Raw genomic sequence first — 72089 nt, 5'->3', positions numbered from 1 at the left:
AAGTATGTATAGTTTTTTTAATGATGCTTTATTGAGTTTCATTTTTATACTTGTAATTTTTTTGCGTAGCTGCTACATGTTTTTATGTAATATAATTTCATTATGGAAAAAAAAAAGTTTTTCAGTTTTACATAAGTTTTTTTTTATGTACATATATATTTTATATATCCAAGTCAATAGAAATAATTTAGCTAAAATCTACAATAAAAGGATATCGTTAATAAAAATTGATAATTTCAATGAAAATTATAAATAGATTTACAATTTTGTTTTATATTCATAGTTTTGTCATATAGTTTTTAGTTATATTGGAATGAAGTAACTTTATTAAATTTCAACATAAAAATTAATTGTAGTTAAAAAATACACATAACAGGATACCCTTATTTTTACCCTTATTTTTAAATTTTTCATTGGTTTACTTGAAAATAAAATCTTAAACAAAGAGAAACAAGTTTTTTTTTAAATATCATATCGATCTTATTGTCCAAACGTTTTATATGGTATAAAATAAAATAGATGTTCAGCGTTAAAAATTTTTTTGCATCGAAGTCAAAAACGTGAAAAACTCATGATTTGTTAAGTTTTCTTACTCTAATACGATAATAACCTATACTCAAATTTTATGTGTGTCCTAGTGTTTCTATGGTACTCTTTTGCACTCTTCTGCACACGATTTAAGGGGTAAAATCCACACTAAAGCATTAAAGTTGTAAAGTTTAAAAAAAAGCATACAAAAAGTTAGGAAGATTTATCATAAAATACAGCACCCCGTTGGATGGTAACACCGTAACTAAGGAAAAAAGAAATAATAGCTCTCTCTCCCAAACAAAAATTGCATCAGAATAATATCTTAAGCTGATTTTTTCTATACATTGCATGGTAACTAAGGAAAAAAGAAAAAATAGCTCTCTCTACCTGGTAAAGATTGCATTAGAATGACATCTTGAGCTGATTTTTTCTATAATTATATTAGAAAGATAAATCTATGCAATAAGCATTTTTTTCTTTTTACTTAAATATATTATATATTTTTTTAAACGTTACAGTCTCCCAAAATACAAAACATAAATCAATTCCTTTGTTTCTTCATGATATCTTTCTTTATGATATCTTTCTTCATGATATCTTTCTTTTTATACTTTGCATACTAACTTTTTTCCGTTTTAAGTAATTGCGACTAAAAATGGTATACTGTCTTGGTATCTTCAAAAAAAAAAAAGACTAAGAATATTAGACTTAACCCTATATTACTGTCTACAATTACATTAAGAGTCTCTGTTTGTTTTCACTTTGGCAGATATGCATTCTACCAAGTTGATTTACAATGAGGTACTCTAAATGTTTTTTAAGATAAAAGGGCTTGAAACATGCCTTTAGAGGTAGTAGAAAGAGTTGCTAGGTAAAAATAGCACCTATATAATCAACCTATATATTTACAAAAAATGATGACTGCTAAATTCACCATTTAATTTTTTAATAGTTTAATTTTTAAATTAGCCGGAATAAAAAATTTATAAAAATTTTCTAATTTTGAGAAGTTTTTCCCCTGAAAGTCGAATTTACCTAAGTTCATAAAGATTTTTGGATTTTTTTACCGCCACCATTCTTTCATGTTTCAACAAAACATGAAGGGTAGGGAGGTCACGTCAAGGCCAGGGAGCCAATCGTCCCCTTGATTTTTTTTTTTTTTTTGTATATCTATACTTAGCAAAAGAAGTAAGTTTAGGTGGCTCAATCCCATTTTTACTAAATACTTAAAAAAATGGTCTCCAGACAAGGTTTACTTTGATATTCAAATAAAAATGTATTATGGTTTATGGGCTTGCTTGCCCACAAATCATAAAAGCTAAAAATCACATCCTTATTAGATGGCTGAAATGTTATCTCTATCTAGATGTTATCTCTGTTATCTCTATTTTCAAAATTTCTAGAGAGCGATCTAACTCGTCTAACTACCATCCCTAATCTTCTTACTATCATAAGAAAAGTTTTTGAGCTTTTAATTTACAAACACTAAATCCTTCATCTTGAATCTAATAATATTTTAATCATCAATATGGATTTCGATCTTCTCGTTCTAGTGCTGATTTGTTAACGGTAGTAACCTATAGGTTTTATTGTGCATTAGATAGATGTGTAGAGGTTAAGGCTATTGCTATAGACATTTTTAAAGCCTTTGATAAAGGTAATAAAATAAAAATTATACAAAATAAACTAAAGATATAATAAGAAAGTAAATTATTTTTACAATTACAAAAATAGTTTGCAATAACTATATTGCAATTTTAGGTATTTAAAGAAATAAATACAAACATATGCAAAAAGGTTTAATAATTAATACATTTATATTAAGACACGTTTATCATTAATAACTACGAAAAATGATAAGTAAAATTAATTTGAATAAACTAACAAAAATGTTTTGGAATTATTATTCCGCAAAATTAAAAATACGTCTTCTCCGTAAGCTCTTTTCTTACAGTGTCTCAGGTAACATCTTTAGGATTATTAAATCCTTCCTTACCAATCGTAGTATAAAAGGTGTCCTCGATGAACAGCACTCTTCCTCGTATCCAGTAACTTCATGAGTTCCTTAAGTTTCTATCCTTCGCCCTATACTTTTTAAATTTAAATTTACGATCTCCTAGATCAAATCAAAGTGACATTGTTTGCTGATGATACTTCCATTTATTCTTGTATCGGTAGAAAGCCAACACTCTCTGATTGCTCAGAGTAGTTGCTTGCAGTCTTGTTCGACGTAAAGATGTTTAAAAATAATAAATTAAAACTTTTTAATGCAACTTACAGTTCCAGCCAATAAAAAAACCAATTTTTATTGTTACGCATGTCTAAAATCTATAAACTAATATTTAGTTGAATGTCCTTTGTTTTTATAAACCAGTTTGATGCGTTTAGGCATATTACCACCATTATACCAACTGTAGGAGTTGTGTTATAAAGACTGTATAGTTTTCAACAGGAAAACGAACATGATGATGCCAGGTATCAAAAACATAATAACTGTTTCGTGGTTGAATATCACTTTGCTTCACAGTCTAGAAGTCTAGTTCTTGTACTTCTTGCAAAATGCTATTCTTTATGTACCCTGCTTGCTATTTATTAACGGCTTTTTGGCTGCAACTTGGCAAGGCACTTTAAACTCAGTATACATTTTATTGTTCTTTCACCTACGTGACTGCTTTCTTATTTCTCCTAATAATGAAAAACTTTTTATTACAAGGTTTTTATACTCACTAAGTGGTTATTACTATCAGTGGCATACCTAGGATAAATTTGGCATCCATGGTAGACACTAATCTTGCGCCCCCCTCCGACAATAAGTTGCTTTCGTTTCGTTTTTCTGAATAACAACTGAGAAACAAAATCCAAAAAATCAGGCAATTTTTGGGCCATTAGGTAATCGGGCAAAAATTGGGCAAAATTTTGGTTATTTGAGCAAAGTTAGGCAATTGGACAAAGTTGATAAAAATTGGGCAAAAAAACGGGCCATGATTAGGCAAAAAAGCACAAATGTATTATTGCTTTATTACAAATTTATTTTCTTGCCTTAGCTGACTCAGAACTGTAGATTTCCACCAATTTTTTCAAAACGCTTTATTGGCTGTAAAACACAACTCTTCCAAATCAAAAAGAAATTCAAATTTTTTATCAATTTCTTGCAACGATTCTACTTTTTAACTCTTTGAACACTTTTTCAGAAAACACACCCCCTTTTTTAAAAATATTTTCTAATGCTCAAAAAACTTGTTTTATTCTTTAAAGATTGATGGTTAAGAATTTTCCTATCTTTACAGTTTTTTAGTTCTTCTTGTTTTTTATTTTTTAACCAAGAACTTGATATCTCTTCTGATAGATAGCTATTTTATAAACAAAATAGAAGTTTTTTTTTAGTTTTTTATGCTTAAACAACAAATTATATTGGAGTTATTAAAAAATGTTGGAAAAAGTGTTGAAAAATGAAACTTATTTTAAGCTTATTAAGCCCAAATACTTTTAAATGTTTACTACTTCTAGTTTTTACTTCTAGTTAATTATCAATTTCCAGGAAAAGCAAAAAAAGAAATAATAAAAGGACTGGTGAGTATATAGAAATAAACACTTTGTAATATTTATTTCAATATTTTCATTAATCATTCAAATAAAATATATAATGCATAAATGTATTTTAACAGAATTTCTCTTATAAACAACACAGCTATCACTGAGTCCTCTTCTTTATGTCTTCTTGCATTATCATTCGCTACTGACCTCTCAATACAATCAATTGTAAAGTTAGCATCTGCTAAAGTTGCTTCTCTTTGCCGTGCTTGCCATTATCTTCTGATTCTGTTCTCTACCTCTACAAATTTTACGGTTGACAGTTACTTTCATACCTCTTTCCTTTTCTTCTTTAGCTGATAAACCATCTCTCAATGTTTTACCATCCATTTTTTTCTTTATTCTTTGACGTCTTTCAAATTAAATGTCACATTAATGGCAAGTTCGAATTCTTTCTTTCAGCAAGTCGCTTATTAACTTTTCTCTTTCATCATGAAAATAATTTCGGAGAGCTTTTAAATCTAAAACTGCATCATGAAAGTTCATTTTAGAATCTTGCAGCATCTTTTGAACGCGATCAATACGACTTAAGATCTTGTTCCAAAACTCTAGCAAAGTCATAAAATCATATGTTAATATTCGGTTATACAGTTGCTTGCTTTGCATAAAATCATATGTTAATTTTCGGTTATACAGTTGCATATGTTGATAGGTTTTATTGATTCCATTTTGCGCTCTACCTGGTAGAGAAGTAAGACTCTAAAGCAACAGGCACAACAAATTGGAGCTTTTTCAAGCATTGGGTTGAACGGGAGAAGAAAACATAAAGTACATTGATGGTTCCGGAAAAATTTGTCATCATTACTTTTTCTTTGGCTGCATGCACCTACCAAATTAATTGAATAATTACAGCAATTCACAATTATTCCCATTGGACAGATGCTCATCAAATATTCTTTGATGAGCACCAGTCTTGTGTCCAGTCATAATAGAAGCATTATCATAGCATTGTGACCTACAATCTTGTAAATTCATATTGCCTTTCTCTAACTGCTTCAACATTTCTTGAACCAAGCTTGCAGCGTTCTTTTCACTTATTTGTATAAAACCGAAAAATAATTCTTTAATCTTAACAGTTTTTTCCTAAATATTTATGTCCACATATCTTACTACTTCAGACATTTGTTCACGATGAACTTGATCAGGAGTGAACTTGATCACGATGAACTTGATCAGGAGTTGAGTCAAACATTTGTCCATAATATTTTGTTTTACGTATTCCTTCTAGCAAAAACATCATGGCACCCACTGTATACAAACAGTGAATGCCATGATGTGAATAAATTCGTTCTGAATTTTTGGTGAAAAATATGAAGTGGATCCAGGCTTACTCTCCGCAAATTTTATGTACTCTTTTATGACAGGGTCAAAATTAGAAATTAGTTTCAACAAACCAAGCAAATTTCCTGTATTAAAATCTGACTGAAATGGTTCTCTATGGCCTCGCAAATCCAGTTTTGTATTGCAAGGTATTTGACGCAGTGTAAAAGTCTTTTCAAAATATAACACCACTTCTAACTTTCACTTTGAACTTGCTTCTCGAAGTTCTGCATTAATTATCCCTCTGTTATTAAGTAAATTTCTTTCTACTGAGTAAAGCATTGTCGATGATTTTTAGAATTTTATGAACAATTGTTCTGTCAGGTGTTTTTAATTGTTTAAATCCATTTTCTTACTCCAAACTAGATTGGTTATCGAACCGGGAAAAAAAAAAAAAAACAGCAAATACAAAGGGCAAACTCTTTGGAAGTTGAATAAACTAACCACGAACGCATCACTTGCTCACAAAGACTATTTCTAATTTTTTTTTTAGCCAAGTTTTGTTCACAGTACGATTTTTAGTGAGCAAAACAGGTATTTTTCGATAATTTGAAAGTTTTAACCGAGTTTTATTTTTTCTATTCTCAATTAGTCACAATTGCCTTTTTCTAAACTTAAGAAGACCAATCTCGCCTTCTTCAATCGCTCTAGATCTGGGACTTTTGATATTTTCTTCGTCTTTTGGCATCAAGTTGTTATTTACTTGCACATCATCAATATCTATTTCTTTGCCAGCTCCATCTTCTAATTCTTTAATTGTTGCAGAATTTCTATAACTTAAATTTTCTGAAGACCTTGTCAATATATTTTTAAATATCTTTTCTCATCATTAGATGTTGAGTTAAATTCTTTCTCCAGCATCATCTAATTCTTTGGAATTTGTAGAATTTTCTGAACATTCTAAAGAAGTCTCATTTGTGCTTGATCTTTGAAAAAATGTCTTATCAAGCTTGCTGGTTTTTTCTACTTTTCAACTTACTTGCTATGAAATAAAAAATGGTTTTTTTTACTTAGAGTTTATATTTCACAAACCGTTTTTGTATAACTTGTTGGTTTTGTTTGTTTGTTTGTTTTTTAATTATTTGTCATGTTATCTAAAAAGATTTATTTAAATATATTACTATTACTATTATTACTATTACGACTCGGTGTAGTAAAGGCGATTTTTAAATTATTCAAGTTCTTTTATTTGAAATTAGCATGCGCTTGTCATCGTACTATACCTAAACAAGACCTTTAGATGTTATTTTTTTTTTACTTTTGGTTTCTACAATGTTCAAAGAAATTTTTCTCTTTTTTATATAATTTTTAAAACTTTTTTATTACCCCTAATAGTGAACCTGAAGAACATCATTTTTGAGTCTTTAGATCAATTTTGCTCAACAGTGCTAACTTGACTTTAAGTCTAATCTGTTCTGGCACATTAATTAAATATATTTGTCAAAATACAACATTTTTATCAATTTTCATAATAAGTTAAAGAATTTCAATCAAGAAAGAGATTAAAATGACGAAAAACTGCAAATAAACGATTGTAACAGATCATATTATTAAACTATGATGGTCATTTCACATAAACAACGTATTTATTTAAGATCTAATTGAAATTTGGACAAGCAATCGTGATTTTTAAAAGATTTTAAAAAAAAAAAAGAATCTTTAGTCTGTGTTTTTGTGCTAGATTTTTATTTTATGTTACATCAAAATTTAAAAGTTTTTATCACTTTAGTCTTTTTTGTCTTTTGATATTTCACAGACCTGATCATTTAATCGTTGTCAGCAAAATATCATACAGACGATGTAATATTTTAAAATTGCCTTTACAACACCGTGTATGCAGTCTTCATAAGAATTATTAATATGAATAATCCTCATATTAATATTTATAAAAAAAGATTTTCATTTCTATTTCCACTTTTTTGCGCCCCCACTCAATTCGCGCCCATGGCACTTGCCATGCCTGCCATACCCTAGTTACGCCACTGATTCGTATTCATGTTTAAAGCAAAGAATGGCTTGTCTCCAATAACATTATAAACTTACTTTAATGAAATTTCTTATACATATCCAATAAAACTTTCAGAGAACTTTGTCGTAAAAATGACCTTTTTTAAAATAAGTTTTTACCAAATTCAATATAAAACGGCATTAAAAAATATATTTTGCAACATGGTGCTTGGCGATAAAACAAAAATAATGTCTTCAATATAATATTTAAAAAAAAAAAAAAAACAGCATTTGCTTGGCGATAATAACATAATATTAAATAGTTTTAAATAAACAGTGTTACATTTTTTTTTTTTTTTCTGAATACAACACAACTTAAAATAAAAAAATAAAGTTTAAAGATAAGTAATTATGTAAAGAGTGATATTTTAGAAATAGATTCCAAAATAAAAACTAAAAATAAAATACAATTTGAGATACGTCATAATCAAGTAACTGTTTTTTTAAGATACTTTTAAAAGTTTGAATTGAAATTATAGTTTTACTATTATTTTAGAGAAATGAATTCCACCAATGTGGCCCTCGGTATGTTATTGAGATTTTGTATTGTTTTAACAAAGTTTTTGGTACCTGATAATTAATAAATGAATGTTTGTTTGATATTTATGATCTATAATAAAGAAAAGGTTTTCAAAAGTACTAGGCAACTTATGATATTTTAATCTAAACATGAATAAAAGAATGTTATAATATTTAATTGATAAACATTCAGCACTCCATGCTTTCTAAGCAGTAAATTGGCACTGGTGTATTTATTAGCATTTAATATAAGGCAGCTTGCTTATTACTATTTTTTTTTAAGATACACGTTAGTCTTGACGGATAAGTGCTTGCCCAGGCAATGTTACAATGACTAATGTAACTATAAATAAATGAAAAGTAAATTGATTTTAAACAGTTTTTATCCATCATATATCTAGTTTTATACATAATTCCAATACTTTTTAAAATTTTATTTTCTATTAAATTAATGTGCTCTTTCCAACTTATTTGCTCGTCGATTAAAACGCCTAAGAATTTAGTACAGAATGTTCGTTGCAACTTTTTTTCTATTGAAATACCCGGGAGTTATACGGGCAACGTGTCAGATTTAAAAAAGTGAGTATGTTTGCTTTTGGTAATGTTCAGAGAGAGTTTGTTGGCTTTAAACTATTCAATGAGGTTGTCAAGTTCACGATTCATTGTGGTAAAGATTGTCTTAATGTTAGAGTGGGTATAAAAAGCCTGAGTGTCGTTTTACATAGTATTTTTTCAAATGTTAATTTACCTCCCCAAAACCATGGAGGCCACCACAATTGAGGAGGCTACTTTAATTGTAGTTACAACCCTCACTCAAGTCCAAAATACAAACCTTGACGAACAAGGCTGCTGTGCGGATCAAGGTCAGAACTTCTCGCTTATGAGGCAAGTGGCGTGCGGCCATGGCGCAATGGTTAGAGCGCTTGCATTATAAGCAGGAGATCCAGGTTCGAAACGAGCTCTGGAAAAATTTTCGCGTAACGGTAAGGAAGGAGGCGTGAACTTCCTGGTTAATGCACTTCCGCGGTGCTCTGTGACAAGACCGTTAGAACTTCTTAGGGCACCTAAAAAAACAAAACAAAGCAAGTGTTCTACCACAACACCACTACCGCATTAAAAATAATAAAAGATACTGCACCTGCACAATAAAAAGGAAATGTAAATACAAGTTTAAGTTTTCTAAAGCGTTTGAATCAAATTCAATCAACTGTAGAATTAAAGTATAGTTAAAAGTTTATCGTATAAAATAGATTTATTATGTAAAAATATAATTTTTAATCTTTAATATTTTTCATTTGCTATAAAATAATTTTTGAATTTTAGAATAACCAAGTTACCAATCATTTTAATTTGCTTGAGTTAATTTTTCTTTGTCTTTCTAAAATTAATGGGTTTATTTCTTTATGAAAGATTTTCTGCCTTTTGCAAATGTACTTTGTAGGTTGAATAGTTTTAAAATACTATAAACCACTTCTGCATAAGAAAGTTGGACGGGAGAAACTGAGAGACAAATACAAAATACAAATTAGATTGTTTTCACAAACATTTTCAAAAGAGTAAAACCAACATTAGGTCTCATTTTCATCTAATCTAATTTAATAAGTTAATGATTATCCTTTATTAAATTCTAATTAGCAATACTAGTTTACGTTTTTAAGAAACGTTAATACAACATAAAGTTATAATAACATAAGTAATAATAAAAGCAATAATTAAATATTCTCCAGCACGATGAATATTAAGATATATCATAAAAAACTTGTGCGCATGAATTTAAGAAATATTATAATTAAGTGACGCACTGAATTTTAAAAACAATAGGTTGAGAGGTTACTCGAGTTGTTTTAAATGCAAAACTATTGTGGCAATTGATAGCTTTTGCTAATTTTGGGTACATTCTTTATATAGATCATTTTTTATCTACACCATTCTATATCTACGCCTTTACCAATAAAATTATTTTTATATATTTATTGTATAAAAACAAATCTCTTTTATTAACAATTAAAAAAAAAAAAAATTATCAAGCAACAATAAAAATTATCTTTATTCAGTTTTAAACGTGAAATAAATTCGCTTAAAAAAACAGAGTTTTTACGGAAAATCTTTTTTCCCAAAAATATCTTTGAATTGCTTTTGCACTAGCCCAAAAATTTATTGGAAAATTTTTACCTGAAAAAGCGATTGCTTATAGCGTTGGATTAATTAGCAAGTTTAATTTTGATTCGATTAATTAGCATCTTTAGAGCCGTTATCTGTAAGAACCAGATAGTCGCAAATATTAGAATGTCACCAATTTTCAAATATGTAAGGAAAACTTTTTCCGTTTACATATTTGAATATGTTTTTAAAATAATAATACTTGGGTCTTAACTTATAATCTAGAAAATTGATTTTGAAAATTAAATAAGTTATCATAATAATACAAATTTTCATGCATAATCTAAGTATAAACCAAGATGGCTGTGGTCAACAAATTAAACTTATTTTGACATCAGAAACTGTAAATACAAAAATTTACATAGAGAAGTGCTTGCTTAAACTTGACCTTTTCTCGTAAAACTAATCTGGTCTTTAATTTCTCTTTTTTAAATAATATATTAATGATTTCGAAAAAAAATTAGAAACTATTAATTAAAAATAGGAAGACGTTTACACAGCATTACATTGCGGAAATGGTCTTAATAGCTCAAAAGTACCAGTATTGCAAATAAATTTTATTAAACATCGTTATCAAGTGAGACTATCAAGAATCTCAGTTCATTCGATAAAACACATTATTTTGCAGAATATATGAGATGATACTTTGAGATGCGCAAAAGTATCGATCTATTATTTGTATCTGATTACCAAACCATTGTTCTTAATGCAATATATAAACCTTTACCAAGCAAGAAAATCCACATAAGGAAAAAGTATAAAAAGCCAGACAACTATGTAATATTATTTTCTGTCAAATGAGTGGTATTAGTCTATTATTTATCGAGTTAGACAAGCGCGCGCTGGCATTTACCATACTTCGCAAATAACATCGGCAATCGATAAAGTTAAAAAAATGTTTGTATCAAAAACGAAATCATATTCACAACTACATTTGCCAATATAAAAATATCTCTATATATCACTAAAACTGAATATTTATTTATAAAATCTGTTTTCTGCCTTAAAACTCTATTTACTAACTCTGATAACTTATCACTTCTTCAATCAATAGCTTATCACTTCTTCAATTAATAACTTACCACATCTTCAATTAATAACTTATCACTTAAGATTATAACTATCGCTTATTCAATTAATTATACAAAATATAAAATGTAAATTTAAAAAATTTAATTGTTGGAAAAAAAAATTGCAAAAAATCATATTTTGCACACGAAAAATAAAATCTCCGAGAAAATAGGTATTACGATACAACTTAACAATTTTACAAAATATATTCATTTACTCTACTATCCATTCATTCTACTATTGATAGCTATATCAAATATTGCAATATTGCTTCGGCAAAAAGCGTTAGGAAAATTAGGAGGTATAAAATTGATATATTCAACAAAATCTATATTTCATATATATATATATATATATATATATATATATATATATATATATATATATATATATATATATATATATATATATATATATATAGGAAATACTAGAACATGATAAACATTTAAAAAAAATATCTGCTGACATCCCCTTCAGAAGTTTCATCTCAAAGCATATACTTCTTTGCTCAAGTTTATCATTGCAAGTGCATTAGTTACTACCACCGAGTTCATCAAGTGAATGTAAAAGTTTAAATAACATCTATTCATATATTTTATATTTTAAATATTATATAATTAAAAAAGCAAAAAATTAATACAAAATACGTAAAAAATTTAAACTTAAAAGTTCACCCCCACCGATTTGCGTAAACATTTCCTTTAGACTGTTTTAATTTCCATGTACTATGACGTCATATTGTATATGACGTTTCTTCAACTTACTCTTTTCATGTTTATTTTTCATCATCGTGCGACGCAACAATGTAGTTGTGCAATCGTTTTTTGGAAGCATAAATGTAACACGTGGTAATATTAGGGAGCGTTTAAATCTTTTAAATTTCAGGATAAGTATTTCCCAAACATTTTGTGCTTTAAACCTACTTTAATGATAACTTATGCGATTCGTAAACCTACTTTAACGATAACTTATGCGACTCGTAAAACAATATGTAACCACATTCCGAGTTTTTTTGTACATCGGTAGTTAATCCGAAGAAATCTTCTATTGAACGAGTTTCGATTTTCTTTAACAAAAAGAAGAGCAAGTGAAAAGTGAAAGTTTAAGTGACAAAAAAAAAAAACAACACAAAAAAACGCAAAAAGTTGTTTCCTTTGAGCAATAAATTATGAACAATGAAAAAAAGTTTTTTTGAAACTTTGACTTAAAAATAAACTTCAACTTGGCTACGCACAGTATATTGTTTTATACAAGCTAGGTGGACAAAAATATTTTGTTCTGCAATTTGATTCCTAAGAATTTAATTAACAATATTTTGGTGTTTTATTGATTAGTTACGCATTTTTTGATTATTTTTAAGTTTTTATATGTAAATTTTTTTTATATATAGTTTTGAGATATTTTAAATTTTAGTAATGAAAAAAGTTAATTAGGTATTTATTTCAACACAAAACAACTTTACTTCAACACAAAAAATATGTAATAAAATTTTGCCAAAAATAAAAATATGCAACTATAATTCAGCTGATAACGTAAAATAAAAAAATAAAAATTATTTAAAAATTACATTCGGATGAATCATTGTTATTTTCACTATCAGAAAAATCAGACCCTAAATAATCCTAAATAATCGCCACACAGAATTGCATTTCCAACCAGCTGTGGTGGTATTTCAGGTGGGACAAATAAACTCAAAACTTCTAACAGTAATTTAATGATTTTCTTGACATTTCTCTGTATGAGTTGATGACAGGATTTGATGTTACCAAAAGCATATTGAGTAAGTCTATATTTGTAGAAATACGTGAGTTTTTTCTTGTATGATCGCGGAATCGACAAAAATTTTTATTGCGGGTTTCTGAGACTTTTCCGATAGCTACCCGATTGGAAGAAGGCATGTTTTTATTTCCATGCTATGTATAAGTATTTTGGGCACAGTAACAGGTATAGCACCACGGGTATAGAGTAATATAAAGAATTTTGGTTTCAGAACAAAGATTTTAAAATTCATAAAAGTTATAATCTTAGCCAGAGAAAAGTGTGCTTAATAAAATACTGAAATTTTTAAAGAGATTGACATCTAAACCCGTAATCTCACCACTCAACTCTGGGTTCATAAAAAACCTGGGAGCTGTGTTTCCATTATTTGTATTCCCTAAGCCAGGTTTTAGTTTGTTTACAATAAGACCGATATGGTTTTTAAATTTTTGTTTAATATTTTCTGAACGTTTTTGGACAATAGATTTATCTTCATCGCTTCAAGCTTGCCACTTTTTACATCTAAATGATAGCTAATGTGTAACATGCACTCAAAAAAATGAATCCACGCATGCAAAGTAGACAGACCAAAACCATGTTCTTTTTTAACAACTAAGTCTTTTAGTTAACCGTTCATTATTTTGGGAGTCACACCACATATATAACACATTTTTGTTGGCAACATGTGTCATTTAAGGCATTGCAAATTTTTCTATCTATCATTGAGAGCATTACGTCGTGTTTAACAGCAGTTTGAGATTTGCCGAGTCTTATAGATGTTTGAATAAGTTGAGATAAACTGTTAAAAATTTCCGTACTTTTACGAAAAAATGTATATAGAGATATTAATATATTTACATTTGTTTTACTGGAAAGTGCTATATGTTTTAAAGAAGTGCATTCGCAAAAAACTCTCTTTAATTTAGATTAAAGATGCTGTTATATATAGATATAGATATTTATTTTAGATAGGTACTTCTGAAAACTACTTTCCTATATTATGTAGGATTTATATGGCTTAAGAACCTTTTCTTATGTATTGAATTTTTTAAAGTTCATATTGTTCAGTGCTACGTTTTTATAGTATATAAAAGAAACACTAAATATGAACTTTAATGAATTCAATTCATAAAAAAAGGATCTTAAAGCATTGTAAATAAATAAAACATAATTTACTAACAAGTCAAGTTTTATTTACAATTTTATTTAGACATTATATTGAACTTGCGATTGACAGTATATTTATTTGAGATTATTTATTTATTTTTTATAATGTGTGTGTGTGTGTATATATATATATATATATATACATATATATATATATATATATATATATATATATATATATATATATATATATATATATATATATATATATATATATATATATATATATATATATATATATATATATATATATATATATATATATATATATATATATATATACACACACATGGTAAGAAGGTATATATTAAATAAAATTTGCGTAAATTATGTAAAAATTATACGTAACAAGGGTTCCTATGATGTGAACTTGATGTTGATATAATAATAATGTCCGCTGTCTCCATGACTTCTTTCTAACTCAACTTCTGACTTTCTCACCAATTTCTTTCGTGAATTTTTTTCTGAACTTGTCTTCGTAGGCCTTGGCATGTGGCCTCTATATGGCAATTAGCTGGAAGAGGATAAACCACATGGAGGATAAATGCATGGAAAGAAGGTATATATTGAATAAAATAGTATGTTAGATGTATTTTTATATTTACTTTTTTGTAGTGCAGTCTTTTTAAAAAAGCTCTCTTAATTATTATTATTGTTATCTGATCTATATTTAAATTATTTAAAATTTTTCGACAAAGTTATCTGTAAACTAGAAATTTTGATGTTAACAATTGTTAAACTATTATACTATATATATATATATATATATATATATATATATATATATATATATATATATATATATATATATATTTATATATATATATATATATATATATATATATATATATATATATATATATATATATATATATATATATTTATATATATATATATATATATATATATATATATATATAACTTATTAATATTGTTTCACTTTTGAATATTCTAAATATTATATATATTCTTAAACACATGCTTCACTTTTGGATATTCTGATACATATTGCTTAATACACTTTTGAATATTCTAATACATATTGCTTCACTTATGAATATTCTAATACATATTGCTTCACTTATGAATAAAATATTTAATGTAATTAAATAGCACTCACCCGATTAAGTAAAACCCAGCACTGCAATAAAATGATCCTCTCTTAAAATTATGTTAAACGATATTACAAACGCTGTAAAATTGTAGCTAAATTTTTTCAAAAATGAAATTACATTTTAACAATATTTTAATTGCTTATCACTAGTTGCTCTGGAATGTTTTTTATAATTAACCATGCAAGTTATTAACGATATGAGACAATTGTGAAAATGATGTGATGATGAGATACAAGATAGTAATTGTGAAACTAATATCAATTAGCTGATTTCATGACTTTGTCCGCCTTGTATAAAGCGATATACTGATATACGCTTATATAGGCGCTATATACTGATATACGCTTGTATAAAGCGATATACTGTGTGATGTTTATAATTTTACTGATTTTTCAGAGATTGCAAAATTTTAAATCAAGACATATATAAAAACCCCTTGAATTTATTCAAAACTTTTATAATTTAAAAACAAAAATGGTGCAATTGACAAAAAAAAAGTTATTAAAAATATAAAGATCGAAGAGGTTTTATTTTAAGAACAAATGTTAAAGAAAAATTACTTTCTTAAATAGACAGAAAAAACATGTATTGAAGCAAAATTTTAGTTCAAAAAAAAAACATTTAATACTTTTGAAAACTGTTGCCAAAATAATGCCCGTAAGTAGAACTTCAGGCTAAAAAATAAATCCTCTAAGATTTATAGACTTCATAAATATTTTTTTAGGACTTATAGAGTTCAAGAGTTCATGATTTCTGTCATTGGATTTATGGTTCCTAAATTAACTATGGAAATACAGCTTAAAAATCTCCTTGATTTTGAGCCCTACATTTTTTCCATATAAAAAGAGAAAACAGTAAAATTTGTTAAAATCTAGGTAAAAATAAAGATTCAATAACTCATAACCTCGTACTATGCAGAGGCGGATCTAGCATTCTTTGGTTTGAGAGTCACAAGTTGATAAAATATTTTTTGTACTATTCTCAACTAGACTTTTATTCATCAATAAATTTTAAGTTTCATTAAAATTCATAAAATTCATAGTATAATCTTTTAGCATTCAAAAATTATGACCATATAAAATTTGTAACCCCTTCAAATTAAGGCGGGTTCAAACTTTATATGGTCATAATTTTTGAACATTAAGATATTATACTATGAAACTTAAAATTTATGGATGAATAAAATTCTAGTTGAGAATAGTACAAAAAATGTTTCATCAACTTGTTGCTCTCCAATAATTGCAATTATTTGCAAAACATCCTTATTTGACATAAGTATAAACATATAAATGTTTGAAGTTTGCTCCATGTCTGAAAGTTATCTCAAAGACAAAAAAATGATAGATCTGCCCCTGGTACTATGGGACTTCCTATCATTTATTCCATTCATCTCACCTACAAACCTGGTTGTCATCTCACCAACACAGATCATGTTTTATTCACTTTATACATATGTCTTTTAAATAACCAATTAACTGACTCATTAAAAAAAGGTAATAACAAATTAAATTTATTTACGTCTACAATGTCGTCATCAAAAAGCAGCCAAATGTTATGACTTTTAACTATTGCAATATAATGACCACGATTGGGACCACTAAATTGATAAAATTTAAAGTTTTTTAAAATCAGAAAAAAAAAATTTGATCAGAAAAAAAATAAAATAGTTTACATACGTGCCACAGTGAACTACAATTGCTGAAAGATCATACAAGCGATCGCGGTGAGTTGCATTTTCTAACTAAAAGTTAACTAAATGTATTTGTACATACATAGATGCTGAAAGAATTTTAGGTGTTACCCAAATCAAATTCATATATATATATATATACATACATACATACATACATACATATACATATATATATATATATATATATATATATATATATATATATATATATATATATATATATATATATATATATATATATATATATATATATATATATATATATATATATATATATATATATATATATATATATATATATATATACACACACAGACAGTGTGGAAAATAATGGCTGGTCAACGGTTAACAACCACCCGAAATGAATAAAAATTATATTTTGACCTCCCAAAATGAATTCTTGCGGATCATGGTTGACCAGTTGAGAAAAATCAGAGTTTTGAAAAACAGGGTTTGACAAATAATCAAAATGTAATTTGGAAATGCTTATACTAAAATTTTACAAAACCATTTAAGTTTTGAAAATGCGTTCAAAATAGTTTTATTATTAACAATACCCTACCTTAATTCCCTTAATTGACGAATATTAAGACGTGAATTATATCTAATAATTATTATTTCTAATAATTTTTTGCTTCACTTATTTAATTTAATTTCATTTTGATGGTGGTGAAAACTTTTTTTTTTATAAATGATTGAAGATCATTTATGAAAATATTATTATTTTAACAAAAATATTTAATATGTATTTATAGGTAAATATATTTTATAAATACATATTTATACATATAAATACATATTCATATGTAAAAATATGTATCTATACGTAAAAATATGTATATATACATAAATATATTTAAACGATTTCTTTTAGTATTAAGTATTCAGTTTAAACTTTTTAAATATTTTGCAAAAATTGTTTTAATGTAAAAAAAATAATAATTCAAAACTAACGTACTTGGATAGTATCAAACTTCCTTTTTTAATTGAATGAAAATTTGTGCGTGTGAGAATTATTTTAAACTATTAACATTAGCTGGTATTTTGAATGTTAATTATTTCCACTACATTAGAAAAGGATTGATTTTATTTAAAGTTATTGTTTTAAAAGGAATACAAATTCTTTAATTAGCAAGCATTATTCATTATCTTTCTTTATGTAAAACTCAGTCATGAAGAACTATAATGCAGATAAAAGTTTAAACAAAAAAAAAAAATTAAAATTTTGACTGTCCAAAAAAATCAATTGACGATCAATCCATGTTAATCAAATCAAAGTTGTATATATTACATACATATATGTAACGTGGAAAATAATAAATTAAAGGCGAGCGGTCAATTTGACCAGCTAACATATGGATTTGATGGTCAATTGTTTTTTTTGGATGGTCAAAACTTTTAATTTTTTCTTCATTCTAGCTTTTATCTTAGTAATAGTACTTTATGACTAAACATTATAATTTATGACTAAACTTTATAATTTATGACTAAACTTTATAATTTATGACTAAACATTATAATTTATGACTAAACATTATAATTTATGACTAAACATTATAATTTATGACTAAACTTTATAATTTATGACTAAACTTTATAATTTATGACTAAACATTATAATTTATGACTAAACATTATAATTTATGACTAAACATTATAAATATAATAAATTAATGCTTGAAAATTAAGGAACTCTTATTCCTTTTAAAATAATAGTTTTAAATAAAATCAATGAATTTTTTAAATAGAAGCTTGTAAAAAACTAACGCTCAAATTACCTGCTAATGTTATCATAATCATAAAATAACTGTTAAAATTGTTAACAATAAAATAACTCGCGCACAAATTTTTATTCAATTAAAAAAAAAGAACATCGGTAACATCTAAGTAACTGAATTTAAACTAAATACTTAATACTTAATAAAAAAAAGGAAAATGTTTTATGAAATGCTACTATAGCAATAAAAACGTGTTTTCAAACATATGTTTTGTCTGATTCTTTGAATCGCTTATAATTAATATTTAATGCTGCTGCCGTTACTCATTTGTGCGCATCAGAGATTTTTAAAGAAGAAATTTAGCACACTTGGCCTTTTAATGTTTCTCTATATATTTTTGACCATGTGATAAGGCATTCTTAAATCTTTATTATCTCCATTATAATCTGTTAATATCTGCTTAATCAGTAATAAGATTGAAAACTTTTTTAATTTGATGACTTCTGTAGTAATAGATAAATCTTATGTTATTTTTAAATTACTATAGTAACTTTTAATTCATGCAACTTTAATTCATGCATTTTAATGATAACGCAATTAAAGTCCTTGTCAATTGTATTTAAAGTATATTAATCCGTAATTTTTATTTTTAAGAACTCAAAGATGATGCTCTTTTTAAAGGTCAAACTTTTGATATAGGTCAAACTCTTGATAAAGTTAGTGTTTATCTTCAAAACCCTTGCATCTGATATGGTCAACTCTATGTTGCATGTTCGTTTAATACGTTATTTAAAAGAAATTACAGAAAGTCTGATTACTTTTATAATATGAAAAATCAGGTTGTTTAATTGTTTGCTTTTTAAAGTTGATAAACATTCAATACAAGGTATGTCATTGAACAAATATTACAAAAATAAGGTTGTAGTTGTAAATGTTTCTAATTTATATATTTTTCTTAATTTATATATTTAATTATTTTTATGTGTTATTATGTATTTATGTGTGTTAAGGTTTTATGGGTTTATATTTTGTAATTGTGTAAATATCTTTTATATATGAAGTGTTTCTATGTTTGTGATGTGTTATAATGTTATATGTCCATAGTTTGTAAGTGGTCATTATATTGTTTCGATGGTTTCAAAGTATTATGACTAAGCTTTATATAGTTTACAGTAAGAGTGTTGTCTTTACTAACCAAGTGATGTACTTTGTTATAATGTGACTTGGCTTTGTTAAGAGCAAGAATGTTGTCGTTGCCAGTCAAATGGTGTCAAGTAAAGTTTTTTTTTATAGTCTGTTATTGTCTGCTTAATGGGTTATAAGATCTAAAACCTTTGTATTATAAATTTAAGATATTACAGCATAAAAATTCTTTGATAATGGTAATAATATGAAAATCAGCAGATAAACAACATATTAAAGAATATTGTAATAAGATTAACTTATACTAAAATAAGAGCAGATAAATTTTAGCCAAATAAGTGGTTAAAAGATTATTATTGGGTGATATAACAATAATATGTCGTGATATAAAAACGATGTTCGAAGCGGGGAAAAATATAGTTTAGTAGTAAAGCTTTTTCTACGGTACGAATTAAAAGTAACTTTGAGACCATATTTAAATCAAAATTTCCAAAAAGTAAAGCTTTCTCTGCGGTCCGAATTAAACGTAATTTTGAGACGATAACAAAACAACAATGAAAAGACGTCCAACAACAAAACACGTCAAAAGCCGCTAGTTAAAAACAATCTCTATTATATATATATATATATATATATATATATATATATATATATATATATATATATATATATATATATATATATATATATATATATGTATATATATATAAGCTACAATCTAAAATTATATGTATATAATTATATTGTATATACTATATGTATATAAATTATATTTATATATGCTTAATGGGTTATAAGATCTAAAACTTTTATATTATAAATAATAATTTAATGCAATCATAAAGCCTGTAGTAATTGATAAGCCTTATGTTATTAGTCAAATTTTAAAGTAACTTATAAAATCAGGAAATTTAATTCATTTTAATAATAACACAATTCAAGTCTTTTGTCAATTGTATTTTTGTCAATTGTGTTTTTCATTTTTAAGAACTCAAGGACAATGCTCTTTTCAAAAGGTCAAACTTTGATAAAGTTGGTATTCATCGCAAAAACCCTTGCTTCTCATAAGGTCAACTCTATGTCGCATGTTTAAGAGCAAAATAATAATTAATATTTTTTAAAATTTATTTTTTAAAATTTTTAAAACTTATTTTTTTAAATTGATGAACATACACAAAAAAAATCTCACGCTACACAAACAATGTTGTATTTACAAATGTACTTATCGATAAACAATTATTGTTTTACTATTAAACATTACACTTTTTATAATTATTTAAACAATAAATTTTGTTACTGGAAACTAGTTGGTATTACTAAAAAGCCAACTGTTGTTATTATAAACCCATTTGTTACAGAATTTTTCATATATTTTAAATAACTTTGTTTTTTAAAGTTGATACACATGCATTACGAGTATATCATTGAACAAATATTCCACAAATAAGGCTGTATTTGTAAATGTTTCTAATTTATATATCTTTCTTAATTTATATATTTAAGTATTTTTATGTCATATGATGTGGTAATGTGTGTTATTTGTTTTGTGTTTATACGTGTGAAGGTTATATGGGTTTATATTTTGTAAGTGTTGTGTTACATATATATGTAAATATCTGTTTTATATCAAATGTTTTTATGTGTGTTATGTGTTATTACACAAGTAAGGTTGTATTTGTAAATGTTCCCAATATATATATTTTTCTTAATTTATATATTTAAGTATTTTTATGCGTCATGATTGGGTAATGTGCATTATTTATTGTGTTAAGGTTAAATGGGTTTATATTTTATAAGTGTTAATGTGTCAATATATAAAGTGTTTCTATGTGTGTTATATGTTATAATGTTACATGTTTAATTTGTAAGTGGTTATTATGTTGTTTCTGTGGTTTCAAAGTGTTGTGACTTGTCTCAGTATATAGAAAGAGTGTTGTCCTTGCTAGCCAAGTGGTGTACTTTGCTAAAATGTGAATTGGCTTTGTTGAAAGCAAGAATGTTGCCATAAAATGTGCAACTTTTTTTTAGATAACTCATTTTAATAAATATTTCTCATAGCCAGTGCAGTTGTTGCAACAACATCAACAAGTGCTTGCCCAACAGTAACAGGAGCGACATCTGCTAAACTAAATAAGTGATTTGTAGTTTTTATAGGTTATTATAAAAATAAAAATTTAGAATTTTATATATTACTTTTTATTTTTACTTTTACTGTATGAAGCATTTAGAAAATTGAATAAGGGGCCCACAGGTATGGCCATACCATATGTTTATAGAAATAGACTGTTTTAAATGTTTTTGTGAATTATAAATGATTTAAAAAAAAAATTTTCGAATTAAAATTTTATTTAATAGCTTGCAATTTTTAATGTCTTTTTTAAACAATTGTTTCTTTGACGATACACTGGTAGATCAGATGCTTGTTTTTTTTAAAAAAACAAGCATCTGATCTACCAGTGTATCGTCAAACAAGTATACAAAGTGTTCTAAAATTTGATAAAGTATGTGTTAATCTTTCACACAACCGAATTCTATGTAGCACGTTACAGAACCAAGTCATTTGATAATTTGTTTTTTTAATTTGATAAACATGTATTTCAACAAATAATGTTGTATTTTAAATGTCATACTTGTAATAGTTTTAATAAGTATTTTTATCTGTCATATGATGTGGTAATGTGTGTTGCTTATTATGTGTTAATACGCGTTATATAAAGTTATATGGATTTATATTTGTAAATGTTTATGTAAGTGTTTCAATGTGTGTGCTGTTAGTTATATAAAATATGTACAATAAACTCTGGATAACTTGATAACCTATAATAATTTTAACTAATATTGATATTCCAATTGAGCCTTTATTTATGGATTATACTCCCAATTGCTTTAACATTCTCTAACAAGCTAATTTCTTAGTCCCTTGGATGCCATTGGGCTGGCTAACGCCCAGATAATCATTCACTAAAAAGATTTTTTAAATAAAAACATATACTTTTATTTTATTGAGTTTATTTCTTTTTAGCGTTGTTTTTTCAAAAAGAGTTGATAATCCAAACTTGCAACAATAAATCTTGAAACTTTCTTGAAAAAAAACAACAAAAAAACAACATCTCTTAAAGTCAGTTTTAAAAAACAACATCTCTTAAAGTTTCTTCTTTGTTATCTATTTAGTCACATTTTTGAGTTTTCAAATAAATAAATGAGTGCATAACACCTTAAGGTGTAATTAAGGTGTAATAAGTGTTTTCAATAGCTTTGTACAATATTTAGGTGCAATTCCTTTTCTTATGTTTTTTTGAAAGTTTTCCTTCATAGAATAATTTAAGAAATGTTCTAAATGTTGATCATTTTGTTAGAGCTAAGACAAAGTTTCGTTAGCCTTCATAGCATTTACTTAAAGCTATATAATAATAAAACAATGTTATAACTCAACTTTTATAAGCACTGATGGAACAATGCTATTATTTAAATTGTTTTTATAGAACTTTTGATACTTTTTTATGTTAAATATGTTTTATGTGAAATATGTTTCAGTAATTTTTTTTTTTTTAAGGTAATATTTTTATTTTATCTCAAGAAAAATGTTTTTTGTTTCTCACATGCATATTTACATTTTTTCTCATTGGAATTATTATTTTGTATGGATATATCGGCCATTTTTGCTTTTATATATATATATATTTCTTATATATGATATATATTTCTTATATGTGATATATATTTTTATATGTGAATGGAAACCATTTACACCTTTATCCCATTACAACCCAGATGATTCCTATTTGCATTAAGTATTGATTTTTAACAAACGGCTATAATAATAATTATTATTTAATTCTCAAAATTAAAAAAAGCTTATTTGAAAGATTTTGTTAAGAGCACTTTCCAGAAAAGTTTCTGTAAAAAATGTCAAAAAGATAGAGTTATTTTATTTGACATAACTAGGAACCGTGGCTCATTTTTGTGTTCTCTTGACTTATTAAACAAATCTTAATGTGAGAGGGTTTAAAAAAATTTATTTATAAAAATTTTTATTATAACCTTAAGTTTCCAAAAACACTGGAATGCTGCACAACTGTAATCTATGTTAAAGATACTTTTATGTAAAATTGTTATGTAAAAAATATTGTAAATTGTTAATCAAAAGCCAAAATATTTAAATTGATTAATTTATTAGATTTAATTAACTGCCGTTAACTTATTGGAGTAATATATTGGAGAGACCAAATTAAGAACAAGTTTAGATATAGTCGGGTGTGGAATATAGTTACCATGACCTATATTGTACAAGTCCCGACAACTTTTTGTAAAAAAAAATATTTTTTTTATATATATATCTGTTGTATTTTTATATATATATGTATTGAATACTTTTATCATCTTGGTGATTACGATCTTGATAGTTTCCATTACATACCTTTTTAGTCCCAATTTTCGTCATAAACAACAGCTATAATAATCTAAAACTTTATTAAAGCCAGTATTAAAAACAGCTTATTTAAAAGAGTTTGTTTTAGAAATGTTCCTATAAGTTATATTAAACAGAGAGAGCTAACATATTTGACATAACTAGGTTACGTGATCTGTTTCTGTGTCCTCTTTTGCTTTTTAAATAAATATAATCTTAATGAGAAAGTTATATTTTATTATAGCCTTAAGTTTCCAAAGAACACCGGGAGAAATTTTATGCAAATGTCATCTATTTTAAAGGTACTTATATGTAAAAGTATTGAAGTTAATAAGTATAGAAATGGTCAGTGTTGAATAAACTTATCAAGACCTGTATTTTACGGGTCTGGACCGCTAGTTGATAATAATTGATTAATAGAGGTAAAAAAAGCGCAAACAGGCAATTGATAATTTTAAATTTATCTAAAAATAGTTCATTAATTTTAATGTCTTTGCAAATGTTGGAAAAAGCTATGAAAAAATGAAAAGTTTGAATGAAAAAAACAGTTAACAACAACAAGTACAGTTGGAAGAGAAAATGTTACACACAACAGTTTCAAATAATAATAAAATAAGAACTTCAATCTTTTAAGTTAACAATGTTAAAGAAGAAAAATGATTGCACATTTTATATCTGCTTATTAAAATCATTTTCAAAATTCATAGTGCTAATTAGTTAATAATTTAACTTATTAACTTTATGCGCAGATACTATTTAAATTAAATACTTAATATTAAAAAGACAATTATTTTATGAAACTAATTAAATTAAATTACTTATGTTTCACAAAACAAGATTCTTACTAAATGTATTTAATTTTTTAAGAATCCTATTATAGAAAAAAGCGCTAAGGCGCAAATAGTAACTTTAAATTTATTTAGAAACCTTTCATTCATTTATTGCAATTAGCGCTAAAAACTTACAAAAAGATAAATAAAAAGATTTAAAGAAAAAACCAAAACAAATTAACTAAGTACAGTTGAAAGAAAAAATATCCTTAGTTAAATACAACAATTATTATATATTAATATATTATTACTAAAATAATATATTGAATAATATATTATTTTAATAAAAAAATTAATTTATTTTCTTAAAATAAGCAATAAAATCAAAACTTCAATAATTTATGAAAAAAGGATTTTCACTATCAGTAAAATGAAAGTAATTTAAATAAGTTAAGCAAAAAAATTAATAGATCTAGTTTACGTCATTATGAATTAAAGTAGCTCATCGTAAACAATAAAACTTTTTAAATTTCCTATTTTCAAAATTATATCCTGATTGTCTGTCAAATCTTGTTTTTCAAGCGCTGATTTTTTTTCAATCGGTCAACCATGATCGGTAAAAATTTACTTTGAGAGGTCAAAATAATAATTTTTGTCATTTCAGGCAGTTGTTGACCGTTGACCAGACATTATTTTCCAAGCTGTGTGTGTGAGTGTGTGTGTGTGTATATATATATATATATATATATATATATATATATATATATATATATATATATATATATATGTATATATATATATACATGTATGTATGTATGTATGTATGTATGTATGTATGTATGTATGTATGTATGTATGTATGTGTGTGTGTGTGTGTGTGTGTGTATATATATATATATATATATATATATATATATATATATATATATATATATATATATATATATATATATAAATATAAACTCCTAGTCGGCGTTTAAGAGGACATGTTTTTTTTGTTCCCATTATGTTTTTGTTTTTTTAATTTTTCTATAATATTTTTATCATAAATATAATTATTTTTCAATTTTTTTTTATAATTTAATTTTTATCTATATATATTTAAATTTATTTTTTTATTATAAAAATATGTTTTTTATACCTATTTTTGTTATTTATAATATATTATATTTCATATTATATTACATTTCATATTATATTTATAATATATTATATTTCATTTTTATTTTCATCTATTTACAAAAACAATTAATTACAGTAATATAACAATATTTAAACCTTGCCGTAACCCTAACCCTAGGCTTGACCTTGATGCTGACCAAAACCAAACCCTCAGTCAATGTAGCAGCACTCCCTTGCAAGTCAGGCTATTTGATAGTCAATGTATGTACTTTTAGTTCTCTATAAAAGTTGCTTATGAAGACATTTTTTTTACAAAAAAACGATGCTTACGGGGACAAAAAAATTAACGGGTATGCTAAAATGTCCCTGATAATGCTCATGTTCCTGTAAGTGTTTGTTTTTTTGTAAAATCTTACCCCGTAAGTGATACTATAGGTCTGTATATATGTAGGGTTGTTCAAAAAATAATGTCAAAAATTTGAAAAGAGCTCTAGCTTATGATCTGCCCTGATCCCAAATTAGTACTTAAAATTTTTTACAAAAATTTTTTTGATCGTCGGAAAGGTTCCTACAGAGGGCAAAAGGGTCAATTTTTACAATTTTTTCAAACTGAGTTGCTTGGAATTCCAGCAATTGACTCAGGTTCTGGAGAACACCAAAAAGAAGTTTTAGAAAAACTAATTTCTAACTTTGGATTAGAGGATTAAGTTCAGTATCTTTGCTTTGATACCACTAGCGCTAACACAGGTAAAGCAAAAGGAGCTTGTAGCAGAATGATTGTGCACTTACAGCACCCTATGTTGCTAACTGCATATTGACGCCATATTTTTGAGCATCATATTACCCACTTTTGGGAGCATTATCCAAGCAGTCATACTTCAGGACCAGAAAATAAATTATTCATTGTTCTTAAGAACCATTGAAATGATATGGATACTGAAAATCAAGATTTAAAAAGATTATCAACTCCTATTGATTCCTGGATTAATGAACAAAGGTTGAGTGCTATTGAATTTTGCAGATATATAGTTAGCACTAAAGTTTTTAAGAAGGTGAGTAATAATAGCTTTATAAATGAATTCAATAAAATCTAATTATCCCTTCCTCTTTCCAAAAAATAGTATAGTAAAGTAGTACTTCACTTATAATTTTCCAGTTTTACAATTTTGTAGTAAGTTATTTCAGTTATTATAACTTAATAAAAATTTTTTTTTTTTTTTTTTTTTTTGTAATTCACCTCCCCAAGGCCGAGAAGGCCACTACAGATGAGGAGAAATGTAAAGAACGTGGCAACATGGTTAAGAGACTATTTGGTCTAAAATAAGCCCCTATAGAGGGGTATTCCTTAGAAAGACAGATGTTGGATAAAGACATTCTGATGAGCTTAAACTTTTCACAGGATGAGCCTCCCAGTTTAGTTCCACTAGTTACAGAGAAGTCCTGTCTTGTATTTGACATGCTTAGTTGTGGAAAAGCTGAGGTTAAATGGATGAAGGTTCCTCCAGAGTATTGGATTTTAAATGATTTCTATCAAGAATTTGAAACAGCCATCATGAATCTTGATGTTGTGAATGATTGTTCAGAAAGAACAGTCAAAATAGTTCAACAACTTGTTTATAAAGTACATTCAGAAGAGAAAAGGCAAGATACGTTTCTTTTTACTCATGTGTACAAGCCAAATCCAAATAGTAGAAAAAAGTTGGATCATGCCAAAGCTGCACTCAATAGTATTATTTAATATCTACTTTTTGATCCAATTTATTTTTGAAACAATAGTATATTTTCAGTTTTTGTTTTGTATTGGTAAAGTTTTTTTTTAAATTGTATTCAAACAAATATTTATTGTTTTTAAAAGAACATTTTATGTTTTGATGATTCTCAATGTTTTATCATTCTTCTGAAAGTTATTTAAAAAAATATTTATGAAAAGAGACCCTTAAACTTAAGTTGTAGAACTCATTACCATATTATTGGATTGTTTATTTTTTTAAATTGGTTGAGATTTAAGGGTCCCACAAGCGGGGTAAAGTTTTCCTAAAAACAGGGCAAAAATTGACCCTTTTGCCCTCTGTGGGGACCTTTCCAATGTTCAAAAAAATTTTTGTAAAAAATTTTAAGTACTAATTTGGGGTCAGGACAGATCATAAGCTAGGGCTCTTTTCAAATCTTTGACATGACCTATTTTTGAACAACCCTTGTATATATATATATATATATATATATATATATATATATATATATATATATATATATATATATATATATATATATATATATATATATATATATATATATATATATATATATATATAGAACTCTTATATGTTGTCAGAAAGTTTTTTCCATATTTTGTTGACAAAAAGTAAAAATTAAAATGCAAGACTGGAATTTTTTTTTATTAATTGATAGATTGCCTGCCCCAACCAAACCCTCAGTCGATGTAGCAACACTCCCTTGCGGGTCAGGCTAAAAGATAGTAGATGTAGCAGCACTCCGTTGCGAGTCAGGCTATATGTCAGTCAATATAGTAGCACTCCCATGTGAGTCAGGCTATTTGTCAGTCGATGTAGCAGCACTCCCTTGCAAGTCAGGCTATAAGATAGTCGATGTAGCAACACTCCGCGCATGATTTACAGTAAAAAAAATAAAAATAAAAACATTTTATTAAAAAAATTAAAAATAAAGACATTTTATTAAAAAAAAAAAAAATTGTTTATATTGTTAAAAACATTCAGAATGTTTTAAAAACATTCAGAATGTTTTTAAAAACATTCTGGTCAATTAAATTTGCGTTTTTGTGTTTTTTTTAAAAAACAATTAATTTGTAATTAAATTAATGGTTTTAACTTTCTGACAACACGCAAATGTTGGACAAAAGTCAAAAGTAATTAAAAGTGACACATGTGTTGGCGTAAGAATCATTTTTTTCCTTCTGCTCTTCCCAAATGCAACAAACTATATATATATATATATATATATATATATATATATGTACATATATATATATATATATATATATATATATATATATATATATATATATATATATATATATATATATATAGGTGAAAACGGCTTTCCATATAACAGCTCAACAAAAAAAATTTATATATATATATATATATATATATATATATATATATATATATATATATATATATATATATATATATATATATATATATATATATATATATATATATATATATAGGTGAAAACGGCTTTCCATATAACAGCTCAACAAAAAAAATTTAAAAAATGGGTGAAAATGAAACTGAATTTACATCTTGTATTTTAAAACACCAATTGGTTTTTTTAAATATTATAAATGCAATTTTATATGCATTAATTTACTTTTTGCGCTTTAAAAAAAATACCTTGTTTTCGGTTATTCATAATGAATGGTGTCCTTCGGGTGTAACTTATTTAGGAACTTTTTTTTGTGAAGCGTGTTTATTTTATGTTACTTTAGTTAGACTAGTTGGTAGTTTTTAAATTTTTATAAAAGAATTGAGATATTGCATAAAAAGCTATCTTGCCCCTGTCACATGACCAGATAACAAATTTATGAACTTTTTTATCTTAATTTTAATTTCAAATTTTTCTATTTGCAAACTAAAAATTTATCTAGGAAATAAATTATGATAACAAATTTATGAGCTATAAGTTATGATAACATGAACATACTGACAAAGTATTACTGCTTTATGACTGATAGTTTTACAATAACTCAGGGCTTTCAAAATGTTCAAAATCTTGCCCTGCCTTCCCCCATATATATATATATATATATATATATATATATATATATATATATATATATATATATATATATATATTGCTATTTTCTTATGTACATCTTATTATGGATGAATTGAAGCCCTGTTTACAACCATATACCCTTCCTGACAGTCACCTTTTTTTTGTAGATCAGGACTGAGTGTTTTTATTGCGATACAGCCACTAGGGGGTTTACCATACTAGAAAAACCTCTTACCTTACTCAAAAATAAATAATTTATTTTAAATATTTTCAAATTAAATTATTTTTAATTATTGATTTTAATTAATATTAAATAGTATTAAAAAAAATTTTATAATTATAAAACTCAGTTGTTATATTGTATATATTGTTACATAATTAACTGAAAAAAACGTTTAAATAGTTCTTAATTATTTTTTTAACTAATTAGCTCATTGATGAGCTTAGATGAGCTGGTTGGGTCAAAAAACTGTTTGTAAATACTTACAGTATTAAATAATCGAAGTTGAAGCGGAAATGTAACTCTATGGGATAGTTTGGTAAACCTCTGCTGTTGTTCCACATATTTAAATCTTTTTAAATGCAATGCAAGTATCTGAGGTAATTTCTTCACCATCATTCTTAAAATCAAAAATTTTTAAACTAAAAACATGTTTATCCAATGCATTAATTATGAATATCATATCTAATAAAAATGAGCAATTTTTTGAGAAAACAGCCATAAATATGTGCTATTATAAACTGTGAAATTATATGAAAGTTATCTATTTGCTTTTGAGTACATTTGAAACAAGCAAGTTAATAAATATAGTAAAATAGTAAGTTAATAAATATAGTAAAATAAGCAAGTTAGTAAATTTATTAAATAAATCATTTGCAAAGTGTTTATGTTTGTTTTGCAAGATGTTTATGTTTGTTTCAATTAAAATGAAAAAAATACTCTGACTGCCACTAACTCAGACTGTAAGCATGGATTTTTTAACAGCTGTATAAACGCCATGATTTACCAAAGCAAAATACTTTTAACTGTATTTAAAGAGAGGTATTTTCCATGATAACTTAACCTTGGATTGACTTTCATGCTCATTTCACTGTTTTCATGCTTCTAAGTTTTTTTTAATCTTCCAGATATTGCATGAAATTAGATGCTACCAGTCACTTTAAATGTTTTCAGAGTATTTCTAATGCAAAATCTCTGAAATTTTTAATCTTGTTGCTATTTCTATTGCTGATCATGAAGCCACTCTTAAAAACTATTTTCAATAACAAATGCAATATGTTAACAATATTGCATTTGCTGTTTGCAGTAAATAACTGAATTACTTTGGAGTTAAAATCCACATGCCATTGTACCCCTATCCTTTTCATCTATTAGTCTGGTGTAGATGTAAGTCTGTGTTTGTTTCCAAAAATATGAATTAATCATTCATAATGAATGCTGGAACTTTTCGACTCTACTCATACTTTGTAAATAAGCAGGACTGGATCACGAACAAGTAATCCAGCCCGGCTTATGAATGTATCTTACAATAATGATAAAATAAATCATGCTATTTATTTTATCTAATTAAAGACATTTTTGATTGCTTTTCAAATAACCAATAAAAATAAAATAAAAAATAAAATATATAAAAATATAATAGTATATATAAAAATAAAAATGTGTATTTCAAATTTAAATCAAAATTCTAATGTAAACATTTGTTTTATGTTTTTCTTTTTTTAGTCAGTTTAGTTAACCGGGCCAGCTTGATTCATGTAAACAGTCCCTAAAACTGAAATTTTACTTTTATATTAATTTATTATCAAATATATTCAACTCTTAATTATCAACAAGCAAAATATAATGTTACTCTGAATGAATATTTTAAAATTGTTTTATCTTTCAAAAATTTTTCATATATCCCGTTGTCTATATTCTTATATTGACTGCATTCTTATATTGAGTATTGCAATAGGTTTTAATTCATTTTTTTTTTGTAACCAAATGACAGTTTTAAATGTAAAACGATTTACGGATGTAACTTCTGTTTAATCCATTTTATTGTCCTGAAGAAAAAATGAACCTGCTAAAATAAACAGAAAATTAGTTATTGAATTTGAAACCAAAACTTTTTTCCCCATTTTTAATAAGAAAGCAAAATAAAAAATAATGATAAATATTTTTTGGGCACCAATACCTCACCAAAACAAATCTGAGTTTTCAAACAAAATTTTTTAAAATTGGAACAACGGATGTCATTTTCCACCTGGAAAACAAGACTCAGTGCTTGACTTGATTTAATCAAGTCAAGCACTGATTAAATAGTTTAGAGAGAATTAAAGCGAGTTCCGGAGTACACTTTTGTAAGACTATGACAGGAATGTTGTCTGGACCACAAGCCATAGAAGAGTTTAATCGAAATATGACTTTAGCAACGGAAGTCAGAGTGATTTGAATGTCCAACAATGAGTTAAGCTGTTTAATTGAAATGGAAGGAAGAGAATAGCCATAAGATTCCAGAGTCGAATTAGAAGAAAAGTTTTTTGCAAATAGTTCTACCTCATCCTTGGGAGAGGTAATAAGATCAGTCCCATGAATGAGAGATGGAATGTTAGATCTACCTTTGCTAACAATGCTGTTGAAGATTTTCCGGATGAAAAATTTGTGGATGCTTTGCCAAATTATACATCTTTTACAAATATTTGTAAAAGATGTATTAAAACAGTTTTTTTTTTAATTTTAAGTGCCCTACGAAATCCTTGCGGTCTTATCACAGAGCAACAGGGATGAGCATTTAATCGGAAGTTCATGCCTCATTCACGGCTGCTCAAAAAAATTCAAATTTAGGTGGTGGGGATGGTTTTATATGTTTAATATTTTAGGTTACTTTTAGCATGATTTAAGTTTAAAAAAAAGTTGTCTCATTCATAGATAGAGCACAGCCTCCAAAGTAAGGAGCTATGCAATTTTCTCAGTCCTGTTAATTAAACCTAAGTCGTAACATAGGACTCCTTATGTAGCCTCAAAAATGCGCACAAAGCATTAACAGGAAAAGCATTAACAGGAAAACCATCCATGTGCAACATGGCACTGTTAATACTCTGATATGTTGCAGCTATTGATGCAATCAGCTTCTCTGAAAGCTACCACAGAGTTTGGGAAACCTTACTACCAGCCGGCCTCAGAGCCATTAAACTGAGTTTTAGAGCTGTACCCTAATTAGGAGATATCAAGGAGGCACAAGCAAAAACCTATGAGAAAAGTCAAGAAGGTCCAGCATTCATGATCCTAGACAGGAGACAATGTAACACAGGTTTACATCTCCAGCAGCCTAATAGATGAAGAAGGGGTTCAAGGCTAGTTAGCAGAATTATTCTGCTTACGCCTAAATATTCATAATCTTCGAAGTAACTTTACATAAGTTAAATCTTACCTCTTGCAAAATTTAACTAACTTGCTATTTGTTATTCTAGTTAGAATTCGGCTTCTGATTTTCTGATCTCAGTGTTGATGGCTAATATCCTTTAATTGGTAAAGACTCTAATAATCACATGCTTGGCTTGGGCATATACTTTATTATTTAGCATTAATTTATCTATTTGTTGAGAAATCAGGTTTCAATCCTCTGACCATCAAGTAAATCTTTTTATGGTCTATTGCTTAGTATGTCTTCACTCAATCAACATTCCCTCTGTTCTCTATAGTTCTCCCTCTTTTCAAGAATGCACTCATTCATTGGTGGGATTCTAAGGTAATTTAATATTCATTGGTGTGATTCAATGTGAATTGTAATTTGTCATCAAATTAACTTAGCCTTTTTTCTTTAACTCTTAACCAATATTGTTGTGATTAGTGAATTTAATGCTTATCACACTGAATGACTGGGTTCCAACACCACTGACTCTGATGGCCTAAAGCTCATAACTTCTGTATTTCTCTTCCAGACAACGTCAAAAAACATAGTTGGATCTGCTTTATCTGCCAAGCTTGAGTCCCTTTCCCATCGTCTTCTTTTCTTTTTTTTAAACATTGTCGCTTCCAACAAGGCTGCAAGCAACCACTAATTAAAGTCAGAAGTTACTGGAAGAGAAAAGATGAAGTTTGTAGAGCAAGATAACGATTGACAGACGAAAGGATTGCAAATTATATGAATCAGGAAAGCAAGATGTAGGAAACGAATTCCAAAGAACTGATGCTCAAGGAAAAAAACTAGACGAATAAGAGTTTTTAGAACTCTTAGGAACAGTCACAGAAAACGGATAAGACTTAATTGAATGACGAGTAACACGAGAATGAATTTTAGTAGATGGCACAAGAGACGCTAGCTCTTTAGAGCAGTGCCCATTATAGTATTTGTAGAAAAGAGAAAGAGAAGCAATATTACAATGATGTGATAATGATTGGAGGTTGGCTGCAAGAGCAAGTCCAACTATGTTTACAACGCGTTTTTGCATCTTGTCTAAAAGAGAAATAGCATCATTAGAAAATCCGCCCCAGATATGGCAACAGTATTCCATACAAGGCCGGATTTGAGATTTATAGAGATAGATAATAGAAACCGAAGCAAGAAAGTGTCAAGCTCGATAAAGAGATGCAACCTTAGCAGATGCTAATTTTGCAAATTTGATTTATGGTTTCCAAAAAAGATCGGAAGTTAGAGTTAATCCTAGAAGATGAAGAGTGGATGACTCATCGAGTACATCACTGTTTATAAATATAGGAAGATTTAAATTATTGTGATAAAGATTGGCTGAAAAAAATTGAGTTTTATCTGCTACAGCATGGGGCTCACAATGGCTGGTGAACTGAAGTTCACCAGCCATTGTGAGCCCCATGCTGTAGCAGAAGTGAGATCCTTTTCAAGCTCAAATGCTCCCTCCAAGCAATCAGAGGGTTTCTTATCTCGACAAGAGTAAATGGTAGTATCATCAGCAAACAATGCCACCTTAGATGTGAGAATATCTGGAAGATAGTTAATGTAAATTAAAAAGAGTATAGGGCCAAAGATAGAACCTTCTAGAACCCCTGAAATTACAGAATAAGAAGAAGAGTGCTGTACTTTTATACTACGATTGGAAAGGAAGGATTCAATAATCTTAAAGGTGTTGCAAGATACACCATAAGAAGAAAGCTTATGGAGAAGACCAGCATGCCAAACTTTATCAAAAGCTTTTGAAATGTTAAGAGCGATGGCGTTAACCTCTCCACCTTTTTCTAATGCACGATAAAACCTATCGGTTATTACCGTCAGCAAATCAGCTGTAGAACAAGAAGATCGAAATCCATTTTGATGGTCAGAAAGTAAGTTATTAGATTCAAGCACGGCTATCTAAAACACAGGCCTATTAATCGTGCAAACCATAAAAATAACTGGAGGCCGATTAACTCACAAATATTTGCCGAAGGTTAAATATAGTTGGAATAAAATTGTTGGATAAAAATAATAAAATAAAATAGTTGGAGCAAAATTGGAAGAAGAAAAAATATTTATTGAGACTTATTATGCCTTTAAAGTGTTGTGTTGCGAATTGCTCTACTAATTATTTAACAGATAAAAAAAAGTGCGCTGTTTACAGATTACCAAAAGATCCAGAAGATCGTAGAAAGTGGCTATCTGCTATTCCAAGAAGCAACATTCCTGATAGCAAATACACTGTTGTATGTTCTGAACATTGGCCTATAAATTTCAAAAAAATAAATGTTTATGGTAAGGAAAGACCCTCTTCTCCACCTTCTTTTTTTAATTGTGTTAAGTCCAGCCTTGTACCAACTGCACCTCCAAAGTCAAGAATTACAACTTCATCAACTTCTGGTGCAAGAAGTGTACAAGCTGATCAACTTGAAACTTTTAAAGCGATGGACTCTTTGAATTTCAATGATGCGATTATTCATTACCAAAAAAAAAATCCCAAAAGATTTATTATTAAAGTGTATAGTTGTCTTCAAATGTGATGAAAAAATTTGTTTTCAATCAACTGAATTTTACTGTGGTTTACCAAAGTAAGATAAGCTTTCTTTAAATTATTATAAATTTATAAAAAAAAATTTAATTAATTGTTACTGATTTTCTTATTTGATTTTTTATAGGTTCATACTAAATCTTTCTTCTAAAATAAAATATGAGACGTATCATTGTGGATGCTTATGCTATGTAACAAGTTTGTCAAAAAATCATGTAATTATTTTAGACAAATGGTCGAATTTGGCTGAAGCTATAAGATATTTGACTAATATTGAGTTATCGATAAAAAAACAAGTTATTGTAGAAAGTTTATCTTCTATGAAAGTCTTAAGCATTGGAGATACACTGTATTCTTCAAACACTATTGTTCGAGCTTTTGAATATTTTTCTGTTTCAAGAGCACTTTATAATCGAATTCAAAATGATTATTAGCTTCCCAGTGTTTCTACTCTACAAAAATTTACATCAAAAGCTTCAAAATTAAACAATGATGAATTTATTTTGCATGTTTTTTGCAAACTTACTAACTGACAACGGCAGTGCATTTTAATAGTTGATGAAGTATATGTTAAAGCTTCATTAACTTATCACGGTGGAGAACTTTTTGGGAAATCTGTTAATCAACCAGACAAATTAGCAAAAACAATATTAGCTGTTATGATTAAATGTCTTTTTAGTGGACCCACTTTTATAGTATGCATGATTCCAGTATGTTGTCTTGATTCAGATTTTCAGTATGAAGTAGTTGATTCTATACTTGGATCAATTTCAAATGCAAATGGAAGTTGTGTTGCGATTATATGTGACAATAATAAAGTCAATGTAAAGTTTTTCTCTCTCTTTGAAACTTTAGAAGAGAAACCATGGCTGACTAAAAATAACATTTTTTTACTTTACGATTATGTTCATATATGGAAAAACATAAGAAATAATTGGATTACTGAAAAAACACAAGAAATTCAATTTAAGGATGATGATGATAATTTAATTGCAAGGTGGAGTGATCTTAAGAACCTTTACAACTTAGAAAGTAAGACACTTGTGACTCTTTCATGTTTAAATACAGCTTCTATCTTTCCAAAACCTGTTGAGCGACAAAATGTTTCTTTGTGTTTGAGAGTTTTTTGTGATGAAACTCTTTCTGCCTTATCAACACATCCTAAAATAGACCAAACCAATGTTAAAGGAACTGTTGTATTTCTAAAAATGTTTATAGACGCATGGAAAAATATTAATGTTCACAAACTGGGTGATAATAAAAGGTTAAGAGACCCATTGCGCTCTGTCATAAATTCGACTGATGATCTTCGTCTGCAATAGATACTTTCATTATCACAAATCTGTGAAGATATGGATTGCTATAATGGAAAAAATAGAATTAAAACATTGACTGTTGAAACATCTAAAGCGATAGTCCATACCTTAAAAGGACTAGTTGAGTTAGCAAAATATTTGTTAAGTACATCACATGAATTTGTAAAACTTGGTGACTTTACATCTGACCCTATTGAAAAGGCATTTAGTAAGTTATGTCAAGGTGCTGGTGGTGCTTATTTTATTTCGGTTCAACAAGTTTTAGAAAAAACTAAAATTGAGCACTCAAAACTACTTTTACAATATGATTCAGACTTTCGTGAGCTTCATGTTGGTCATACTTGCATGAACTGTCAGAGGCAACTAACACAAAAGGAAAGTGAAATATTTGATTCTTTGAAAATATTTGAGTCTAGTTTAACTGACTCTGTTAAAATGGCTTTAGTATACATTGCTGGTTACCTTCAATTTAAGATTGGTTATGAAGATCTTGACACTGATACATATTCATATTGTAATGAGTATGGTGCTTATCTCTTAGACTTAGATAGAGGTGGTTTAACAAAGCCAACTAACATTTTAAGTCAATTTACTTTCTTTTGTTATATACTTTTATTGCACTGGATATGACTTTGCCAGTTTGTTTGCATTTCTTATCATACTATTTTCAATCAATCAACAATTTTTTTTTGGTTATTTTAAGAATAATAAGTGTATGAAAAGTTGTAAAATTTTGTCAAACATTTTTTTAAATAATTATTCAAAGCTAAACACTCCACGCTCTTACAAGGAGCCAGCTCAAAAAATTTTAAAACTGAGTGATTAAATTAAAACTTGTGTTGTTTTTGTTGTTTGACTTATATAAAACTCTTTTGAACAAATTATGTTTCATTGAAATTTTGTAATATTTTTTCTTCAATAAATATAAAATAAGTATGCCTTTAGTTGACAAATTAGATAACAATTGTAATTTGTTAAAATAATTATATAAATCAAAATAAAGCCTAAATTAAATTTTTACTAATCGGCCTCCAGTTATTTTTATGGTTTGCACGATTAATAGGCCTGTGTTTTAGATAGCCGTGGATTCAAGATGAGAAATTAAGTGTTTGTTAATTAAAGATTCAAAAACCTTGCTTATGATAGGAAGAAGACTAATGGGATGGTAGTTAGACAAATCAGATCGCTCTCCCAGAATTTTTGAAAATAGGGATAACAGATGCTGTTTTCCAGCAGGCTGGAAAACAAGACTCTGATAAGCATTTGTTGAATAGTTTTGAGAGTATAGACGACAGCTCCGGAGAACACTTCTGCAAGACTATAACAGATATGTTGTCCGGGCCACAAGCTGTAGAAGAGTCTAAGCAGGGAATCACTTTAAATAAAGAAGCTGGAGTGATACGAATGTCAAGCAATGGATCAACATGTTTGTTGGCAATATCAGCTAGAACGCAACTAGTGGAATCAAGAGATAATATTGATGAAAAGTTTTTAGCAAACAATTCAGCTTTGTCTTTAGGTGAGGTGACAAAGTCTGAACCATACAAGATAATTGGAATTAAAGATTTGCTCTTATTATTAATACTATTAAAGATTATCCAGAGAGCCTAATTTTTGAGAAGAGATACAAGATTTCATGACCTGAGAATAGCGGGCTTTGGCGTTAGACAAAATCTTTTTACAATGGTTTCTAGCAGTAATAAACAGACGTCTGTTTTCAGGAGAATTGTTTTGCTGATAGATATGGAAGTAATGGTTTCGATTGGCAATCGCAGCAGCACAATGTGAGGAAAACCATGGAGGAGAGTGAGGCTTGACCTGGAATCGTTGAGAGGGAACAAAAAATTCCATGCCAGCCTGAATCTACAAAGTTATGTAAGAAGCACATTTGTCGACTGGAAGACGAAAGATTTCTACCCAAGGGCCATCACGAAGAAAATCACAGAAAGAGTCCCAGTCAGGTAGTTGTAAGAGGTACGATGATAGGGGGATTCAGATGATGAAGAAGAATGAGATATTAGTTTTAGAGAGATCAAACTGTGATCAGAAGCACCTAAGGGTGAATGGGGAGAAACTGAGCACTGACTAGGATCAGAAACAAGACATAAGTCGAGTTGAGAAGGTATATGATTCTGGAAAGTGAGTTGGAAAGTTGACTACTTGAGTTAGGGATTGAGAAAGGCAAAAGTTGTGGGCTTTAATGCCTGCAGAGTCACTGACACTAGAGCCAAGCCATTCAGTGTGATGAGCATTAAAGTCACCGACAACAACAATATTAGCTGATGGATAAGAGAGAGGGCTTGGTCAATATGAGCAGAAATAACAACAAAATGAGTGCAGTCTTGAGATGAAGGAGAGCGATTTAAAACAAAGAGAAAGGTGATAGAGTGAAGTGGTGCTAAACGAAAGCACATGAAAGAATAGACTGTGGATTCAAACCTAGTTTCTTGACAAATGGGTGAATTCTTCCAAATGTAAATGCCCAGGCCAAGCATGTGACTATTGGAGTCTTTACAAATTAAAGGAAGATAACCATCAGTACTAAGATCACAAGATGAGACAGCTGAACTCAAATTTGTCTCACGAAGAGCATGTAGGTCTGGTGAACTTAGCAAGAGATAAAACTCAACAGAAGAAAAGTTACTTCGAAGACCATGAATATTAGTGAATGATAGGTTTAGAGAACTTGGTGATGATGATGGTTTTTTGTGTTTTATAGTTTTTGGTACTTTATTCATTTTTAAATTTGTTGAAGAGCTTGACTCAAAGCTTAGATAGTATCTCAGAACAGTGTTTAATAGCCCAAGCAATTGCCACATTACTATTAATAAACCCTAAGCCATAACAATGGGCTCCAAACGTGGCCTTGGCAATGCACACCAAAAGTACACCTCGGCAATGCACACCAAAAGTACACCTTGGCAATGCACACCAGTACTTTTCAACAAATACTACCATGGTTGCTGCTCAAAAATCTATCATCTTTACTTCTACCAACTAAAACTCCTCACTCCTGAGTTTTTTTCCTCGCACATCAATGCTTTGGAACTCTCTCCCACCTTCATGTTTTCCTGACTCATACAACCTACAACATTTCAAATTCTCCTTGTTCTTTAACACTATTCTTTGTTTTCTAGTAACTCCCAACTTAACAGTGGTTGCTTGCAGCATTGTTGGGAGTGAATTGAATTAATAAAATAAAAAATAAATAAATTTGAACAATAAATTTAAAAAATATAATATAAAAAAAGCTACAATATAACTATAAGGTTTTTTAGCTTTATTATCAATAACTGGTTGTTATCAATAATCGATTTCCATTTATTCCAAATAGTTGATATTAATAGATAGATTAATTAATATTTGACTAAAATATGCTTTTTTGAGTTATGCCAACTGTTAATCTTTTGTTTTATGAGTATTTTTGTTCTAATCAAAAAAACCACATACATTTTTGTATTTTTTAGATTTTTAGACAACTTCTATAATGAAGCTGTTTGCTTGAAAACCTACCCTATCTTACACGATAAAACAATATTTAAAAATATTTTCGCATAATAAAGCATCAAAACCATACATAAGTGCTGTGAATTTAAATTTCAGTTCATGTGAATTTTTTATATAAAAGCAATATTTTAAAATAATGTTTGCTTAAACAATAATTTAACAATAATTTAAAGGATTATAAATAACAAAATAAAAGTAATAGGAAAAAAAGTAATCAAGGTCCCAAAAATTTGCGCAGTAATTTAAAAATCAATAAAAAATTATACTAAAGCTATTTGAGTATTACATGGAACATTAAAATCAATTTTTGTTTAGGGTTCCCCTATGTTTGAGGAATTATTTATATAAAAAATTGAAATAAATAAGAAAGTAAATGATAATAAGAGTTTTTAAACTCCTCTGTTTTTAATTTTGTATCACATATATGTGTTAGCTACATGCATTTAACTGACGGTTATATTTAATTCATAAGAAAATATTAAATAAGATTTAAATAAGATAAAAAAAAAAATATTTTATTTAAAATATTTGATCATTACTAAATTCCTTTGGACAGCTGTGATTTGCGGTTGTTTTTTAATATTACATTGTACTGTATGCTTTATTTTTCTAGCTTTATCTGATGATATATAAAATTAATCAAAATAATAAAGTTTAAACCATAATTTTTTATAACAATAAAAATAATAACAAAATAATAGTAGTAATAATAATACGATTTTATAATTTTATATAATATTTCAAGATCAATATAAATCTTTTTTATTGAATACCAACTATTGAGTTTAGTGATAAAAATAGAGTTTACAGTTGTTAAAAAACTAAAAGTTTAAAGACCAGAAGCATCTCCAGGTATCGCAGTTCGCAATCACTTGATTATATATACATATATACATACACACACACACACACACACACACACACATATATACATATATATATATATATATATATATATATATACATATATATATATATACAAATATATATATATATATATATATATATATATATATATATATATACATATATATATATATATATGTATACATATATATATATATATATATATATATATGTATACATATATATATATATATATATATGTATATATATATATATATATATACATATATATATGTATATATATATACATACATACATATATACATATATGTATACATATATATATATATATATATATATATATATATATATATATATATATATATAATATATATAATATATAATATATATATATATATATATATATATATATATATATATATATATATATATATATATATATATATATATATATATATATATATATATATATGTATATATATATATATATACATACAGGGTTCCCACTAAACTAGGCTAAAAATAAGGATTTTAAGATTTATGGAGATATTTTCCTAATATTTAAGGAGATTCAGTTATGAACGACAATTTTTTAAAAGAAAAAATAAGGAGAATTTAAAGAGAAAACAATTACATTAAAAACAGAATCTTTCTTTTTTTTAATAAGATATTTATATATAAACAAGTTATAAATTAACTATTATAAATTAACATATAACAATATATAAGCAACAAGCTTCATCAAAAGTTTGTAAAAGAAATATTCAATTTTTTATGGAATTTCAACCATAAATGATGATCAGACATCAGACAGTAAGCAAACAGTGAAGGCAAAGAGCTTTTCTTTATGATGTAAGTAAACATTGAGACAAGAAAATCACATATCTCCTTCATGAACTTGTCAATTTGAACATAATCAATAATCTTTCCCTTACTTTTAAGTATCTGGAGATCATTCTAATGAAAAATCAACATAAATCTTAATGGTTGAAAGTTAGCGTAATTAGATAAATCTATTTTTAATAAAGATGCTGTAGTTTTAGCATTTGCAGGAACTTCAAAATAAATTTAGCTTAGAAGTTGCATAGTAGTTTTAAAAAAAAGAGTTACAGTTTGAAGAAACTAAAAAAAAAAGTTTATAAGGATTGAAAGTGTAAACCACAGGTAAAAATAATGACAATTATTGTACTTCATTGTTTTGAAGATCTTTATTGAGCATTGCCCAAAACAGTTTATTCACATTAGGGCTATACATAACACCTGAAGCATTTTTCCATCATTTCCATCATTGTGTGACTGATTTGATTTCCATCAAACCAGTCATGCAAGATTTAAAAATATTTAGAATACCTGTTGCAGCTTTTCCAAGATCTCAGGCCAGACCTTTTTAAGAAAATGCATAAATATGCATCGAGAGACAAGACTGAGCTTTCAAGCCCCAGTAAAATAAGGAAAAAATTAGGAGGAGAGAAAGGGTAAAAAAAAAAATTAAATAAAAAGATATTTTGAAAAGATGTTCAGAACTAAACAAAGACACTCTCGTGAAGCATATAGTAAAAAAAAAAAAATAATGATAATTTAGACACCGCATATGTAAAAGAAATTATAAACTCAGACTCTTAATGGAAAATCATGACCAACATGCAAGGTCTAAAAAAATAGAAAATGAAATATGAAACTTAACATATTTGCTCAAAGAGGGAATAGAACCTGATCAAGCTACAGATGTTGATGTTAATAAAAAATAGTAAATATTGAAAATATAATAAAATCAACAACAAAATTAGTAATAATGAAATAAAATAATGTACACACAAAACAAAGACAAAGTACTTGAATATGTATATATACACACATATACATACACACTTACATATACACATATACATAAACACATTCACACATACATATGTATATATAAATATATATATACATGCTTGCACACATACATACACACATAACACATACATACATACATATATACATATACACACATATATAAACCAAAAGGGTAAAGTAGAATGATAATAAAAATCACGGTCTAATAAGATCCAATTAAAATTAAGTAATGGACTAATATAGATGACTCTGAGGATGGTAACTCCATCCTCAGAGCCACAATACATTCACCAATGATGTTTCGAAGAGCCTGATAAAAAATGGCTAGCCTTACTAGTCAGGGATGCATCCTTGCTATCTTTATCATCGCCTATATATATACACACATATACATAAACACATTCACACATACATATATATATACATACACACATACATATGTATATATAAGTATACATGTGTATATTTATATATACACGTATATATATATACATATATAAACAAATATATATATATACACACAGTGGCAGCCGGTGACAATAAACTTGGTGGGACAGAAAAAATTAACAGAAAAATATCGCCACAACTAGCCATCTGCCTAATTGATGCTTTGGTTATTGTTAGGAAGCTTTTGGTCGCTTGCATTTTTTTGATTAGTTGAGAGAGTTAAGCGCTAGCATAACCTTAAAATAAAGCATAGGTTTAAAAGATTCAATGCAATTAACTTTGATACTTCAGAAAATGTTTCAACCAGGTTATTTTCATGCATAAATATCACTAAAAACAGCATTTTCATACAAAACAGTTAATTCGGACATCAATTTAACTTTACTTATAGGATAGTTTGTTAAAATATTTTCAGGTATTTCTTTACAATCATTAAGAATTGATCCAGGAATATTATCAGTGATGCTATTTTGTATAAAACTTATGGATAACTCAAAATTTTTAAATGCTTCCTTGATTGTAATAATGTTGGCGTTACTTGATTACAATATATTGTAAAGTACATCAAACTGCTTTAAAATTGAATAAAAAAAGGATAAAAAAAAGTTGAACATTTTTTGAAGCCAACAAATTGCCACACGCTTGTATTGACCCATCCTTTATCGTTTATAATTTTTTAAACATTCTACAAGCTTTGTTTTGTTTTCTTTTAGGCAAGTAACTATTTTTAAACAAAATTTTCATCCTGTTCTGTAAACTCTTGGTATCTGTTTAAAACTAATTTCACAATGTAAACCATTTTATTTTGACGAGGATGTAAACACGTCAAACCGACTTAAAATCCATCATAAAGCTGTGCAATAAATTTTTCTTTGAAACCAAAATAATTTAATTCTTATTTTATTATGTTTGTAAGATCCATAGACTTCTATCATAAAAATCAATAAATGCTATAAATCTTTCAACTGGTTGATAACTTTTTAGACAACGCAAAATAATGACAAACTGTGAACAACAAGATACATCAGTTGTTTCATCTGCTTGCAAGGAAACAAACCTTGCTTTATCAATCTCATGTTTAATTTCTTCTATGTATACTTTCTACATATAGTTTAAAATGTCAATTTGGTTTATTTTCAAAGGATTTTTTGTTATTTTTGAATTTTAAAGATGATTGTTAAACACGCTATCTAATGTAGCTGTGTATGAAACCATATCTAAAAATAGTTTCATCATGTCCTCTTAAGGACAATTTGTGTACACCATAAAACTTTACACAATCTATTATCCTTGATAATGTATGTCTTTTTATGTCAACTAATTCATTAAGTTTTTTTATGCTAAGACTGTAGCCAGCATCAATTGTTGTTAAAATGCTTATTTTTCTGAGCATTTGAAACTGCAACGATATACTTATATGTGTTTTACTAGCTTCATGTGTTTGCATTCGCTCAGAAGATGTTTCATATCTTTACAGCCATATTATGTCTGCAAGCTCTTGCTACCAAACAAAATACAATAAAAACAAAACAACAAAATTTTTTTCATCACTTACATTTAACCAAGATTTTTTTTCAAACCATGCTACATAAAATTTTTTTTTACTATCAACTTAATATCAACTTATTAAGTTATACATTTTTTGGTTGGTATGCTCCGAGATTTTTGATTTCTAGTTTTTCTTGAAGGCTCAATGATGAGCAACGTTTAGCCAATATACTGTCAATTTTGTTCACATTAATTTCATATTAATGATCCTAAACTATTGTAATAAGATAACTTTAAACTATATTGTAACTAAAATATGACTTTGGCGCGAATTAAAAGCCAATTTTATCAACAGTAGTTTAGTCGAGAAGGGCTCTTATTCTTAAATTAACAACCGATAAAATGATAAAGAATGTAACATTACATATACATTGAATTCTCTTATAGGTTCGCATAAAGTTTTTCGAGAATGGCAGAAGAGTCAACAACAACAAAAAAGATACTTTTACAACATTAAAAGAACTTTTAGATTAATTCATATGCATAAAAAAAATTTTAAACATTTATTTTTTTAAAGATTTTTTAAAAATACAACACATACTTTAATTCTTAAATACAACATGTCAGTCATAAAGAATAGTAAATTTCACAATAATGTCAGTCATAAATAATAGTAAATTTCACAAGATTATTTATATTGTCAAAGATGCTTTAACAATTTAATGTAATTAAAAGTAAAAACTTAACATCTGTTTGTTAGCATACATAACAGTACTTAAATGTGTATATAATTTAATTCTTAGTCTTGAGCTTTAACCCCCAAAAAAAACATTGTAAAAAATCTCATTAAAATATTCCGATTCTTCTGTTTCTATGGTAATAGTAAATGTCCAACATTGTGAAATATTCTAAATTTTGTATAATTTTTTAATTAGTTCTTTTTTGGAAGTATTAAAGCTGTATTATGAAATTCAACAGTACCACCAGTGGTACAGTTTTTGCAATTGAAAAAAAAAATTTCTTTATATCTTCTGTTATTTTAGATGTTTGTACCTTTGTTGTATCAAACTAATAATAATATTAACTAATTCTAATCTTTACATGAAAATCTAGTTACACTTATGATTAATTTTTTTACGAATAAAATATTCTTTAAAACTTGTGTTAGATGCTTATCACCATGGTTGAAATAGGCTCTGGTTCAACATTGATCTAATTGGCAAATTAGATCAATGAACTAGATGAACCAGATGGCTGATTTATTATGCCACAAAATATAATACATAAGTTATTTCGAAAAATTATACTTCAGCAATTGAGAATAGAACAAGAAAAAGTAAAAACAGTTTTTAGCCCTTAATATTGAAAAAATGACTTTCTCGAATAAAAAGTCTTGTAACTTTATCTCTTTAAATGCTTATGTCAGATAAACATTTATACAAGTAACTTCTGTTACATTATTTTAAATATCATGTTTTTGCCATGTTCCTATTAATTTATACTCCTAATAACTACTTGGTAAATTTTTTATCTACATATCCAGTGTAAGAAACCAATATTAACACTGTTAATATTGCAATATTACCACTGTTAACATTTGCAGTAAAATTGCAATATTAACAAATGTATAATGTTAACAACATTTTTACAAATAAAATATATACATTTTAATGTTATAAAGTTTCCTAATAATTATGTACCTTATTGAGCCAACATAACTTCTTACTTTTCGCAACAGAAAATTTTTCACTCTTTAAATCGAGAATTAAAAATGGTGGATGAAATTTTTACTTAGTGATATAGTTACGTAAAATAGGCTTTTTTTCTTTCAGGCCAGTTCAATAAGGCCATGTGGTACGTTTTTTTGTCCCATCTGAAAGCACAATAAGTTCTGCACGCGCATCAAAAATTATAATACTGTACAACAAAGTAGACAGGGTTAGTAAAAATTGGCCCAGCCATTATCGACAATGAATTAAAATAACGCTACAATACTTTAAATAAATTGTAAATGAACATATTACTTATAAATTAAAATCATTTAAAGCTAGGTTACTAATTAGAACTATATAAATTATATGAATCAGGAAAGCAAGATAAAGGAAGCGAATTCCTAAGAATTGATGTTTGAGGAAAAAAATTAGATGAATAAGAATTTTCAGAACACTTAAGAATAGTCGCAGAAAAAGGATGAGACTTAATTGAATGATGAGTAACACGAGAATGAATTTTAGTAGATGGTACAAGAGAAACTAGCTCTTTAAAGCAGCGTCTCTTGTGCATCATCTATTATACATACGCTAGCTCTATAGATCTACTATAGCATATTTATGTAGCAAATTGATACCATATTTTTGTTACATTAATTAAATATGAATTTTCAAACTAAGGGCTTAGGCAGGTACAATCTTTGTATAAAAAACATTTATTACAGTTAAAATACAGATTTCATTATTTCATTTATGTAAAAGTTAAAAAAATTTAAAGTAAATAAACTACTGAAAAGTTAACTATTCAAAACAAAAGAACTTGCTTCAAAGATAAAATTCAAAATATTATCCAATTGTAACTGCAAACCTTTTTTGAGCTTCTTGTTTACTACCACACACTTCACAAAAATATTTTTGCTCACTGCACAGAGTTTCAGTGAAAGAAAAATTCCTAAAAATTAAATATATATATATATATATATATATATATATATATATATATATATATATATATATATATATATATATATATATATATATATATATGTGTATGTATATATATGTATATACATGTATGTATATATATATGTATGTATATATATGTATATATATATGAATGTATATATATGTATGTATATATATGTATATATATATGTATATATATATATATATATATATATATATATATATATATATATATATATATATATATATATATATATATTTAGACACACATATATACATACATATATATACACATATTTTTATACATATACACACACACACACACACACACACACACACACACACACACACACACACACACACACACACACACAATTTTAAGGAAAAATATTTAGTTTTTCATAATAAGAAAATAAAAAATATGTTTTTAGAGAACTAAATTTTTAAGCCTTTGCAAATAAAATAAAAATATATTATACAATATTTTAAAGGGCAACAAATAAATATAGCTCTAGAAGCAGTCCTTCAGTGGAGATTGCACTGTGATAACATTGAAAGTAAAACATTAAATACAATTTTGCAATTGATGACTGCGGTAGCTTCATCTGCAGGAGTTGAACATGTGTTCTCCTCTTACGACTTGGTACATTCAAAACTGAGAAATAGATTGGGTAGCTGCCAAGCTTGTGTTTCTCTTCAAGGAAATTATTCAGCAGAAAATTATTCAATTTGATGTTGATGATTAACTTTAATGCTGCACACAGAAGAAACATTTTTTAGTTTTAATTGATAATTATGTTTATCGATTTGTTTTGTGCACTGTAGCATTACCTGTTTTATTTATTTTTATTGTATACTTTGAGCCATTAATTCTATAAATACACAGTTCTGCTATATTTAATTAGTTTTGTTTTGAAATATGACAAAAATAGTTTTTAAATAAATTTTTATTATTTAAAAATCAAATATAAAAGAAAAACTTGATTTAAACCATTAATCATCCAAAAAAATCTTTTGATTTAAATCTTGATTTAAATCGATGTGATTTAAATCAACACTTTTGTAAGACTATTCTGGAAATATTGTGTGAGCCACAAGCAATAGAAGTGTTTAATAGATAGTTGACTTTAGCATTAGAGGCTAAAGTTTTGGATGTTTAACAATGGGTTAATCTGTTTAACTGAAATGGCAGGAAAAATATGGTCATTAGATTCAATTAGAGGAAAAGTTCTTTGCAAATAACTCTGCTTTATTTTGGGGAGAAGTAATAAGATAGCACCCATGAATTAAAGATAGCGTTAGACTTACTTTAATTAATGACACTGTTAAAGATTTTTCAAGTCTCTAGAACCTAACATTTGAGATAATTCAGCTTAACATTAGACAGGACTTTTTTTCATTGACTCCTATAATAAAAAGACATTTGCTCTCAAAAGAGATGTTTTTGTAAAAATGATGAAAAAAATGAATATGGTTTAATATAGCAACTGCACAAGAAGGTGAAAAAAATGGAGTTGAAAGCTTGACTTAAAAAAGACAAGAAGATTAATAAAAACAAATAAAAGCTTAAATACTTGCTTGGATCCAGGAGGTTAGGAATAAGGCATATTTATGCATACATAATATGTATATATATGGATACAAAGATATGTGTGCTATTTATTTACATGCTAGCATAAAATATCTTTAAATACTTATATAAACTTTAGTACTTATATGGTGTAGTGTTTGCGGAAAGAGAAGATGATGAGATAGATGTGTGGTGTGACTCTGACAAGACAAGAAAAGGAGCCATAATCTTAGACAGAGATTAGAAAAAACATTGTATCTATCAATGTTTGTCAGAGAAGATTAAAGTGGTTTGGGTATCAGCATGTAGAAAGGTAGCAGCTTCAGGAGAAAATGGTAGAGGTAGAAGTAAAGAAACTTGAAGAGAGTGTATTACATATGTTATAAACAAGCTTTAGTTAAGGAAAGAAAACGCTTGAGATTTGTTTATATTAGAGAAACAGCATAAAAGGGGATTAAAACTTGATGATGATGGTGATAATGATGAGATCATCATCATCATCAGGTTGATCATAATGGTGTTTATATACAAATATAAATGAATATGTATATAAAACATTACATAAATTTAGAATTAAAAAAATAAAGTAGGATGTATCAATGTTTATGCAGCCCCGGTCACAAACCTAGCCATGGTTGTTTTTTATCAAACCCAGACTTGGCCTTGGTCAAATTTCAACCCGCGTCATTTACTACGTGGAACAGATATACCAAGATCTTTTTCTACATCTGATTTTCCCAAATCATATTTTAAATAGTTAATTGTATCTTAAAGTGAATAGCTTGTGTGTGGGTTGTTTCTTTCCATATACATAATTTTAAATTTTTCTAGGTTGAGCTTCAGTGAGTAAACTTTTGTCCATTCAGTGATTTCATTTAAATCAGTTTGAAAGTCAGTAGTATCATTAAAAATACTTTATACACTTTACTCATTCATCATCTAAGAATCATAGTTCACAGACACATTTTAAATTGTCAGTTAAGTCATTTATATAATTTATGAAGAGTATTGGGTCCAAAATATTGCATTATATAGAATGATTGAGAGTGAAATGATTTGTTTTTGATATTGAAATGCAGTTGAAATTGTAATGCAGTTATCTAAGAAATAAAATTGAAGCTAACTATTTTGCTTTTCACATATGAATTGAATTGCCTTGACTTGGGAATTTAAAAGTTTCAGAAAAAGTTCTGCTATAACTAAATTCGAAAAACCTACATGGCTGTCATTAACATATTATTAAAAAGTTGTAGGTACAACATTTATGTTGCACCTGTAACTTTTCAATTTAATTTATAACCAATTTATAACCAATTCAAACAATTCAACTATGCTTACTGAAATGCTTTAAACTTAATATGTTGTAAATAAGCTTCTGTAATATGCTTTAAACTAAATATATTGTAAATAAGCTTCTGTAATATGCTTTAAACTTAATATGTTGTAAATAAGCTTCTGTAATATGCTTTAAACTTAATATGTTGTAAATAAGCTTCTGTAATATGCTTTAAACTTAATATGTTGTAAATAAGCTTCTGTAATATGCTTTAAACTTAATATGTTGTAAATAAGCTTCTGTAATATGCTTTAAACTTAATATGTTGTAAATAAGCTTCTGTAATATGCTTTAAACTTAATATGTTGTAAATAAGCTTCTGTAATATGCTTTAAACTTAATATGTTGTAAATAAGCTTCTGTAATATGCTTTAAACTAAATATGTTGTAAATAAGCTTCTGAAATTACTACCATAATAGACAATCCAATCGGACAGGAGTTTTTTAAAATGTAAATTTTATTATCCCATTTATTTAAAAAAATGATTCACAATTACAATAATTTAAATTCTTTAAAATTAAAGTTGTTAACTCCAGGATTGTTATTTAACTTTTCAATAAAATGTGGCCTATTATAATATCTCATTTATGCTGCAATACTTTTTGAAGCAGCTTTCTTGTTACCTTAGATAATCAGAAATTATATAAACAGATTTCAAAAGTAGAAAAAATCAATGGTTCTCAAAGCTAGAACTGCTTTCAAAATTAGTTGCTATGACTGTGCTATGGTTACTTATGATTCATGGTCAAAATAAATGAAAAAAGCAGTGTAAAAATAAATGAAAAAACTTGCTTTAGATTTATTTTCAATAGTGAAAAATAAATCTAAAGCGAGTTTCAAAATATGTGACCTTAAAATTTCTCATGCTAAACTTTAATACTTGTCTATAACCTTCAAGAAAAAGGCTTTTTTAAGTATTGCCAGAACTATTTTGAAAATGTAAAAAAACAAAATATTTCCATACTATTGAAATTAATTATTTTCTAAACAATAAATATATAAACAGAGCTTAAATGCATATTTTTATATAAGTTCTGTTTATGTATTTACTATTTCTAAATAATGAACACATAAACAGAACTTAAGTGCATATTTTTCAAAACACAATTACTTCAAAATAAAAAGTACTGTACTTAAAATACAATAAAAGCATGTAATATTAAAAACTATATACTTCAAACAATAACTAATTGATGTATTCTGCTCAACATCTACTGAGATATCCAAAAATGATTCATCTTTGCTACTTAACTATAAAAAAAAAAGGAATATATATATACACACACACACACACACACATATATATGTATATAAATATATTATATATATATATATTATATATATATATATATATATATATATATATATATATATATATATATATATATATATATATATATATATATATATATATATATATACACATATATATCTACTATAGTGTATTTATGTAAAAAATTGTTACCCTATTTTTGTTACATTAACTTATACAGCGTTTTCAGAAAAAGAAAAAAACAAAGAATAATGAAAGAAAAGATTGCTGCCTCATGCCAAACCTTTTGTCAATGTAGCCGCACTCTCTTGCAGCAGTAGACTACAAAATAGTCAATGTATGTACTGAAGCCCCCAGCAGCAGGTTATTTTTGTGTGATGCTAGAGTGCTTATCTAAATGCGGATTCATAGTTATATGTGTGTGTGTGCGTGTGTGTGTGCGTGTGTGTGTATACACACACATAAAATGAGAGAGACAACAATTACAGCAAAATAAAGTTGACTCATGATAGCATAAAGGTTGGTTACTGTAAATGAAGTAGGGGGAGGAGAGAGTTCACTACATAATAGGCCCAGAGTTTGAATAAGCATATATTTTTGTAAAAAGTTTTTCAAAATGCTGATTTTATTCTGCTATCACTTAAAATATATATATCATAATATTTATATAGTTTCATATCATCATTGATATGAAACTATATAAATAAAATGGTAACACCATTTTATTATTATTACACCAATTAACTGACATTTTGTTTATATTGAGTTTTTAGTACTGGATTTAGTTTTTTGCGTGCATGAGATTGTTAACTTAGTTTCCTTGTTTTCTCAAAAGATTGCTTTGTGTAGCACAAAATGCATAAACACTCAACTGAGTGGTAAACTTTTTCGAAATTTTTTTTTTCCTCTCCTGTAAATTTAAGAAAACTCAGTTAGGTGGTACTGCCATGTCGATGATGATATAGATAAATACTTGCTTGAAACTGAAAGTGTATTATCTCCATAAGTGTGTTAATCAGTATAAAATACTATAAATATTTGTAGTTAAGTGGAAAACATTATACTTGTTGCTAAGTAAAAAAAAAAAAAAATCAATTTAAGTTAATTTAAAAACTTAAATCCAATAAAAAGAAATTAAAAAAAGAAAAAAATTTTCTTACTGTCTCACAACAAAGACACCGTGTTTCGTTTGTAAGTGTACCTTCAAATAAATCATGCACCCAGGTAGGTTCAGGAGGTTCTTTTAAAGTAAACTGACTCGTGGTTGTGGAATACCCTGAATTACCACTTGCTTTGCTACTAACACTGCTTAAGCTACCAAGTTTGTCTTTTTCTTTCTCCTTTAGCTTTTCACCTGTTTAATTATGAAATTTAATTAATTTAATAAGCACAAATTTGACAAGATGATTCATACAGAATCAAACCCTTACCTTGCAAAAGATCAGCAATAGTGTTCAGTAGATAATTAAGAAACTCGTGGGCATCTTGCTGCATATAGTTGTCAAACAGTTCTTTAAAAAAAATTAAAAATTATTTTGCAATAATTTTATATGCAATAATTTTATATATCTATCCTGCATAATACAATCTTATATTTTATTGCAAACATTTTAAACAAATTGCAAGCATTTTAAATGCATTGAAAGCATTTTAAATACAAAAACTGTGAGTTGAAATACTAAAAAAAAACATACCATTTTCCTTCCTAAGACGTGCCACAAATCGTTTTGGAGCAATAACTCCTGTTTTTCTCTTTTGTGTAGCTATGCTATTAAAAAGGTCTGACAAACATGTTAAAAGGTTCTCTTTACGTTTATTTAGGGGCTTGTAGGAGAGAACTTTCTCACGAAATGGTCGACAAAAATACAATGCTTGCAATACAGAGTTGCAATAACAAGTGTTTCCAAACTATAAAAATAAATGTAAAAACTTTCTGTAAAACTATACACTAAACACACAAATTATAAAAATATACAAATTCTATAAAAAACTTTAAACCAAACATACAAACTTTAAACAACATACAAATTCTGTAAAAAATTGTAAAATAACAAAAAAGTAAAAATATCAATTCACACATTTTTACAAATTTAAATGTTAAAAAATACTTTCCCTATATTTGGTTTAAAATAACTCACATTAACTAGTCCAAAAAAATGCTCATTAATTGGAAATTCTGACCCAATGTCTTTTTCTAAAGAGGATGCATTTGCTCCCTATAAAAAACACATCGTCAGTTTAATAAATTGATTTTATTGATAAAATTGATTGGATACACACACATTCAAAAAGCTTTTAACTCCACACACATTCTAAAGAATTTTAACTCCAATAAAACTCAGTTATTTACTAAAAACACAATTCTGTTGACATTCTTATGTTAATTAATGGCAACATTCTCATTGAGTGATTTTCTCTATGTCTTCTTTTATTTATCATTTAATAATATTTATGGAAACCATGTATACAATCCATTGCAAAGTTAACATCTGCAATTTTCTTTCCCCTCACTTAAACCCTTTGGAACTCTTTCTCATTTTCATGTTTTCCTGACTCATACAACTTACAACTTTTCAGTTTTTGGTTAAGCTTGCTCTTTACACTATTCTTTGCTTTCTAGTAACTCAAAACTCAATAGTGATTGTTTTGCAGCCTTGTTGGAAGTAAAATGGATTAATATACATATATACATATATATATATATATATATATATATATATATATATATATATATATATATATATATATATATATATATATACACATAAAATATATAAACAGTATTTTGGACACTTATCTTTTGCTTTTATAATGTACATGTGTATCCAAAATAAAATGGTAAGTTTTCCTATACGCAATATACAATCAACATTTATTATAAGAAACACCAAAAATAACTTACCATTGCTTTAATTTCTAAACTGGATGCATTTATTTTATTTTTATTTTTTCAGAAAAAATCTAATAAACAGTTAATAGATAGAAACAAAAATAAACAGTTTAAATAAAAATCTTTAAAAAATTTAATAGCACCAAATAATTTAAATTTTAAACAATCAAGATTTTGCAACATAAAAAATATTAACCTTCTGTCACATGCAATTATTGAACCTCCGGGTATATTTACAAAAATTATTAGGAACATTCAACAAAACTTTTTTTAACAAAGTTGAGGATCTTTGTTGAATGTAAAAAATACCAAATGATGTATTTGTTGGATCTGAAACTTACAAACTGCTTTCACAAACTGCTAAACATTTTGAAAAAAAATATGCAATTCATATTTATCTCTTCTTTTTTTTACGGTTTGAAAAAAAATACTTTTTCTTACTCTTGAGACAGGGAAAAAAATAACTTTTTTCAGGGGATTAGATCCTTAAACACATAAAACACTCAATAAAATAATGAAGCTGAAGGAAATTTCAAAAAATACTCGAGGTAAAATGCGGTAGTGATATAGTGGTAGAGCGCTCGCTTTATAAGCAAGAAGTTTCAAGTTCTATCCCCACCATGTCTAGGTAGTACATCGCTAAGCTTGTTTCTCCATGCAGCGACCTTGATCGTCAAGCTTTATGTTTCGGTATTATAGAACTGAGAGAGGGTTGTAATCACAATTTCAACAACCTCTTTGACTGTAACGGCCTTCTCAGCCTTAGGAAGGTAAATTAACATAGAAAAAAAAACGGCATCCCGAAGAAATAGTGGAGGTTAAAGACTTACTCATACTGAAAGTTTTGTTTGAAAGTTTATCTTCAAAATAAACTATAACAGTAGTAAAGTTTGTTAAAAATAGAAAAAGTCAAATTCTGCAATTAATAGATTAAAGTTATGTTTATAGGACTGTGAGGTATTAGAAGAACTAAATGCTAATGTTGCCTAGCAGCTGGTCAGGTAGAAAAAGTGCACCTGGCAGAAGGTTGCCCTGAAAACTACGATAAAAAACTTGAAACTTAAAAATAAAAAACTTCATTAAAAACTAAAAACTTATTATATTATAACATCTTTTCAAGATAATGTTACATAAAAAGCTGATAAGCTTATGTCCTAAAAATTACAAATATATTTTACAATAATTGTCAAATAAGGTTTGCATGAAACTTTTAAAATACAAAGAATCAAAAATGAAATCTTTTTCATTGATCGGCAGGAGTTTTTTCACGCTTGTTATGTTTCGAGTGATAATCTTTTAAAGCTGCTTGAATAGCATCTTCAGCCAACACTGAATAATAACAAAAAAAATACGGCACTGCAATATATACAAATATGTATATATATATATATATATATATATATATATATATATATATATATATATATATATATATATATATATATATATATATATATATATAAATATATACAGGCCTCGGCCGAAGGGAGAACTTTAGCTCTCGATCTTGCGCACACTCCCCTAAAAACGTTTTACAGGAGCAATTTACAGCTCTCGCAAAAGTTTTTTTTTTTCTCTTAAAAGAAAAACTATCATTGTAACTAAAATAAAAAATGCAAAGTCAAAAAAATTTATTTAATTGGATAATAAACAGGCACAGTTTTTGCACAAAAAAAAATTTATGCCTAAAGAATTTTTCATGTCACAATAAATGACGCTTGCTATGTTTATATTATTGTGACATTAACATGACAAACATATGCTTGTAACAAGTATAAAACCAAATTTTGTATTTAATAAGCAATTTTCATATAAATAAACAGCTCTCGTAAAAAGCAGTTGAGAGGAGCAGCTCGCATGGCTCGCCATGTTCGTTTTAGGAGAGCTTTTCTGCGCTTTTGTGCTCATTTACTCCCACCAAGGCCTGTATATATAACAATATCAAAAAAATACAGCGCTGCAATATGTTAAAAAAAAAAGTTCAATATAGCAACAAGAAAAATAACTAAAAACAAAGATAAAAAAATAATCAAAAAAAAAATTTCTGGAACCATTTGTGAAGTTTTTAGCAACTGGTTTAAAAATTTAGTAACTAGAAAGCCATTGCGCTTCGCAGTTCAAGTTACTAAGATTTTACACCTTAGTAACTTGATTTTATGGTTTGGTTAAGTTAATTTAAAACTTTTTTTAAATATTTAAACCTTTTGAAAATTTAGCCAATAACTTTAACAGTAAATTTTAAAAGAACAATTTTTTTTAAAGTAATGTTTTTTAAACTTGTCATTTCATTTTATTTAAAATAACCTTCAACTTTTACCCTATTAAAAATTACTAGCTATGAACAGATATCAGACTAGTAAAACTAAATTTATAAACTAAAATATCTAATAAAAACTATTGTGTGTGGTTTATGAGGTTATTAGATAACTGCCTTCTTGCAAATTTGTTCTTAATGTCGATTATTTACAAATTTTCAAAGATTCAATCAATTAAACTCATTGATTCTTATGCTTTTTGATTAAATAGTTTGAATAGGAAAACCAATTTGCCTGCTTTCTCAATTCCGAGTCTATTTCTAATGTTTGAATGCGCAAGACCAAATGATGAAAATATTCTTTCAACTCCTGCAGATGAAGCAACAGCAGTAAGTAACTGTTCAACAACTTTCAGTAATTTCTGATTCACACGATCATTATGATATTTCCATCAATCACATGGCTTAGTTTGAACAATGTTATCGTGGAACATAAACTTTTAAAATGGTGCTGCTTCTGCTTTAAAGTCAACCAAAAGTGGAAGAAAATCTGGATTCTTTGAAGCTGCAAAGTCCATTCCAATCTCTATTTCTTTATCAGTTAATTCTTCACCTCTGTATTTAGGATTAACAATATTAACCAAGAAATGAGCTGGGTAATTGCCTTTTGTATTCTTTTGGATAAATTCATCTTGGCTAAGCTTAGGACTTAATTTCCTCTGAAGATTTTTCCATATTAATACACTGTCACCAATAGTACTACTATCCTGCTGTTGGTTTAAGCATTTGTAATAGTTCTTCTGCACTTTGCTTTACACTAAGGTTATTTATAATATTTGTAATATTCTTATCAATTATTGTTCTGTTTTCTTCACAAATTGTTAACAGAATCGGCCAGTATTTTAGATAGGATTCAAGAAAATCAGCCAATGTGTTCCATCTGACATCTTGGGGCATTATAAGTCATATCCCCTCTTTTGCTTTGTATGTAGCAGCAGCAAAATGGTTGTTTCTAAAATACTTAACAACTTAAACAATCTGCTCCTTGATGTTTGAAATTGTCAAATCTTGGGCCAATAGATTGAATTTTAATAAATAATAATTAATAAGAAATTGAGAGCAGAACATCCATATGTAATAACATTAACATTATCTCGAGTTTCCAATTGTTGTCTAATTTTCAACATATTTGCTGTGTTATCAGTTACTACACTGAAAACTTTACTACCAAATTGTTTTTTTGTATTTGTTGATAGAATTAACAGCAATGTCAACCAAATAGTCAGAAGTATGTGAATGGCCAGAGGAATCAATTGTATCTGTAAGATAGATATCTGAATTCATTGTTGTTACTTTTGCACAAACTATTGGTTCATTATGAACATTGCTTCACCCATCAATACTCATGGTTACAGACTGATCATGTAGCAAACCTGAACAGCTAGTTAAACTGTTCTTGTGAACAGTATCTAGTAGTTTTCTAACAATATTGATTCTATTAGGAGGGTTATATCCTGTGTATAAAAAATGGATCATCTTAATAAACTCTGGATGGTCAACCATTCTGAAAGACAAGTTAGTAGCATAAATCATTCTTGCTATCTGCTTATCAATAGCTTCTTTTTCAGATTTAGTGGTTTTAATAAGGTATGAATCCAATTGAGTTGTCACTGTCTTGCCACTTCTTAGTCTTGTCACTGCCTTTTTATTTTAACACAAAAAACTTGTTTTATCTACAGCAGATTGACTAGGCTCAGTTTTCTTAACAGAACATTGACTAGTGTGTGGTTCTTCAGTTGTCTGGTTGATATTTTCTAAGGTTTCTTGACAAATAATAAAGTTTCTGTCATCTTTAACATCTTTCAGAAAATAACATTTACCAGCACTTTTGTGGTTTTTCATTCGAGCAACCAAACCTTGCATTTGTACACTGCAGCTTTTTCATTTAGCTTTATTACCCTTTTTCCCAAACTTTCCAGGTATTTCTTCAAACCATGTCCAAACTGCATCTCCTTTTTTACCGGCACCAGACATTTTTGTTTCTAGTTATATTAATTATATTTTACAACTAAAAAATAATAACCAATTACAAATGAATACTGTAATTTTAAAAAATTTGAATATACTCTTATATCAAAAGGAATATATTTATATTTATTATATAAATAGTAACAAAAACAGAAATTAATGTAATTAGTCAATAAGTTAAAACATGAAAAAAAAATTTACTTATATGAATAAAAATCTTACAATAAATTTAAAAATTTAATGATTTATATGACTAATATATATATTTTATAATGTATTATCTTACTATTATAACTAATATTAGTTTATGCAGTAGTTATATTTAGCTAGTGCAATTTACTATAATTTGATTAATCAATAAATAATCGTTAAAAATAATTAAAATCAAAAATAATTAAAATCAACTGATTTAAATCAAAACAACCCTGTATTATTGTATGCATGTTTTTTAGTCCATATTTTATTTTGTATGTTTTCTTTTGGTGAACAATATTTGTTGCATACCATTGTTCATTTTAACTGTTTATAAAAAAGTATATTTATTATAATTGTAAGTAATGTTTGGGTGCACTGCCTTATTTTTATCTTTCTATTAGTATAACTTTAAACACTCTTCTATTAATATTTATTTTTGTCTTGACAACCAACTAAACATGTTTTGTTCGAAAAAATATTATCTTTTATTTAAGTGTACTTCATTTTTCTCTTAGGTGTTTACTGCTCGTGTGTGACCAATCGGCAAATTCATATGCCAAAGTTTTAATAACAATTCATAGTGGTAGTGTTTAAGTAGGAATAAACCTTATTTTCAAATGCCAATTTGTTTCACATTTTGCAGGATAAAAACTGCATTTGGTCATATTTTGCTGGGTAAAAATTGCAATATTTGTTTATATCATTATGTATAAGCTTATCTTATTTGCCATTTGAAGACTTTTAATATTTACTATTTTAAAAGAATGTATTTTTTTTAACATTTAAAAATACATTCTAATTACATTCTCTCTAAGATTGCAGTTCCACTATGGCTTTAAACTGCCATTTGTGTAAAAAAAAAATTAGCTAAAGTTGCCAGTCAACTCAATGTATTGTTTGTTTATTTTGGACTCATACAAAATGTGACAGGCTTAATAATACTGAGTACAGTTTACTATAATCAAGTCTTTAATCAAATTAATAATTATGTTTTATCTTATGTTTGAAATTCTGATGAAAAAATTTCTTTTTCATTAGACATAGTTTGTAAATATTATGATATAAGCGAATTATGTACACTTAACTTTAATAAAATAAACTCTCTCTCTTTTTTATCTAAACATATCATCGTTACAAAACGCTTTGAGGATTTAAACATAATAATATCATTAATTAATTTTGATTTTTCCGCTATTCATCCTCAACTCATCCGATTCTCATTGATAATTTACAACATTGAGCACTCACCAACGGATTCCTCTTGTGGTGGTACATTATTACATTTATTCAAAAAACTAATATACAAGCGAAGATATAATTTAATAATTTACATATCTAATTGTTTTGAATCCACATTAGTTGAAATTATTTTTTCTAAAAAGTCTGATTTTATTGTTGGTTATATTTATAGATACCTTTGCATGGATATTAATATTTTAATATCATGTTTGTCCTACTTCAAAAAATATCTGCTGAAAATAAATCTGTTTTCTTACTTATTAATTATAATATTGATCTGATACAATCGAATAATGAGATTGCGACATTTGATTTTTTAAACTTATTTTTTTCTGTAATTTTCACTCTTTTATCACTTTGTCAACTAGAATTTAAAAGGAAATTTAACAATGTCCATAAAAATTTATCATTGAATTTCTTTTAAATAATAAAATAATTTTTTTTTAATATTAAAAAAATGTTAACTGGACATTTAAAGCTAAAAATCTTTTTATGAAATGCTACTATAACAATAAATTAAAACAATGTATTTTTAAAGTTTGCTACCTTTTTTTCTACACATTTGTGGTTTTTCAAGTTGCCATGTCCTTTTCTTATTTATAAATTAAATTATAAAAGAGTTAATGTAAATTTTTATTTTAATTTTGACACGATGCTCTTCCTAATGCTAACCTGTTTTGCAGATCAAGACTATTTTTACTGTGATAATACCATTAGGAGAATTAAAACAAGAGAACATTCAAGGTTTGCAAGCTTCTCCTATCATTACCTGACAATGAAATTAGGGGTTTTATATACACATTTCCTAGTTTTATCTAGATGGTTTTATATCACATATTTATATCAGATACAAACCAGGAGGTTTTATACCAGGGGGTTTTATATCAGATTTTATATCAGATATAAACTATGAGGCTTTATATTGTTGCTGCAAAGCAAAATTATCTAAAGTCCATTTTTAACAAAATTGACTTCTTTTGTTTAAATTACTCTTTAGGTGCACAAAGTCATCTCACAAAGTATGGAACCAAAACTAATTCAACTTTTGCAACTATGAGTAAAACTCAAATATCTTATATCCTAAAAAAAATAATTAAGAGACATCATTGATGCAAAATAAAACTATCCTAAGTCTATTTTTTGGCAAAAATTATTACATATAATAAAGAACTGAACACATGCAGATTTAATTAAAAAATAAAATCTAATTAAATTTAAAACTTTAAATGCCTTATTCTCAGAATAGCCAAAACAGACTTAAGATGGTCTTGTTTTGATGCGGCAATATATTTTGTAGAATTTTGTTATAATTTAAATAGTTTTAAGATAATCTTAAGTCCATTTGCATTGTTGCTTATCATAAACTTAAATTTTTTATTTGTTACATTATGAAAAATAATAACATATTCTATAAGTATTTTAAAAACAATTTGGTTTAATTAAGAAGATCAAACGCAGTGAGGAATTAAAAACTTTAAATGCCTTTTTCTCAGAACAGCAAAAATGGACTTAAGATCTTGTTTTGCAGCGACGATATCACTTATAAACCAGAGGGTTTTATATCATATATCCGAAAACTAAATTTGGGGTTTTATATTATAGTTTTTCTTTCTCTAGGTAAGTTGCCTTCACAACAGCTAAAGATCCTGCTCAAGTATAAGATCAGTTTAATGTCATGATCTGGACTATGAAGATACACAACAGAATCTGAGTTATGACGAGAATTATGAGTCTGAAAATACCATCCAATTATGGTGTTATCATAATAATCAATAATGATTCTTTAAAAAAACTAGACAATTTTGCAGTGTACTAGTTGCATTGTATGAAACTTTTATTAGTTCTACTTGGTAATGGCTGACAATTAAGCCCAATTGACAGTTGCTAGCCATCTACAAGAAAATTACTAACAATTAAACATAACAAACAGTGGTTGGCCATCCACTAAAAATAATGATTTTGATTATTAAAAGTTTAATAATAACCAAACACTAGACTTTGTGGTAGAATAAAGCCTATTGAATCATCCTAAATAAACAGCTAATGTCATATAGTTCTTAAACAGTCACAACGAAAATTTATTATCAACTGCATGTACCCAATCATTAGTGTCATGGTTTTATCTTGTTATAGATATTTACAATAAATATTATGCCCAAATTAATATAAAATGTTATATTAATTTGGACGTAAAGTAAAAATAATATCGAGCAAGCCTTGCAAACAGTGCCATGTTTTTTTCCACTAGTTTTACTTAACAATAATAAAAAGTTTTTTCCTCAGCCTATTTTACAATACAAATAAAAACTTAAAAAAAGAATTATGGTATAATAATAAAAAACCCAAGTGATTAATATGGATGGTATCACTCAAAAAAAAGTATAATCAAATAACATCAAACAAAATATTAATTTTAGAAACAAGAACAATATAATAATAATAATAATAATAAAAATATTAACAAAAAATAAGAAAAATAAGAATATATCAAAAATATAGTCATAATAAAACAATAACAGAAATAATTAAAGAAAAAATATGCGCTTTGTTTCCTAAAACACATAACAACAAAGATTACAACAACAACAACGAACACATAACAACAACCATTACATCAACAACAACAAACACATACACCAATACACTGACAACAAACACTTAACAAACACTGGTATATCAACAACAACAATTTAATACATGAAAAATATATGTAAAAATGTAAATGATGCAGAAAAAACATTTAAACAGTCAATATACCAAATAAATAAGTTAACAAATTTTCTTGCGTTATCTTTTCTCAGAGTCAAGATGTTTGAGGTTCCAGAAATATGGTAAAAGAAAAAATGGCCCAGTTCGGGTGCTACTGAACATTCTAAACATACCAAATTACATTTGACTGGTTATATTCCAAAATCATATCAATCGCTCCAGAATATTATGTTCAGAAAATTTGAGAATACAAACAGAGCTAAAGTTCGATAAGAGTTAGGAAGTGGTAAAAAAAGTCTTGATATTGATGATAATGATAACATGACAACAAAAGCTTGGGGGCCATTTTTTATTAGATTATATGACATAAAATCAATACTTATAAATTTATTTTTGTATTTTGTTATGCTCTTTTTAATGTTATCTTTTCAATGGTTGTTTTTACTATAACAATTTTTTTTTCTAATGACTTTTATTTATTATAATTGATGACACTGTTCACAATAGATCAGCAAAAAATAGAACAATATATTTTAAAATAAAAAAACAAACACTTATTTTTTCAAAAATTTCATACGCAGACTTATTTATTGAATTCTACATACATTTTATTGTATAACAAGAAAATTGTATAAATTTCAAAAATTATATCTATCTATATCTATCTATCTATCTATCTATCTATCTATCTATCTATCTATATATATATATATATATATATATATATATATATATATATATATATATATATATATATATATATATATATATATATATATATATATATATTAAGGTGGTTCTAAAAACAACTTTTTCTGAAATTGACTGCTGGCACCCCCTGAATATGTTGTATATAATTAAAAAAATGCTAGATTTAAGAAATTTTTGAATAAAAAATATTTTAAGGGTTGCTACCAACCCTCGAACATTATATAGGTCCCTAATATTATTAAAAAAAAAGTTTTTCAAAATTATGTCATGTTGGGTCTCAAATTAAGGGAAATTATATAAAAATTTTTAAAATATTATTCATTATATAAAAAAACATAGATAGAAAAAATTATAATCAAAAAATCTTGTTAAATTCCCTATTTTTCATTTTAGTTAAAAAACGTAACTTTTTGTTTACTAAAATTTAATTATAAAATGATTAATACTTTTAAAATTTTTATATAATTTCCCTTCATTTGAGACCCAACATGACATAATTTTGAAAAAATTTTTTTTAATAATATTAGGGACCTATATAATGTTCGAGGGTCGGTAGCAACCCCTTAAAATATTTTTTATTCAAAAATTTCTGATATCTAGCATTTTTTTAATCATATACAACATATTCAGGGGGTGCCAGCAGTCATTTTCAGAAAAAGTTGTTTTTAGAACCACCTTAATATATACATATATATATATATATATATATATATATATATATATATATATATATATATATATATATATATATATATATATATAAATGTATATGTGTGTGTGTGTGTATATATATATATATATATATATATATATATATATATATATATATATATATATATATATATATATATGGCCCATTTTTCAGATTTTATCATGCATGCAAAATGACATCTCTGAACCTAAATATAATTTACTATATCAGAACTCCTCAAATTTTTTTAAATTTAGAGAAAGACCAAATCTAAAGCTCTATGTTTTCTTTTTTAATTTTAGCTTCTTTTTGATATCTAGAAAACATAGTAAAATTTATTTTAAACAACACAAACTTACTTGAACAATGAAGTTTCACAGGAGGAAGAGAGAGTTCTTTTGCTATATCTGTGTTTTTTATTTTACCTGCGTCGCTAATCTAAAAAAAAAAGAGAAAATACTTTTACACAAATCTCAGGAAAATTATAAAAAATTTCAATAATTTAATTATATTCACTTATATATCGCCTTTTTTTTGTGTATATATAAACTAGTCAGCTTTCAAATAGTCAAATTTCAGCTTTCAACATACCAGGCAGTACACACACAATTTTTATCAACTACTATTAAACAACATACATTTTTTCCTTTAATCCATTCTGTTGCTAATGAGCTTGATGCTATAGCTGAACCACATCCAAATGTTTTAAACCGAGCATCAATAATTTTTCCAGACTCATCAACTTTTATCTAAAACAATTCAACTGAAATAAAGATGTATTTAACAAAAATATGATTAAGAAAACAATTATTCTTTCATCTTTTTTTAAAAAAAACATACACACAGATATACTATATTATTTTACAGTTACCCGCAGTAACAGAAAATACCCAAATTGCTAATATTTATAACAAAGCTACTCTTAAAGTATATTAGGCAAGATACTCTGAGTAAAAAAGTATTTACTTTAATATTCATATATATAAAAGAACAGAAATTAAAAAAGGTTGTTATAAGGGTGTATATTAGAGTGGGTCATACTTTAAAAATTTTGAAATTGGGAGCGCATACAATATTTATTTTATGTATAAGGATATTAGAAGAGACGTGAATAATTTTTTTTAACCTAAAAAATTTAACTAGTGCAGGGAGTTTGAAAAATATAAGTTTTACTAAAAACTCATCAAAATGGTATTTTTCTGCCTTTTTTTAAAAAGCTAATGGAAATGCAATCATCAAAAAACAATCAGACAATATAGACATAAAAATAAAACATAACCTATGGTGCTACTTTACTTAATGCCATACAAACACGGTAGATGTAATAAAAAGTTGTCTACCATTATGGATTTTAAAAGAAAAAAATATTTATAAATGTTAAAAATGGTAGAGTGCGTAATAATTTAATTATTTAACAGGATATTGGAAGATACACGATTATTTTTTTTTCAAAAGTTTGTCTCGCATGGGCATTTGAAAAATGTAAGTTTTACTAAAAACTCGTCAAATTGGCACCTTTTTTCCTTCTTTTTAGGCCTATGGGGATGCAACCATCAAAAAACAATTAGACATAATATAGACATTAAAACACAACATAACTTTAGGTGCTACTCTTCATAAGGTCATACAAAAACGTATAAGTAACCAAGTTTGCTGTAGGATATTAAAAGAAGACGAAAACTTATTAGCTCTATAAATAATAATATATATCCTAGAATAACTCACAAACTAAAGTTAAGAAATTTCAGAAGAGTTAAAAATCTATTGGTCCTTAAAAATGTCATAAAAGAGGAAAAATATATCTAATGTTAAATTTATTTACTGAGATCATAAATTATATCCCAATGCAAAAGAAAACAACTAAACAAATTTATTTTGTTAAATAAATTAATTTAAATAAATCTTTTTTTGATTGGTTCATGGGCATGATTTCTCGATGTGCTAATGTTGCTCTGATGAACCCATCTCATCTATCTTTTCCAAATACCAATTGAGAAGCTCTTGTGACTTCTTGGACACATCTTTCAACTGCTTGCCTATGAACAGGAAAACAAGGTATATACATTGTGGTATCATTATATTTTTAAAGTTCATCCTTTGACAATAAACATGTAAGAAAAGGTTTGTGTATGTCCAAACTCCAATTAATTAGATCAAAAAGTGAATCAGCATTTTCATTATGTATATGATGTTTTCTACACATCAGGCATCAGAGCGACAAAATAATTTTAACAAAAAAGTTTTTTATAAAACATAGAAATGAAGGCGGCAAAACCTCAAACACTTTTGTCACCAGTTAGGCTGACCCTCATATATATATATATATATATATATATATATATATATATATATATATATATATATATATATATATATATATATATATATATATATATATATATATATATATATATATATATATATATATATATATATATATATATATATATATATATATGTATACACACACACACACACACACAAATTTAATTTAGCTGACGTAGGTCTAACTGACTAAAAATAATTTTAACAAGATGTACTTTATACTTTTACAAGGTTTTTTAAACCAATTATTATATAATTTCAGGATTAGCTTAGTTTAGAGTGTTGATAATCCCAATTTTTACTTAAGAGAACACAAAAATTTTAAATTGTGATGTTTTGCGTTGCACTCTCCAACATACAAATTGAGATAATGGTCACCCTAGCACAGTTAACTTTTCTTTAAAATGACTGGAAGAATCAGTTACAACTCTGAGATTGGGATGTATTATTGATTTTCTCTCAGTAAAAACCATTTGTGTTTCTTGTTCGATCCTCTCAAAGAAATGTGTTGCTCTATGCTGAGGGCTGGGATCCATAACATGTTAAATTTCATTTTGAGTGGTCTTTGTTGGGGTTAGTCAAAGTGGTCTGCAACAGCATATTAGGTCAAGTCTTTGGTTTTTTGAACTCTATTTTTATTAGTTAATACCTGATCCTGGTTTCTAATTGGTCAATAACATTAGCAGTCCAGCCATTCATGTACACTGTATACTTCATGTACACTTCCTATCTAAGAATTTGCTACATATTTCATGATTGGTTTCATGGCTACGAATAAAAATTTTTGCAGCATGTCAAAAATTACTGAAATTTAAGCGGTCATCATTTGGAGTGCTAATTAGAAGTATAAGATTTGTTTCCCAAGTTTTCTTGATTTTCTGAATCAGATATGCCTAAAAACAGTTGATCTGAAGCAAACTTTGACTGAGAAGTGATTTGCTACAAGCTACCATTTTTTTTTAAATTAATTTCCCAGGAAAAAAGAAATATTTATACCTAAAGATATACAAAAATTAAGTAAGTTTTTTTATGCAAGTTTTTATTTGTTTTTTTAATTAAAAAATAGTTTAATTATTCCATATTTCACTTCATACTTCACTCACAACTACAAAAAAGTTATTATAACTGCATACTTGTAACTTCATAACATCTCCACATGCAGGAGCTCCAACAAGACCAGTACCAACATCAGCATCATTTTTGTTTAGAGAACCAACATTTCTTGGATTTTCATAATGATCAATTACCTGAAAATTTATGTAGAAGCAATTTATTAAACATGTGATTTACAAATATTTTTTTAATTATTTGTAAAATATCTTTAACTATTTATAAATACCATTTTACTGATTTGTAAAATATCTTGATTTGATAAATACTATAAATCAATTTATCTTTTAGAAATAATCATTATGTACGCTTATTAATCCTTATTTATGCTAAAAAAATATTTTGAATACTAAATAATCTATTCTTTTCTTGTTTAATACTTGGATATCTATTTTCTTAGTTAAAATGATTTATTGTCAGTTTGGATTAAATTAAATGAATCAAGATTTTTAGAGCATGAAGGAGCAGATACAAATAACAACCATAGAAGTATTTGTAGAAAAGAGAAAGGGTACTCATCATTATAAGATTTTATAACAATGAGTAGTATACTCATTGTAATAAAATCTTATAATGATGAGTAGTATTCAACAAGACTTATATAAAATATTAAGACCTTGTCCTAAAAAGAAGAATTTATAAAAAGAATCAGTCCAAATATGACAACAGTATTCCATGTAAGAATGAATAAGAGATTTATAGAGGTAAAGAATAGAATCAAGAGTAAGAAAATGGCAAGCACAATAGGAGATAACCTTAGGAGATGTCTAACTTCACAATGGATTGTATATATAAATTTGATGAGTAGTGAATGAAAATCTAAAAATACATATAGTAAAAGACTCAGTATGAGTCTTGCCATTCATCAACATAGAAAAATTAACTATGTTACAACAACTATCAGGACCACTATAGTCAAGGAACCACTACAGTTAAGGAGGCTAATCACTTTTTTTTTTAATAGCTGCTAAACCTATACACTCCTCAACAATCAAGGATGCCTTGTGAAAAATAAGTTAAAGCTAGTTCTAGGGACCAGGGACATTGTGGGGATAAAACTTAGAACTTCTCACTTTTAAAACGAGTGCTCTACCATTACACCACAAGATTTGTAAGACTGTACATGTTGTCTAAACCACAAGTTGTATAGAAGTTTATGTAAAAATAATTTAAGCAACATAAGTAAGTGTATTGGATGATTAATAGTGATATAACCTATTTTTTTGGGATGACATAAAGAGTGTGTTTGATAGATTTAAATAATGAATTACTCTTGGGAGAGGTAATAATATCAGACCCGTGTATGATAGATAAAACATTAAACATTTTTTTGTTTATGACATTCTCCAAATGTCTCTAGAACCTAACTTATGAGATAACAGATTTGGTTTTGTTTTGTTTTTTTGTTATTCACCTCCTCAAGCCCGATAAAGCCACTACAGATGAGGAGGCTACTTAATATTGGTTATAACCACCTCTCAACTCTATAACTCCGAAACACGAAACAAACAAGGCCGCTGCGCGGAGAAACAAGTTAAGCGCGGTACTACCAGAGACGTGGTGGGGATCGAACTTGGAACCTCCCGCTTATGAAGCGACCGCTTTACCACTACACCACTACCGCATAATCTGAGAATAATGGATCTTATTGTCAGACAATACCTTTTTTGCATTAACTTCTTGTATTGTTAAAAAGACACTTGTTTTCCAGAAAATTATTTTTTTTTATTTCAGCCTGATTGTCAATAGGCTCAGGTATGTGCTTGAGAACACCATAAATTTCAAGTAAAATAAAAATTGGAAGAACTTTGTGTGTTCTCTCTCTCTCTCTCTCTTTGTGTGTTCTCTAAAAAAAAAAGAAAAAAAAGGCTCTATAGGAGGCATCATAGATAATCTCAAACCATTTGTTAGAGTCTTTCTAATTTCACTGAATGCAACTCACTGATTGGCAAAGTTTTTACAACTTTTGTAACTTGCTGCCAAGGTTTTGATTTAATTAAATGAACAATTTATAATAACTAATGAATTGAATCTTATTATTGCAAGTGTTTTTAATCTCCCTGACATTACTTGTTATAAGAATAAAACATTAGAAAAATTTTTGGCGTGGAATGACCCATATATAAAAAAGATCACTCATGAGGCCTTATTGAAATACAGATAACCCACTGTTTATTAGCACATATATATACTAGAAATTTAAGCTATGTTAAAAACTATTTACATCAAAAAAAAAATTCTTGTTTTTTTTACTATCTTGGTTTTAAAAAAATCTCTGTCTAAAGCATGGTTAAAACCTTAATATGTTAGTAGTTGATTTTTGAAACACTTATTCAGTTCTATTCAGATATTTAGTATATACAATAACAATAAAAATCTATACTATAATAAAAAGATGGTTATGCAGTCAAGAAAGCTATTCTTCTTTGTTTGTGTATTTATTTATTTGTTTAAATGTTATTATATAACTTTACAGCTCTTTAATGCTTTTTTTATTTATAATATTGAAAAAGAAATCCCTGAGATAAATATCATAAGAAATTGTAAGAATTTCCTTTGAAGAATGCAACAATCAAAACACATCTCAGAATCAAAAATATGCATTGCAGAGAAAACATCAATATAAATATAAGTAGCAATCTTTAGCACTTTGAAAAGAAAATAGATATATAATTTTCAGGATCTGTATAAAAACCATTTATGTGAAGAGGTGTGATATTAGTAAGGTAACCAATTTTAGTAAAAACTCTAATTTTAACTAAGTTTAAATTTTAAACTAAGAACTTTGTGTTCACCTAAATACTTCTATTATTGTATAAATATACAAAATACTATTTAATCTCATTTTAAAATGTTTAAATTGATTCTAAAATTAAGTTAATATTTACAAAACTACAGTCATAATTTTCTATAAAACTCACATTAAAAAAACTTGAATAAAATTAAACTATAAATAGCCTATAAACTTTTTACAGCTATTAAAAGATGGTTAAAACTGTACAATGAAATTTTTTTACTATAAATGTGTATAATAATTTAAATATATTGCTCTTTTAAAAATTTAACATTATTTAAAAGTAAAAATAATACAAATTAAAATAAGAAAAATAAAAGAACTTTTTATTTTATTCACCTTTTATAATTTTTTTTTTTAATTTAATTGTTTTATAAAGTTATTAGAATATGTATTTTTCTAGTTTTGAAGGGAAAAACTTACGTTCTTATGATACAGTCTCCTCAACAATATCGGCTGTCCTCCTAGTCGATAGATACATTTGATTGTTCCAAGCATTATATATTATAATTCTTTTCATTTATAGAAATAGATATTATCAAAGTATGCATATCTCATTATAATAAGCAAAAAAATAAGCAAAATATTACTTTTAAAATTTGCTTTTTAGTGCTATATAAATTTGACAATAGAAAAAAAACATTAAAAAATATTATTCAAAAAAAAATCAAAATTAATTATGCGCAAATAAACAAGGCAGCAAAATCTAACAGTGCGTAATCTTCGTTTCATTTTTTTTTGAAGCGCACAAAAATATTTGCCTCGCGGTTTTAATAGGGAAGAAGGGGGCTAAAAAGTAGGGGCTAAAATTAACTTTATTTAGGGTTTTGCCTAAATTTTGCGTAGTTTAAACGCCTTTTCTTAATTAATTTATGCTGATTTCGAATTACTTAATGCCTTTTTTTTCCCTTATAAATATTTAGCCTTCTACTTCAATTTCAGTAAAATTGAGGATATTGACAAAACAATTGTTAAATTTAATGAAACCATTATTGTAAAAATGACTTATTAAAGTAGTATTAGATT

General features: G+C 26.8%; 3 protein-coding genes across 4 annotated transcripts in view; 1 reads left to right on the top strand and 2 right to left on the bottom strand.

Annotated features, from left to right (window-relative positions):
• The window catches only part of LOC100211996 (myb-like protein X), a 24250-nt gene extending 24120 nt beyond the window's left edge, over positions 1-130 (top strand). For both annotated transcript variants that reach the window (XM_065792345.1, XM_065792346.1), the window contains exon 5: positions 1-130. This exon is cut by the window's left edge and continues 614 nt beyond it. The gene's annotated coding sequence lies outside the window, so the exon portion shown is untranslated.
• An 11645-nt stretch (positions 131-11775) lies between these two features.
• LOC100209489 (ubiquitin carboxyl-terminal hydrolase 46) lies at positions 11776-55089 on the bottom strand. Its single transcript, XM_065792343.1, has 11 exons — positions 55020-55089; positions 54256-54333; positions 53812-54025; positions 53548-53628; positions 53278-53471; positions 52019-52095; positions 47840-47923; positions 30343-30475; positions 16916-16980; positions 16758-16836; positions 11776-12265 (listed from the first exon to the last, which is right to left on the bottom strand). The coding sequence occupies exons 1-11, from the start codon at positions 55020-55022 to the stop codon at positions 12152-12154; spliced, it is 1122 nt and encodes a 373-aa protein (XP_065648415.1). The 5' UTR covers positions 55023-55089; the 3' UTR covers positions 11776-12151.
• A 997-nt stretch (positions 55090-56086) lies between these two features.
• On the bottom strand, positions 56087-71642 carry LOC100212947 (iron-sulfur cluster assembly scaffold protein IscU). The gene is made up of 5 exons (XM_065792344.1): positions 71487-71642; positions 68293-68406; positions 65473-65583; positions 65194-65272; positions 56087-56336 (listed from the first exon to the last, which is right to left on the bottom strand). The coding sequence occupies exons 1-5, from the start codon at positions 71559-71561 to the stop codon at positions 56251-56253; spliced, it is 465 nt and encodes a 154-aa protein (XP_065648416.1). The 5' UTR covers positions 71562-71642; the 3' UTR covers positions 56087-56250.
• Between the last annotated feature and the right edge of the window lie 447 nt (positions 71643-72089).

The sequence above is a fragment of the Hydra vulgaris genome, chromosome 03 (genome assembly GCF_038396675.1).
Source record: "Hydra vulgaris chromosome 03, alternate assembly HydraT2T_AEP".
NCBI lineage: Eukaryota > Metazoa > Cnidaria > Hydrozoa > Anthoathecata > Hydridae > Hydra > Hydra vulgaris.
The sequence above is the reverse complement of the archived record's forward strand: the minus strand, read 5'-3'. Positions and strand labels throughout refer to the sequence as shown.

Coding starts and splice junctions, on each gene's coding strand:
- LOC100209489 (XM_065792343.1), bottom strand. Junction 16,981..30,342: donor AACTTCGATTATTTAATACT/GTAAGTATTTAC, acceptor GTTAACTTTTAG/TTAGAAAATGCAACTCACCG. Junction 12,266..16,757: donor TTGATGACGACATTGTAGAC/GTAAATAAATTT, acceptor TTTTTGTTAAAG/AAAATCGAAACTCGTTCAAT.
- LOC100212947 (XM_065792344.1), bottom strand. CDS start 71,561: ATGCTTGGAACAATCAAATGTATCTATCGACTAGGAGGACAGCCGATA. Junction 68,407..71,486: donor GGAGACTGTATCATAAGAAC/GTAAGTTTTTCC, acceptor ATAAATTTTCAG/GTAATTGATCATTATGAAAA. Junction 65,273..65,472: donor AATGGATTAAAGGAAAAAAT/GTATGTTGTTTA, acceptor TTTTTTTTTTAG/ATTAGCGACGCAGGTAAAAT.